Source organism: Ceratotherium simum, chromosome 26, assembly GCF_057802395.1.
Source record: "Ceratotherium simum simum isolate JZ-2026a chromosome 26, ASM5780239v1, whole genome shotgun sequence".
Lineage (NCBI taxonomy): Eukaryota > Metazoa > Chordata > Mammalia > Perissodactyla > Rhinocerotidae > Ceratotherium > Ceratotherium simum.
Window position 1 is genome coordinate 26908141 of NC_141925.1, and position 63998 is coordinate 26972138.

The window sequence follows — 63998 nt, forward strand, 5'->3', positions numbered from 1 at the left end:
CAAGTGTTTCTCCAAGGTAATGAACGTATCCTCCAGGTAAGATGTATATCCTTGAGTTTATTGGATAATGACAAATTATTTTACAGTGATTGTACCAAATTATACTTTAATCAGCAATGATTAATACACGAGCACAGAAACACACAGACACACACCATACACACCTACGCATGCACACACCCTATACTTACACCCATCACACACTAAACACGCGCACAGATCCACATACGTGCACCGCACACGGTCTTGTACATAATGCATACAGACACACACAGATCTGCACCACGCACGCACAGTTACCACAGTCCCACTCTCATGACACCACGCTCACATAGATACAAATCGTACGTCACACACTCCATGCCTGTACGCACACAGCCCAGGTACTCACACGCAAGCCCCCTGCGTGACCCAACCAGGAGGCGTGGTCTCCGCCGCCCGCGGCTGAGGAATCTTGTCCCGGCCGCGCCGCCGTCGGACGCCAGGTGTCGGAGGTCACGGCAGCGTTGGCGGTGGCGTTTTTTTCCTACCCGGAAACCACGGCTCCCGGATCCCGAGAGGAGCCCGTGTCGCGGCGCCGTGAGAAAGACTGGCGTCTAGTCCTCGCGGCGGTCCCGCGGAGCCGGACGCTGCCCCCGGCGCGCTGGGGAGGATGCTGCCGAGCGGCCCCGGGCCCGCCGCGCGCCGCCGCCAGTGAGCTCTGAGCGGCCGCGGGCGTCCGCCGCGCAGCTGGCCCGGCCGGGCCCGGGGCGCGCCGCTGCCCACCGGGGCGGGGTGAGCCGGGCGGGCGGGCTGGGGTCGGTGCTCAGCCGGGAGGGGGCCGCGCTGGTCGGGGGCGGCCCTTTCGTCGGGTTTCTTAACCGCCTCTCGGCGCCGCGGCCCCCGCCTCATCTGCCGGGGGGAGGGGGTCGCCCCGCCTTAGCCCGGGTTTGGCCTGCGCTGGTGGCCTCGGTCTGGTCACCCGCCACCGCGGTTTGTCTACCCGCATCCTCGGATCACAGGTTCCCTGCCCGCCCCGAGATGGCGGGACTACCAGCATATGGAGCTGAGGCCTGGATAATTTGGATTTGGCACGAGGAACGTTTTGGTAGTTTGCCACTTTTGGCTTTGGGTGGTGTTTACGTTACTTTTCCGTTTGCAAATTATACACAGCTCAGAAAGAAGATGGGAGGGAGAGACACTCACGCATGTGCAAAACTTGAAATGAAATAGCGGTCTGTTTTATGTGTCAAGCTTGGTAAATATCCAGAGATGGGGTGGATTATTATTTTTACTCATATTTTAATGAAGTAAATTAAGGAGTAGCTTCAGGGTAATCCCGAGGCATGTAGTTCTAGTTCCCTTGATAGGCACCATCAGGAATAAACTAGGCCTGTTGTGCTGTTTTAAATTGTGTGGACACCCCGTAACCGATGGACAGCTGGTGAGGGGGGCCTTTGTTGGAGAATCCAATGTCTGTAGTTGAGTTCTCAGCTAGTAGATTACAGCCCTCCGTGAGTGATGAATGATGAGCTGCTTTGCAGCCTGTTAAAGCAGGAGAGATTGTGGCTCCTCCTGAATTGCTAGCTACTTTCCTGCCTCAAAGGTGAGCTGCTATGGGAGGTAGTGGGAGGAAAAACTCCAAGGTGCTGACGTATATTTGATACACTGCTTCGTCCCTATAGCACTCTTTGGTCAGCTTGGGGTCTGAGCTTTTGTATCCCATCTGTAGATGAGTGCTCCATCAGTGCTTGAACGGTGAGAGCACCTTCCTGCTTCCTCATTTCACTTAAGGATGCGGAAAGAAAGTAGATCTGTTGTGTAACTAGGATATAGTTCATGACTCCAAGCGTATTTACTCTCTAGGAATAAGGAGGCAGTGTGTTGACTTCCTAGTAAAAGTACAGGGAGAACTTCTCTGGCCTAATTGAGGTAGACTGGAATCAGAGCTGCCATGTGCATCTGGGTACTGAGCTCACCAAATGCTGATTGAGCACACCTTCTCTATTTGGACTGTAGCTGCAGCTGCTGCAGGGAAGAGAGACAGATCTAAGTTCAAATATAGTTTCTGCCCTCAGGGAACTTACTTAAAGAAAGCGGTAGGCCATAAAATGTGGCAGGATTTAATTGCCATGTGGAGATAGCAACTATTAGGGATTTCGTTATGGTTGGGATCAGAAAAAGCTTCTAAAGGAAGTTAGTTTTGAGGTGCACCTCGAAGGATCAGGAGGATTTGAGTTATTCAGAATTAGGTGGGAAATGAAAAAGCTAGGGCCAGCTGGTGGAACGGCACCCAGACTAGGTAGGTGGGCAGTAGGTACCTAGAAGTATTGACAGAGGCAGCCGATTAAGGGTTCAGTGCTTTGCTAAGACAGAAAAGCATATGCTACCCAGTTTGGCTTCTGGTAGATTTCTGGGTTCCAAAGGATTGTTTACATTTGATGAGTTTGTCTTGTTCTGTTAAGCAGCCAGTGACGTAAAGCAGTGCTTAACTTATTTTAAGGACATTGAAGAAGAATCTGATTGTAATTCTGTCTGGTATTAACAATCAGGAAATTAAATGTGGTGTCTGCAAGTTGTTTCAGTGTCTCTGTTTAGTTTGCAGGAGCACAGCTCTAGTACTCTCTCTGCCTCTCTGGCTATAGCCAAGTGATAAATGGCAAGCTCTTTAGCCATCTCCTGAGTGTTTTCGATGACATCTAGTTCACTTCACAGAGATGCTGTTTGTTTCTCTTACCCAATATTGTTGAAGAACCTTTGAAGCGGTTCAAACAGGATGCCATGTAATTGCTCTGGAACATTGTGACTAGTCTCAGGACCTCACTAGCTTTAACCTTAGCCTTTCTTTAAACATGCTTAGGACTGCACCATCTTAACTTTTGAATGCTTTTTGACTCTTCGTCCCTCTCTACCCACTTCTCTATCTCCTTCTCGTTATAGACAAGCATCTGAAAAAGGGTGGTCCTGACAGGGGACACAGCATGTCATAGTACGGGGGATGGCAGATCTGTGGGATGTTTTTGCCAATATTAACATCCCACAGAATGTAATTGCCATGTAAGAGGCCTTTAAAATTGTAAATTTTCTTTTACTACCATGTTCCCATTAAAATGAAAAACAGGAAATGAAGGAAAGATAGGGTTTTTAGCAAATTGAATTTCCACTTAGGATTTATTTTGATAACTTGGAAATCCTTAAGTTATCTTTCCACACATACAGATGGAGTAAATTTGATAAGAGGTCTGTAGCTCTCTTTCTGTGTATGATTACATAGCTAAGTGTAGTCTTGGTGACTACACGATAACCTTTGGTGATGATAGTCTGCAAAGTACTATTTGCTAGTTGGACTTTTGTGCTGTTTGGTTAAAAGTGCTGTTTTCAAAACATCTCCCAGTCTTTACGTTGAGTTTGGATGTAATAATATAATTTTATATTGAGCTTTTTGTGTTCATTTAATCTTGTCATTGCTCATAATTTGTTTTCTTAAATATCTGTTAATTAACCCCAAATCATTAAATTTTAATATGAGGATACTTTTAATTTGTTTTTTAAGATGTCAGCAATTAAAAAAACTAAAGAACAAAGAGAGAAATTGTCTTCAATTTCGGGACTGTGATGAATTTATTTTTTAAAAAAGACAGGGGGCATGTTGGAAGTTACCGTGATTTTACATCATGACTTTGAAAATGGAGCAATGCATTCGTTAATTATAAGTGAGTAGAAATACAGCTTAAGTCTGAATTTTGGAAATAAGTCTGGTTACAGACATGTAATTATATCAGCCCATGGTGTTCTTTCCTTTTTTGTCTTTATTCAAGTACTGAAGGTGCCTAAAATGCATGTTTAGCAACTAAAACTTGATGCTTTCTGTTGTAATTTCTCTTTTGATCATTTAAACTTGTTGAGTTATTGTGAAAGTCTTTTCTGCGCTATAATTTGTATTAGATTAAGAAACAAGAAACCATTGGCAGAAGATTCCACTCATGTTTTCTTTATTCTCTAATTGATGAGAGTGCTGAGATAGGAGTTGCCTTGCTAAAGAGATGGAAAATAAGTTAACCATTTTAAACTTCAAAAAAATTGATCCTAATTGTGCTTTTATTGAAGTCAATGACTAAAATACACTTTATATATCTGTGGCATGTGAATTTTTTTTTTTTTCAACTTAGCATTTGACTTGAAACCTACTTATCAACCCTGGTATTGTGATTGATGGCACAGTTTTTGGGGTCAGATGAATTAAGTCAGAGTCTGTCTCTGCCACTTATTTGCTGTAAAACCTTGTACAAATTACTTAACCTCTTCGACTCATTTTCCTCTTCTGTAAAATGAGGATAGTAATAGCTACCTAGCAGTGTTGTGAGGATTAAAAAATAATGTATGTAAAGCACTTGGCATGGTGCCTGGCACAGGGCACATTTTAAGTGGTAGCTGTTAAAAATGATACCCTCTCACTCTCTCCTTAGACCTTTGTAATCTGGTTTCTGCCTTCACATCACCCTAATGAAAGGGGTTTCGCTTATATCACTATCAATGTCTTAATTGCAAAATTGTATGCATACTTTTCCGTTTTTATCTCATTTGATGGGACTGACTCTTTGTTCAAACTCATAACATTTTTGGGAGGCAGTAGAATGCTTAATGGTTAATACTTGGGCTCTGGAGGCTGACTGGTTGAATCTAGGTTCACTTACTAGTGTATGACCTTGGGCAAGTTAGCTAACTCGCTTGTGCCTTAATTTCCTCGTTTGTAAAATACGGATGTCGTGAGGATCATAAAATATGTGCAGAACTCTTAGAACAGTGCGCCTCTCTCACAAAAAGTTGGCGATAATGTTAGCTGTTACTGTTAAACCACTTCTCACTGCCAGGCACTGCCCCAGGGACGGGAGTGCAGAAACAATGTGATAGCCGTGAGAGACAGCAGGAGCAGGCTGCATTTGGAGTGCACTTAGGCTGAAGAAGGCGGTGTCAGTGGGGATGGAGTGAGAGCTGCTTGTGAGAGAGATTTAAGATGTGGGAACGACAGGACTGGTAACTGTTTGGTTGTAGGAGAGTGAGAGAGTCAAGAATGGCTGGTAGGGGTCACTGGGTAGATGGCTCTCTTTCATTATGAGGAGGAGCTCATTTGGCGCCTTCTGATAGGTTTTAGCCTTGTTGGTTCAAGGTGCTTGTGGTCATCTAAGTAGAGAGCTCCAGTGGGCGCATGTGAGGATCTGGAGTGAGGAGATATGTAAAACTGACAGGAAGCTATGAATGAGCGTGTCCGCCTTCAGCAGAGGCCCAGCAAGAACTCAGGGGGAACACTGACTTTTGAAGAAGAGTGAGAAGGAAGGGGTGGCCAGAGAAGTGAAGAGAAAGCCAGGAGGGGGAGATCCTGGAAGCCCGAAGACGGTGTGACCCTCAGTGTCAAATGCTGCATGGAGGTGAGGTAAGGGCTGAAACTCAGACTTTGGCTTTAGCATCTGAGACCTTACTGGAGACCTTAAAGTTTTCCTTTGTCTTCCTTGCTACTCATTTGCCTCTCTGAGGGTCTGTTGTGTCTACACTCACTGCTTCATGGTGGGGGAAGGATGGGGGTGTCTCCTCAGTGCTCCGAGTAGCTGGGTACTTGAGATTGCACAGGGTTTCTTTGATACCAGCACGTGTCCTCATCTCTGCTAAATCTTAGATAATCTGGCACCGCATCCATTAATATTCTTTGTTAGGCTCAGGGTTTGCAACCCCCGGTCTTAAATCCCTTTGAATATCTCAAACATTGCAGGATATTTGAGAAATGCTACTTTAATTTTTACGTTCAAAATGGGCCTCTCTCACATCAAGGTGAGTTCCGGCCATTCTGTCTCAGCACAAGACCAGTGTGTTTCCTGAGGTGGGCATGTAGAGCAGGCTTGCTCTCATCCTCCCCTCTCTCTCATGCTCCCTGTGGCATTCCCCCCACAGCCCCCCAACTCTTAGTCTCCTCAAAACTTTGAAAAGGGCATGACTTTATAGGAGAGCTTTAAGGAATCTTCCATTCAGCCTAAGGTCAAAAATCTAGCTTAAGATGAATGGTGATTTTGTTCATGTGAAGTGAACTTTTTGGTCTGGGTCCCAGGTAGTGGTTTAGTGTATCTTAAATGAAAATAAGTTAGGAACTATTTAGGAGGTATTATCTGGGAATATGGAATCCCTGTCTTGTCCAAAGATTCTAGTTTTAAACTTGGACAAGTAGCCATGTGGTATAAAGAACGTGGGCTTTGGAGAGAGAGAGAATTGCTGTGAAAGGACTCATGTATCTGGCATAATGAATGTTAATTTACTTCCTTTCTAATAAAATATTATAATTGATTTGCAAAATTACATATTTCTGCCCTCACTGGTCCCTTGGGAGACCCTCCTCTTTTACTGGCTCCTTTCTCTGCTTACAAGTGTGTTTCCTCACTTCTTTTGACCCCACTGTCTCTTGTCCCCTGTGTTTGATCTTGTGGTGTTCACCTATTGCCTCAGTCTCCTCATCCTATCCTTATCTCCTTACCATTTGATTTCTCCCCTGCCAGAGTATGGTTTCAGAGGTTGCCAGTGAGCTTGCCAGGTAGAGGATTGTGGAAGCTCAATTTCACCTGCATACTTTTTAAAGCACAGAGAAGCTCAGAGGTCTTTCTTTTCTTACTCGTAATACTTGTTCAGGGGCTGGCCTGGTGGTATAGTGGTTAAGTGCGCGTGCTGCGCTTCGGCAGCCCAGGGTTTGTAGGTTCGGATCCTGGGCGCGCACCGACGCACTGCTTGTCAAGCCATGCTGTGGTGGCGTCCCATATAAAGTGGAGGAAGATGGACATGGATGTTAGTCCAGGGCCAGTCTCCCTCAGCAAAAAGAGGAGGATTAGCATCGGATGTTAGCTCAGGGCAAGTCTTCCTCACCAAAAAAAAAAACCAAAACCACAACAAAGAAACAAACAAACAAACAAAAAATACTTATTCACTTCTCAGCAACATTTGGCCGATACCTCTTCCTTCTTGAATCTCTTCTCTCGTGCCTTGCCGGGCACCTCACCATCCTAGGCACCCTTTTGGCTCATGGTCATGTCCTCCACTGGCCTCCTAACCTCTGCCCTAATGGAGGGTCCCATGCTCCCTCTGGAGAATCTCTGTGTACCACCTGCCCCAAGAACATGCAGTACCGGGTTGTCTGGAGGAGCCTAGTCTAAATGCTCTTTCTGGGGCCGGCCCCGTGGCCTTGCGGTTAAGTTTGGACTGTTCCGCTTTGGCGGCCTGGGTTTGGTTCCCAGGCATGGACCTGCACCACTCGTTGGCGGCCATGCTGTGGTGGTGACCCACTCGCAAAATAGAGGAAGATTGGCACAGATGTTAGCTCAGGGCGAACCTTCCTCAGCAAATTAAATAAATAAATTAATTAATTAATAAAATAAAATAAATAAATTGCTCTATCTCATTTTATTCTTGGTTTCTCACAGATCCCTGTAACTACAAATCAGTGCAAGTTAAGCTTTGCCTTTCTTTAGCGCCAGGACCATCCCCGTCTTAGCAGATCATCCTGTTTTCTATTTTTTTTTTTTTTCTGGGTTGCTTTAAGAAATCTCTCTTAAATTCTGTTTTTTCCTATTTATTGCCTTTATTAATGAAGACAATGAATGGAAATAAGATTTAATGAAGTTTTACTTTGGCCATGAGACTTGCAGGATCAAATGAAATGGAGATTATTTATATTTATAAATTTTATTGTGAGAGATTATTACAAAGGAAATACATATTCATGATGGAAATTTAAAAAAAAAGAAAAACAAAAAACAAAGATATGTGTAATCTCACAAGCTAGAGATAACCACCACTGTTTACATTTGAGTGTATGTTGTCTTTTTTTTCCCATGTGGCTGCTTGAGTATGCAGACACACTCTTTCATACTTAAAAAGTCTGAAATAGCCTTATTCTGTGTATGTTATTTTAGATCCTTTTTTTTATTATATATGTTTCAGGTGTACAGTGTTATAATTTGACATCTGTATACATTACAAAGTGATAACGTCCAAAAGTCCAGATATCATCCATCACCCTATAATTGATCCCCTTCACAACCATTTCGCTCACCTCCTAACCCCGCTCCTCTCTGGTAGCCACCAGTCTGTTCTCTGTATGTATGAGTTTGTTTTTGTTTTGTTTTTTTGTTTGTTTTAGATTCCACATATGAGTGAAATTATACAGTATTTGTCTTTCTCCTTCTGCCTTATTTCACTTAGCATAATACCCTCAAGGTCCATCCATGTTGTTGCAAATGGCAAGATTTCATTCATTTTTATGGCTGAGTAGTATTCCATTGTGTATGTTTACCACATCTTCTTTATTCAGTCATTCATCAATGCACAACTTAGGTTATTTCTGTATCTCGGCTATTATAAATAATGGTGCATTGAACGTAGGGGTGCATATATCTTTTCAAATTAGCGTTTTCGTATTCTTCAGATAATTACCCAGATGTGGAATAGCTAGATCATATGGTAGTTCTATTTTTAATTTTTTGAGAAATTTCCGTGCTGTTTTCCACAATGTCTGCACCAATTTACATTCCCAACAACAGTGTCTGAGGGTTCCGTTTTCTTCACGTCCTCTCCAACACTTGTTATTTATCTTTTTGATGATGGCCATACTAACAGGTCTGAAGTGATATCTCATTGTGATTTTAATTTGCATTTCCCTAATAATTAGTGATATTGAACATCTTTTTATGTGCCTGTTGGCCATCTGTATGTCCTCTTTGGAAAAATGTCTGTTCACATCCTCTGCCCACTTTTTAATCGAGCTGTTTGGTTATTTTGTTGTTGTTGAGTTATATGAGTTCTTTTAATATATTTTGGATATTAACCCCTTATTGGATATATGACTTGCAAATATGTTCTCTCATTCACTAGGTTGCCTTTTTTGTTTTGATGCCTGTTTCCTTCAGTGTGCAGAAGCTTTTTAGTTTGATGTAGTCCCATTTGTTTATTTTTGTTTTTGTTTCCTTTGACTTTGGAGTCAGATCCACAAAAACATCATTAAGACCAAGTCAAGGAGGCTACTGCCCATGTTTTCTTCTAGGAATTTTATGGTTTCAGGTCGTATATTCAAGTCTTTGATCCATTTTTTAGTTAATTTTTGTGTATGGTGTAAGATAGTGGTTTACTTTAATTCTTTTTCATGTGGCTCTCCAGTTTTCCCAACACCATGTATGAAAAGACTTTCCTTTCTCCATTGTATGTTCTAGGCTTCTTTGTTGAAAAATCGCTGTCCGTAAATGCGTGGGTTTATTTCTAGGCTCTCAGTTCTGTTCCATTGATCTGTGTGTCTGTTTTTCTGCCAGTACCATGCTATTTTGATTACTATTGCTTTGTGTAGTATACTTTGAAATCTGGGCATGTGATACCTCCAGCTTTGTTTCTTTTTTCTCAGGATTGCTTAGGCTATTCAGGGTCTTGTTATTCCATATAAATTTTAGGATTCTTTGTTTCTTTGTGGTGTCCTTACCTGGTTTTGGTCTCAGGGTAATGTTGGTCTCATAAAGTGAGTTAGGAAGTGTCCTTTCCTCCTCAATTTTTTGGAAGAGTTTGAGAAGGATAGGTATTAAATCTTCTTTGAATGTTTGGTAAAATTCACCAGAGCGCCGTCTGGTCCCAGACTTTTGTTTTTGGGGAGGTTTTTGATTATTGTTTCAATCTCCTTACTAATGATGAGTCTGTTCAGATTCTCTCTTTCTTCTTGATTCAGATTTGGAAGGTTGTATGATTCTAAGAATTTATCCATTTCTTAGGTTATCCAATTTGTTGGCATATGGCTTTTCATAGTATTCTCTTCTTTTTTGTATTTCTGTGGTATCCACTGTAATTTCTCCTCTTTCATTCCTGATTTTATTTATTTGAGCCTTATTTCTTTTTGTCTTAGTGAGTCTAGCTAAAGGTTTGTCAATTTTGTTTATCTTTTCAAAGAGCTAGCTCTTAGTTTCATTGATCTTTTCTGTTACCCTTTTAGTCTCTATTTTGTTTATTTCTGCTCTGGTTTTTTTTTTGATGGAGATTGGCCCTGCGCTAACATCTGTTGACAATCTTCCTCTTTTCCTTTTTTCTCCCCAAAGCCCCAGGACATAGTTTTTTATCATAGGTTACAAAATGATCATAGGTGTAGAGTTGTAGCTCTTCTATATGGGACCCTGCCTCAGCATGGCTTGATGAGCGGTGAGTGGGTCCGCACCCAGGATCTGAACTGGCGAACCCCAGGCCGCTGAAGTGGAATGCACGAACTTAACTGCTAAGCCACCCGGGCAGCCCAGCTCTATTTTTTTATTATTATTATTTCCTTCCTTCTACTGACTTTGGGCTTTGTCCTTCTTTTTCTAGTTCCTTTAGATGTAATATCAGATTGTTTGAGATTTTTCTTGTTTCTTGAGGTAGGCCTGTATTTCTATAAGCTTCTGTCTTGTGTTTTCATTTTCATGTGTCTCCACGTATTTTTTGATTTCTCCTTTGATTTCTTCGTTGATCCAATAGTCGTTCAGTAGAATGTTGTTTAGTCTCCACATATTTGTGACTTTTCCAGCTTTCTTCTTGTAGTTGATTTGTTTCATACTGTTGTGGTTGGAAAAGATGCTTGATATAATTTTAATCTTTTTAAGTTTATTGAGATTTGTTTTGTTTCCGGTCTATTTTTGAGAGTGTTCCATGTGCACTTCAGAAGAAAGTGTATTCTGCAGCTTGTGGGTGGAATGTTCTATATATATCTAAGTCCTTCTGGTCCAGTGTTTCATTTAAGGCCAGTGTTTCCATGTTGACTTTTTGTCTGCATGATTTATCTGTTGATGTAAATAGGGGTAATAAAGACCCCTACTATTATTGTGGTGCTGTCAATTTCTCCCTGTAGGTTGGTTAATAGTTGCTCTGTATACTTTGTTGATCCTACTTTAGGTGCATATATATTAATAAATATTATGTTTTCTTGATAGATTTACCCCTTTATCATTATATAATGTTCATCTTCGTCTCTTGTTATCTTTTTTGGCTTGAAGTCTATTTTGTCTGCTGTAAGTTTGGTTACATCAGCTTTCTTTTGGTTGCCATTTGCAACCAAGGGAGTATCAGTTTCCATCCCTTCACTTTGAGCCTGTGTTTGTCTTTAGAGCTAAGATGGGTCTCCTGGAGGCAGCATATTGTTGGGTGTTTTGTGTGTGTGTGTGTGTGTGTGTGTGTGTGTGTGTGTGAGGAAGATTAGCCCTGAGCTAACATCTGTTACCAATCCTCCTCTTTTTGCTGAGGAAGACTGGTCCTGGGCTAACATCCATGCCCATCTTTCTCTACTTTATATGGGATGCCACCACAGCATGGCTTGACAAGCAGTGTGTCGGCGCATGCCCAGGATCCAAACCTGCAAGCCCTGGGCTGCCGCAGCTGAGCATGCACACTTAACCGATATGCCTGCCACCAGGCTGGCCCCGGGTCTTGTTTTTTTTTTTTTTTTTTTTTTTGTGGGGAAGATCAGCCCTGAGCTAACATCTGGGCTAATCCTCCTCTTTTTGCTGAGGAAGACCGGCTCTGAGCTAACATCTATTGCCAATCCTCCTCCTTTTTTTCCCTCCAAAGCCCCAGTAGATAGTTGTATGTCATAGTTGTACATTCTTCTAGTTGCTGTACGTGGGACGCAGCCTCAGCATGGCTGGAGAAGCGGTGCAGCGGTGCGCGCCTGAGATCCGAACCCGGGCCGCCAGTAGCGGAGCACGCGCACTTAACCGCTAAGCCACGGGACCGGCCCTGGGTCTTGTTTTTTAATCCATCCAGCCTCTCTGTCTTTTGATTGGTGAATTCAATCAAATTCACAATGAATTATAATTTTATCCTAATTTACATTTAGAGTGGTTATTGATATATGAGGACTTAATACTGCCATTTTATCTTTTTTCTCTTTGCTCTATGTTTCCATTATTTCTTTTTCCTTGTGTTTCTATCTGCCATTTTGGTTTGGTGGTTTTCTGTGATATATTTCTCAGTTTCCTCTTTTTTTATGTTTCGTGACTCTGCTCTGAATTTTTGTTTTGTGGTTCCTATGAGGTTTGTATAAAAGGTCATAGATGAGATAGTCCTTTTTCTGCTGATAGCATCTTATCTTCGTTTTCCTATGCGGGTTTCATCCTTTTTCTCTTCCCCTTCTTTTTTTGTTGTCACAAATTATCCATTTTTGTATTGTGTTTGTTACCAAATTGAAATGGTTATTTTTATTGTCTCCTTTTCTTTTATCCTTTATGTTATGTGTTTACTAACCTATTCTGATGATATAGAGTTGCGGTTTTCTGATTCTGTTTATCACCTTGCTCAAAACTTGGTACAACTTTGCCTTTTTCTGTCAGGTAGGAGAACTCCTTTCAACATTTCTTGTAAGGCAGGTCTAGTGGTGATGAACTCCCCCAGCTTTTGTTTGTCTGGGAAAACCTTTATTTCTCCTTCATGTTTGAAAGATAACTTTGCTGGATAGAGTATTCTTGACTGACAGTTTTTATCTTTCAGTATTTGAATATATCATTCCACTCTCTCCTGGCCTGTAGAGTTTTCTGCTGAGAAATCTGCTTATAGCCTAATGTGGTGTCCCTTGTAGGTTATAGTCCCCCCCCCGCCCCAGATTCCTTTAATAATCTCTTTGTCATTGACTTTTAACGGTTTTATTATCATGTGTCTTGGAGAAAATATTTTGGCATTGAGATAATTGAGTGTTCTGTTAACTTCAAGAATTTGTATGTCCAGTTCCTTCCCCAGGTTTGGGGAATTTTCAGCTACAATTTCTTTAAGTAAACTCTCTGCTCCTTTTTCTCTCCCTTCTTCTGGGATACTCATTATCCTTATGTTGCCTTTTCTAATGGAGTCAGATAATTCTCATAGAATTTTTATATTTTTAAAAAATCTTAGTTTTCTCTCCTCTTCTACCTGCATCATTTCTAGGTTTCTGTCTTTGAGCTTGGTAATTCTCTCTTCCCTGTGGCCTTCTGTATTTCACTGCTTTCTAATGCATTTTTCATCTCATTTATTGAGTTCTTTAGCTCCAGATTTTCTGTTTGGTTCTTTTTTAGAGTGTCAGTCTTTTTGCTAAAGTATTCCTTCTGTTCACTGATTTTATTTCTGAGCTCATCGAACTGCCTTTCTTGTAGCTCGTTGATTGTCTTCATGATAGGTATTTTGAATTATTTATCAATTAGATCACAGTCTTTTATGACTTTATTTTTGGTTCCTGGAGAATTGTTTTTTTGTTTTTGTGATACTGTGTAACTGTGGCTTTTTGTGATGCTTGCTAAGTTAGTCCTCTGCTCGTGCATTTGTTGTAGCAAACACTTTTTTTCTTTAGGTATAGCTTTGTTTTGATTCCAACTTCTCAACTATTTAGAGATTAGAGACCTTTCTTTTGTGTTTCAGTAGGTGGCTCTATAGTGCTAGTTTTTGGTTTCTCTTACCTGAGCTTTCTCTGGCTATATTTGGGGATCTCCACATTTTAACTTCCACTGCTTCTATTTGGGATGTCATTGGTATTCTTGTCATCACTCTGTGTGCTTCTGGGGGTCACTGATGCCTTACTGTTGCCAGTGTCACTGCGGTTGCCGGCTTGGCTTCACTGCTGGGGGTACAGAGATGGCTGACGCATCCACTGCATCTGGGATCACCGGGGTTGGAAGCTGTGCTGCCGTGGTAGGGAGAAGAAGGGTGGGGAGGGAGTCGGGTTCACAGGGCATCACCTCTGCTGTTGCTTGTTACTTTGTGGTCACAGGCACTGCTGTGGCTGGGATGTTGAAGTTCTGGTGTGCCTCTGCTGCTGCTACCAGGCTGTGAGCCATGGCTGGAGGCCCGGGATCACGTGGCTCTGCTGCTGTTCCGCTCCCCAGGGCTGCAGATGCCACTGAGGCTGGCTGGCCAGAGTTGCACACATGCCTTTGCTGCTGCCCACTGGGTTCTCTGAGGCTAGAGGTGGCTGGCTCAGGTGCTGTGGCCAAGGATTCAGGATCCCAGGCACTGCCTTTACTGTTCCCCCATTTAGCCTCCTCTTTGTTCTCCAATCCACCTACCTTTGTATGTACCGATGTTTGGATCTCTCCGGTGTCTTGGTGTGTTGAGCATTGTAGCCTTTGTTGGGTTATGGATGTTTTAGTTGCTGTAGATTGAAGGGAAGAGATAAAGGTATCCTCTCATGCTGCCATGATGATGACATCACTCTGGGATTGTTTTCTTAATTTCTCTTTCTGATTGGTGTACGGAAACATTATTGATTTTTGTGTGTTGATTTTGTATCCTTTGACTTTACCGAATTCATTTATTGGTTCTAATAGTTTTTTGGTGGAGTCTTTAGGGTTTTCTGTAGATAAGATCACGTCATCTATAAATAGTGACAGTTTTACTTCTTCTTTTCTGATCTGGATGCCTTTTATTTCTTTGCCTTGCCTAATTGCTATGGCTAGACTTCCAATACTATGTTGAATAAAAGTGGTGAGAGTGGGTATCCTTGTCTTGTTCCTGATCTTAGAGGAAGAGCTTTCAGCTTTTCCCCATTGAGTATGATGTTAGCTGCAGGTTTGTCATATGTAGTCTTTATTATGTTGAGGTACATTCCCTCTATACCTGCTTTGTTGAGAGCTTTTTATCATAAATGGATATTGAATTTTATCAAATGCTTTTTCTGCATCTCTTGAGATTATCATATGATTCTTAGACTTCATTTTGTTAACGTGGGGTGTATCACATTGATTGATTTGCAGATGTTGAACCATCCTTGCATCCGTGGAATAAACTCTACTTGATTGTGGTGTATGATCTTTTTAATGTATAGTTGAATTTGGTTTGCTAATGTTTTGCAGGGGATTTTTGCATCAAGGTTCATCAAGGATATTGGCGTGTAATTTTTTTTTGTGATTGTCTTGTCTGGTTTTGGTATCAGGGTAATATCAGCCTCATAAAATGTATTTGAAACATTCTCTCCTGTTAAGTTTTTTGGAAGAGTTTGAGAAAGATAGGTATTAAATTATTGAATGTTTGGTAGAATTCATCAGTGAACCCATCTAGTTCTAGACTTTTGTTTGTTGGGAGTAGATCCTGTGTTTTTAATGGCTACATTGTGTTCTTACTGGGGACATACCATACTTTCACCATTTCCTTGCTATTGTTGGATATCTAGTTTTCCAGTTTTTACTGTTTGTGTGTGTGTGTGTGTGTGTGTGAGGAAGATTGTCACTGAGCTAACATCTGTGCCAATCTTCCTCTATTTTTTTGTATGTGGGATGCCGCCACAGCATGGCTTGATGAGCAGTGTGTAGGTCTGCGCCCAGGATTTTAACTGGTGAACCCTGGGCTGCCAAAGTGGATCCCATGAACTTAATCACTACACCACCCGGCCAGCCCGGTTTTTACTGTTTTAGACACTCCTAGGATAACTGTCTTATTAGTTAGTTAAATCTTTGTTTTCAGCAATGAATATTTCCTCAGGTAAAGTTCTTAGAAGTAGAATCACAGAGGTAAGAGTGTGCTAGGTTTTAATGCTATTGATATGTGTCACCAAGTTGGGCTCTAAAAAGTTTGTAACAACCTTCTCCCTCCCCTTTTAACCAACTTGTGTTTCTGCTAACTTGAGGGCTGCTTGTGGTAACTCTGAGATAATCTTAGTAATGCTTTTGCTTACTTAAATTGCTACTTGATGTTTAGTGTTGTCATTGAACTAGTCTCAGAGCTCTAGGTACTGTGTTGATGGACTTTAATCACAGGTTGTCACATGCTTGTGAAATTACCTTTTCACCGTGTTCTCTGTACCTTAAATCCCTAGACTTTCCAGAGAGGCAGCTTCACAGCCCTGGTCATTTCTTTATCCTGGGGAAAGTCTCTAATTGGAGTTGGGATGAATTTAATGGGGGGGGGTTGAATAGTGTGCTTTTTTTCTATCCACTTTTCTTCTCATACAGAGCTTAATTTATTCTTTATTTAAAAGTGACGTTTACTATTGTGAAGATTACAGAAATTTTCTTGTTTTTCTTTGCAGAGGAAATAAATTTGTTTAGCCTTTGTTAAATTCATGTTTGAAAACACTTGTGAATGGTGAAAAGGAATTTTAAGTTTGTGAAATATTTGGACTTTTAATAGTTTTATTCAAAAATCAAAAACGCTTTCCCTTTTTAAGTGAATACAATTGGCCTCCTCTGGAACTTTCTCTAATTAAACTGGCTTATGTTAACATTGTTTGCTAATTTGTGTGTATTTATGTTGAGATATATGTGTATATATAAGTGTTTAAATTTTGGTGTTACATGGTTTTAGTGACTGTTAGTTTTCTATAGAAGTGAATTTAATTCAGATTTTTCTATTTTTCTAGATATTTCATAGTTGTAGTTCCAGGTGGTGAATAGTTCCTATTGATTGATTGATTGATGAAGATTAGCCCTGAGCTAGCATCTGATGCCAATCCTCCTCTTTTTGGTGAGGAAGATTGGCCCTGGGCTAACATCTGTGCCCATCTTCCTCTACTTTATATGGGATGCCACCACAGCATGGCTTGATAAGTGGTGCGTAGGTCTGTGCCCGGGATCTGAACCTGTGAACCCCGGGCTCTCAAAGTGGAGCACACAAGCTTAACCGCTAGGCCACCGGGCCGGCCCCCCCATTTATTTTTATATACAATTCAGATTATGTTCTCTTTCTCAATAAATGGAGCTCTAATTTATTGTTGATATTTTTGTTTCTGAATCCATTTATTAATCTTAACTAGGGCCGGCCCCGTGGCTTAGTGGTTGGGTGCGAGCGCTCTGCTGCTGGCGGCCCGGGTTTGGATCCCGGGCGCGCACGAACGCACCACTTGTCCGGCTGTGCTGAGGCTGCGTCCCACATACAGCAACTAGAAGAATGTGCAACTATGACATACAACTATCTACTGGGGCTTTGGGGGGAAAATAAATAAGTAAATAAAATTATATAATCTTAACTAGTGTCATGTCTAGATTTGTACTTTTTAAAAAAAAATTTAGTTTTTTTAAAACAGTTTTAGAGTCACAGCAAAATTGAGGGGAACATCCAGAGGTTTCCCATATAACACTCTGCCTCCACGCATGCATAGCTTCCCCCATTGTCAACGTCCCCCAGTAGGGTGATACATTTGTTACAGTTCATGAACCTATACTGACACCTCATTATCACCCAAAGTTCATAGTTTACATCAGGGTTCACTCTTGGTGTTCTATATTCTGGGAGTTTGGACAAATGTATAATGACATGTATTTACCATTATAGTATCATGCAGATTGTTTTCACTGATCTAAAAATCCTCTGTGTTCTGCCTGTTCATCCCTCCCTCCCTGTTGCAAACTCTGGCAACCACTGATCTTTTTGTCTTCATGGTTTTGCCTTTTCTAGAATGTCACATAGTTGGAATCATACAGCAGGTAGCCTTTTCGGATTGATATCTTTCAGTTAGTAATATGCATTTAAAGTCCCCCCCTGCCTTTTCATGGCTTGATAGCTTGTTTGTTTTTAGTGCTGAATGATATTTCATTGTCTGGATATGCCAGTGTATCCATTCATCTACTGAAAGGTATCTTGGTTGCTTCCAAATTGTGACAATTATGAATAAAGGTGCTGTAAACATCTATGTGCAGGTTTTTTGTGGACGTAAGCTTTAAACTCCTTTGGGCAAATAGCAAGGAGTGCAATTGCTGTATTGTATGGTAAGAGATTTATGTTTAGTTTTGTAAGAAACCACCAAACTGTCTTCCAAAGTGGCTGTACCATTTTGCAATCCTACCAGTAATGAATGAGAGTTCCTGTTGCTCCACATGCTTGCCACTATTTGGTATTGTCAGTGTCTGGACTTTGGCCATTCTAATAAGTGTGTAGTGTTATCTCATTGTTGTTTTAACTTGCGTTTCCTGAAGACATATGACATTTGTTTTCTTATCGTTGCGTTTTAAGAGTTCTTTGTATATTTTGGATAACAGTCCTTTATCAGATATGTCTTTTGCAAATATTTTCTCCCAGTCTGTGCTTGTCTTCTCGTTCTCTTAACAGTGTCTTTCATAGAGTAGAAATTCTTAATTTTAACGAAGTCCACCTTATCAGTTCTTTCTTTCATGGATGATGCCTTTGGTGTTATATCTAAAAAGTCAGCACCAAGCTCAAGGTCATCTAGGTTTTCTCCTATATTATCTTCTAGGAGTTTTATAGTTTTGCATTTTACATTCAAGTATGTGATCCATTTTGAGTTCATTTTTGTGAAGGGTATAAGGTCTGTGTCTAGATTCATTTTTTTGTATGTGGGTGTCCAGTAGTTCCCGCACCATTTGTTGAAAAGACTTGTCTTTGCTTGATTTTATTGCCTTTGCTCTTTTGTTGAAGATCAGTTGACTGTATTTAGGTGGGTCTATTTCTGGGCTCTCTGTTCTGTTCCATTGATCTGTTTATCTATTTTTTTGCCAATACCACAGTGTCATGATTATTGGAGCTTTATAGTAAGTCTTGAAGTCGAATAGAGTCAGTCCTCCACCTTTGTTGTTCTTCTTCAGTATTGTCTATTCTAGTTCTTTCATCTCTCTATATAAACTTTAGAATAAGTTTGTTGATATCCACAAAATAACTTGCTGGGATTTTGATTGGGATTGTGTTGAATCTGTAGGTCAAGTTGAGAGGAACTGACATCTCGACATATTGTCTTTCTATCCATGAACATGGAATATCTCTCTGTTTATTTAGTTCTTTGATTTTGTTCATGAGGGTTTTGTAGTTTTCCTCATACAGATCCTTGTACATTACTTGTTAGATTTATACCTAGGTATTCATTTTTGGAGGTGCTAATATAAATGGTATTGTGTTTTTAATTTCAGATTCAGCTTGTTCCTTGCTGGTATATAGGAAGGCAATTGACTTTTATATATTAGCCTTGTATCCTGTAATCTTGGTATAATCACTTTCTAGGTTATTTTTTAGTTTATGTTTTAAGTCTGGATTCATTTGATTCATTCATTTAATGAATTTGCGTTTTTAAATCACCTATATTGTGTCTAGATATTGCTTATGCAGAGGCACGTAAGACGTTCTGTCTGCCCTTAAGAGGCTTACAGCTTGGTTGGGAAGATAGACATATACACAGGCAACTGCAATAAATTGTTTCAGTCTCTGTGTAAGAAATTTGCAGAGTATAGTGGGCGCTTAAAAGTGAAAGTGGTCACTTCTCCCTGAGAGGCTGGTGGGGAGGGGCTGGGAAACGTTTCATAGAGAACGTAACCGTTGAGCCGAGTCTTGACAGAGTGGGCTGAAGTAGTTGGATGTGGCTCATGAAGGTCAAGAGGATCACTGGACTGGAAAGCTTGAAGCTCTCATATTGTCTAATATGTTCTGGGAATTGCAAGCAGTTAGTCAAACCATTGAGAAGTAGATAAGACCTGGCTCATGGTGGACTGCCATTCTCAGGAGCTTGGACTTTATACCTTGGTCATTTGGAGCTCTGAGAGATTTAAACAGTAACGTGATTAGATTTGCATTTGGAAAAATCACTCTGACAGCACGTGGAGGATGGATTATTTGGTAACAGGAAGATCCAGTTGAGACTCTTAGTGATAGTCACAGAAAAAAATAATGAGAGCCTGAACTAAGGGGAGTTAAGAGGATTATGGAAAGGAAGAGGAAGAAGTAAGAGATGTTAAAGAAATAGAATCTTTAGCACTTAGTAATTGCTTTGATGTGAGGAGTAAGGCAGAAGTAGTCTAGGATGTTTTCCAAAGTTCTAAATTAAATGGGGAATACAGGAGAAAGAATCAGATTGAGCAGGAAAGCAGATGAGTTTGGTTTTGGACGTGTTGTGGAACATATAGGTATAGAGATATTCAGTGGGCACTTGGATATAGCGGTCTTAGGGCTGTAGAGATATGTGGAGGGCTGATACAGTGATCAGTCTGTCACCTTAACAAGAAGATAGGGCCAGGTGGGTGGATCTGAGATGTATTTTTGAAAGAAAATCAACAAGATTTGCTGATGGATTAGGTTGGTGGTAGTGGTGATGACAAGTAATGCAGCTAAAGGAGTATATTGAGGGAAATTTAATTCTGAAATGCTTACATTAGAAAGGAAGAATAAAATATCTGAGATAATATTCCAACTGAAGAAGTTAGAAAAACTGAACTGAGTAAACCCAAAGAAAGCAGATGGATAAAAATAATAAAAAATATATGTAGAAATTACTGAAATAGAAAACAAAGAAATTATCTAGATGTAATCTGCAAAACCGAATACTGGTTCTTTGAAAATACAAATACAATACTGGTCTGGTAAGATTGGTTAAAAAGAGAGTAGAGAGGGCAAACGCAAAAACATTTGTAATGAAAAAGAACATAACTACAAGTAAGTTACAAATTTAACAAATCACAAAATAATACTATGCCAGAAATCTTAAAAACCAATATAAAATGGGCCATTTCCTAGAATAACATATCTTATCAAAATTGACTCAATAGAAATAGAAAATATAGACTTATAGTCATTAAAAACATGAATAAGTAGTTAAGACAACTCACCAAAATACAAAACCAAACAAAAACTTGATGGATCCAGACAGTTTTATGTTCAAGGTCTATTAAGCTTCCAAGAAATAGAAGCAAATATCTTATACACATTGTTCTAGAAAATAGATGAGTGAACACAATTAATTTTATGGTAATAGGATGAGTCAAGGAGTTGTACAGTCAAGGAGAGTATGATAATGGCCTATAATTTTCTTATCTCATTTATGAATAGACATGGAAATTCAAATAAAATTTAGCAAACATAAATCAGCAATGTAGTTTTAAAAAATCATCATGTTAAGTTTGTCCAAGGAATGTAAATATGAGTCAAGATAAAAAATCAATTAACATAGTTCATGTTAACAGATTAAAGGAGAAAACATTCGTTGTTCAGACGTTGCAGATAAAGCATCCATTAAGATGTAACTTTATTTATGATTAAAGTCTCTTTGCAAACTTGAAATAGAAGGGTACTTCCTTAACCTGTTGAGAGATTTCTTTCAGAAACCTTCATCTTATGCTCTATTTAATAGTGAAGCATTAGAAGCATTTTCTTTAAAGCCCAGGGATGAGGCAAGGATTTCTACTATTGCCACTTAGATACATCATTTCACTGAAGGTTCTAGTCAAAGTAGTAAGAAAAATAAAAAAAAAACTTAAGTAAGAGCTGGAAAGGAAGAAACACTGTTATTGCTTGCAGTGTGACTGCCTACACAAAATCCAAGAGAAGCTAGAGACAGGATAATTAGAATTTAAAAGATTTCAGCAAACTGTCTGAAATCAAGATCAATATATAAAAGTCTGTTGCTTTTGTGTAAACTCACAACAATAGAAAATGTACTTTTTTGAAGATACTATCAGTGATAGCTGCATAGGTTAGTATTTCTTTGAATCAATCTAACAAGATACGTAACAGAAAGTTTAAAAAACTTATTGAAAAAGAAAAGTGGACCTAATTAAGTGGAGAGAGATACCATCTTCACAGATTAGGAAACACAATATTGTAAAGATGTCATTTCTTTCCCAAATTAATAGTATATTTGGTGCAATTCCAGTTTAAATCCCAACAAGATTTTTCTGGGAACTTTACAATCGGAACCTAAATTCATATGGTGGAGTAAAGGACTTAGAATAGCCAAGACAATTTTGAATAAAAGTAAAATGGTAGACTTCTTGTTGTAGATAGCAAGATTTAAAACAGTATGGTACTGAGGTAGGGAGAGACAGGTATAGCGATGGAATACAAATAAGAGCCTAGCAACAAACCCACATATATGTGGGAGCTTGGTATATGTGAGAGATGGCATTGCAAATCCATGGGAAATCCATGTTCAATACAAAACCATGGTCAATAAGTGGTAGTGGACAGTTGGCCACCTATGTAGAAAAAGATTAAAGTAGAAACCTACCTGATTCTGGACTCCCAAATCAGTTGCAAGTAGATATGAGACTAAAAGTCAAAAGTAAATCTATAAAACTTATAGAGGAAAATAATAAAAAAAATCTTTATGACATATAGAGATAGGAAACGGATTCTTAAATAATACACACATAATCATAAAAGGAAAAGCTTGATAAATTTAAATACATTAAAATCAAGAACGTACAGCTATCAAGGAAATGCAAATCAAACCACAATGAGACACTGTCTCAGACCCACTGGGATGGCTATAATAAAAAAATGAGATAATAACAAGTGTTGGTGAGGTTGTGGAGAAACTGGAACTCTCGTTACACTGCTAGTGAGAATGCAAAATGGGGCACTTGCTTTGGAAAATAGTCTGGCAGGTCCTTGAAAGGTTAAAACATGGTTGCCACGTGACCCAGCAATGCCACTCCTAGGTGTACATAGGATAGATACAGCCAAGAGAAGGGAAAACATATGTCCACCCAAAACTGTACACACAGATGTTCAGGGCAGCATTAGTGATAATAGCTAAAAAAGTGGAAACTCAGTTGTCCTTCACTGGATGAATGGATAAGCAAAATGTTTATGAATAAAGAAAATATTTCATACAATAAAATATTTTGGGCAATAAAAAGGAACAAAGTACTGATATGTGCTACAACATGGATGAACCTTGAAAACATTATACTAAGTGAAAGAAGTCATTCACAAAAGACCACATATTATGTAATTCCATTTCTTTGAAATGTCCAGAATGGGCAAATCTATAGAGACAAGGTACATTAGTGGTTGGTTGCCTTGGGGCTGGGGGGAATAGGAGGTTACTGCTAAAGCGTATGGGGTTTCTTTATGAGATGATGAAAATGTTTGAAAATTGATTATAGTGATGGTCGCCCAATTCTGTGAATTGAATTGAATTGTATAGTTTAAATGAGTGAATTGTATGGTATGTGATTATATCTCAATAAAGCTGTTAAAAAAAAATCAGGAACCTTTTGTATGGCAAAAGATACCATAAAACACATGAAAGAAAATCCACAGACTTGGAGTAGTTTTTTTTTTTTTTGTGAGGAAGATCAGCCCTGAGCTAACATCCCTGCTAACCCTCCTCTTTTTGCTGAGGAAGACCAGCTCTGAGCTAACATCTATTGCCAGTCGTCCTCCTTTTTATTTTATTTTTTTCTCCCAAAGCCCCAGTAGATAGTTGTATGTCATAGTTGCACATCCTCCTAGTTGCTATATGTGGGACGCGGCCTCAGCATGGCCGGAGAAGCGGTACATTGGTGCGCGCCCGGGATCCGAACCTGGGCCGCCAGTAGCGGAATGCGCGCACTTAACCGCTAAGCCACGGGACTGGCCCCTGGAGTAGTTTTTTATAACATAAAAAATTGGAAAAGGCTCACTATCCAGAATATAAAAAAATCTCCTAAACATTAAGGAATAGAGGAACATCCTACTAGTAAATGGCTAAAGATTCAGGCAGTTCACCTAGGAAGAACCTAAATGGCCAATAAGGAAGTGAAAAGACGCTCAGTTTCAGGGAGATGCAATTTAAAATTTAATGGTGAGATACTGTTTTACATCGATCTTATTGGTTCCAATCAATAGGATTGCCTTAGAATATCAAGCGTTGGCACAAATGTTGGGAAATGGAGGAGCCCTTTGTTGGAGGAAGTGTAAGTTGGTATGACTTCCCTTGGAGAGCCGTCTGACAATACAAAATCAAGTTGCACATGGGCCTACACTGCAACCTAGTTGTGCTAGAGCCGCTCTTGTGCCTGCTGCAATGCCGTTTGTAAGACAGTGGGAAGAACCTGGCTGGGTTCCTCAGCCTGGGATAACCAGCTATAATACAATTGCATGCTGTACAGCAGGTAAATTCAATGTACTAGATCAGCAGAGAGAAATCTCAGAAACAGAATGTTGAGTGAAAATAGCACAAGGATGTATAAAATATTTCTACCAAGTTTTCAAATGCAATATCAGTAATGGTATCTGTTCATATATCCACATTCAGTAAAAGTACACAAAACATTTATGGATAATGGTACTTGTCAATTTAAAAACTGGGGTTGCCTCTGATATTATTTCCCATGTCCAAGGACTTTTGCGAGGACAGATGAGTACACAGCCTGGCTTGTTACGAGTGGTTGCTGTTAGTGCGTAGGGGCTGTTGGTACATCTTTTTCTCTATAAAATTGAAAAGCTGGTACAGATTTTTTTAATTGCTTTTTTTAGTGGTGGTGTAGTCCGCTCATATATGTAAGTGCTCATTATGTGCCAGGTACTGTTCTAGGGGCCAGGTCTATTGCAAGACTAGCAAAATCTCTGCTCTCATGGAGCTCACTAATGAGGGATAATAGACAATAAACAAGTAGAAAATTAATTGTACTCTTGACTGGCACTAAACAGTGTGAAGGAAGTAAAGTGTATACTGCGAGACAGGAGGCTGAGTCTGGTCAGGGAAGGCCTCTCTGAGGAGCTGACTACTGAGTGGAGACCTGCGTTAGAAGAAGAGCAAGCATGTGGAAGCTTGGAGGGGAAAGCATTCCAGGCAGAGGTAAAGGCTTTCAGATAGGTCATGTTAAGAAATTCCAAACAGAATAAAATACTTAGAAATAAATTTAGCAAAAGAACTACACATATCTACTTTGAAAACTACAAAACTTTGTTGAAATAAATTAAAGAAAACGTAAATAAATGGAAAGGCATCCGAGGTTCATGGACTAGAAGTCAGTATTGTTAACATGGCAGTACTCCCCAAACTGATCTACGGATTCAGTGTAAGCCCTATCAAAGTCTCAGCTGACTTCCTTGCAGAAATTGACAAGCTGATCCTAAAAAATAGCAAGTGTGGCCAGAGCCCCGAGAGGGAGGAGGGGATGTTGGTGGAGATGCATTGAGGTTGGCGGGCCTTCTGGATCATGAAACCCTGTGGGCCATGACAGGGAGCTGTCACCTCATCCTAGGTCCAGTGGGAAGCCTTAGGAGGGTTTTAAGCAGGGGAGTGATAAAGTTACAATATGTATTGAGTACCTACTCTGTGCCAGGTGCTGGGATGGGCATGAATATGGCACGAACAAGATAGAATATTGAATAAATGGAATTCAACTTTTCAGTGGTAGGAAATGCGCATCCTCAGTTTATTTTTGTATGTGTTGGCACGTGTGTCATATTACTGACCTACTTAAACATTTTCTTAAGTAATACGAAAGTAGCAAATGTTCATTATAGAATAATTAGAAGATTCATACCAAAAGAGAGAATGCATATCTTTCAAGATCTTACCACTTGGAAATGACAGTTAAAATTTAGTGTTTTTTCCTTGTAGTCTTTTGAATGGATTTATGATCAAACAGTTCTCAAGTTCAATAATGAGTGACCTCCTCACCCAACAGCAATGAAAGAAACAAAAGTGAGAATCATAGGTTTTCTTTTGGCAAGTCAGTCCCTGAGTTTTCTGATTAATTCCTTTCAGGTGGAGCTGATCAGAATAATGTTCAGCATCAACCCCTTGGAGAACCTGAAGCTGTACATTAGCAGTCGGCCTCCCTTGGTGGTCTTTATGATCAGCGTAAGCGCCATGGCAATAGCTTTTCTGACCTTGGGCTATTTCTTCAAAATCAAGGAGATTAAGTCACCAGAAATGGCAGAGGTATAGTATATTCTAAGTTCTTTCCTCAAGCTGGCTGGACCTTATAGAGTGGGCAAACACCTTTTGGCTCTCCGCATACTTTTGTTTCTTTGTGACTTTTTTATCCCAGTGAGAAAGATCAGTATTTATTCAGAATTCTCTGTCTTCCATCTCCCTGTGACTCGCTTTGTTAGGAAATATCTAGTCAGTTATTAATTTAAATAATGCTACCAGTTTCAGTTAGACTATTTCAGCGATGAAACATGTATTTTGGAAAGTATGTTTGTAAATGTTTGTCAAGAAGCTATAGAACTAGCTGCTTTGATATTTGCATTGTTAGCTCGTTTCAATTTTTCAAGACTGTAAACATTTGTTATTTTAAAGCCACGTATCATCATGGAGTTTTATCTGCCCTACTGATAGCTTTTTCATTAAATAAGAAGGGATCTTAAAGGAATTAGAAAGCAGGATCTTATTTCCAAATATATTTTTCTTTTTTTTTCTTTTCTTTCTTTCTTTCTTTCTTTTTTTTTTTTTGTGAGGAAGATCAGCCCTGAGCTAACATCCATGCCAATCCTCCTCTTTTTGCTGAGGAAGACTGGCCCTGAGCTAACATCTGTGCCCATCTTCCTCCGCTTTATGTGGGATGCCGCCACAGCCTGGCCTCACAAGCGATGTGTCGGTGCGCGCCTGGGATCCAAACCTGGGCCGCCAGCAGCGGAGCATGCGTACTTAACCGCTACGCCATGGGGCCGGCCCCTATTTTTCTTTTTTTTATGAAGGAAAACTTCATGTATCTATAAACTTACCTTCTAGATTTTACATTTTGGTCAATTTAAATAAATTATTAGGGCTTTGCTCTTTAATCCTTAATCTAGGCATACAATAGTTTGAACATTCAATGCAGATTTTAAAAGATGTGTATTTTTGCATATCAGAAAACAATTAAAAGTTCTTGTTTAATAGAGGTGAATGACAATATACCTATTAATAAATTTATTTTACGTGTTAGAAATTATGCTGAGTTAATGATATGGTGAATTTACTGGTGGATAAAGTTTTTTTTTTTTAGGACAAACTGGTTCCTGTTTTGGTAGATTACTTGAATGCCCCTCTTACACTTTTTCTTCTTGGGTATGTTTGTTGATGGGAGTGTGAGTGTGAGTAGGGATTGAAATTACAATGTTGCTGCATTGTGTGTGCCTTGTGAACGAGAAGAGAGTTCTACTCAGTATACTGGGGATTGTGGCTTTCTCTTGTGGTCCCCAGTGTCCTAGATCATAGATGATCTTGGGAGGAGGGACCACCTTCACACTTGAACTCTCTAACAGTTAAAGTAACAAATTTTAGTTATTTCTACCATGGAACCCTTTCAAAGAGTTTCTTATTAAGAGGCATACTGGCTGGCTTAATTCTCCCACTTTTCTGACCCTGCCTTAATCTTTAAAGGTTGTGCAAACAGGCTGCACCCACATTAGTGCTGAGAACTGCCATTCTAGTCACAACCAAAGCTCTGCAGCATGCTGGCTTTGCTCTCCCTCAGAGCTCCGTGTTCACCACTTGGCCAAGGCCAGTGGTTAAGATGTAGGTTGGATAGTTAGCCCTTCATAATCAAAATGGGGCCTGACATTGGCTTTGACAGACTATTCAAAATGGAATTGAGCTCTACAGAAAAGCAATGCCAGGATGCTGCAGAACTTTGGTTATGATTAATTTAGTGATTTTATTTTCAAAGGAGGATCCTAGGTATATGGGAAGAGTTTTGGGATATGAGTCAGAAAACTTAATCCTGATTCTGCCTTCAACTGTGGAATTAGAGAGTCCCTAATTTGCTGTGGGCCTCGGTTTCCTTACGTCTAGACTATGAAAGGATGAGACTAGAATGTTCATTTTCAGCCCTAATGTTTTTTTTTTTTTTTAATAATTTTATTTATTTATTTTCCCCCAAAGCCCCAGTAGATAGTTGTATGTCACAGCTGCACCTCCTTCTAGTTGCTGTATGTGGGACGCGGCCTCAGCATGGCCGGAGAACCAGTGCATCGGTGTGCGCCCAGGATCCGAACCCGGGCCGCCAGCAGCAGAGTGCACGCACTTAACCGCTAAGCCACGGGGCCGGCCCCCTGATGTTCTTGAATGGTCTGCTGAGTTTGTGGGTGTTAGGGAAAATATCATTTCATACATCCAGTTGCAGTCTTAGTAAATGCCATGTACTGATATGCTGATGCTGTAAAGGTAGACTTGCTTGACTGCTTGGGGATTTCTCAGTTGGCATTTTTAATTAATGCTAGTGTTAGAGTAATTGAAAGTGTAACTTGGTTTGTCTTCACATTTGGCAACTTTTTGTAGACTAATGTTGCTTGGGAGAAAGAAGTTAGAGGTAACAGCCTAGGTTAGGTTTGTTGTTGCTGTTTCAACATGAGTTCATCTTTGGGTTTCTGCTAAAATTAAAATAGACCCTGGTGGGTACTTTACTATGTTGGTATCAGTTTAACCATGAATAATCGGCTGTATGTGTTTTTAAAACTGCTTTTGATTTATAACATTGTATAAATTTCAGGTGTACATCATTATACTTCTATTTCTGCATAGATTACATCATGTTCACCACCCAAATACTAATTACAACCCATCACCACACACATGTGCTGAATTATCCCTTTCGCCCTCCTCCCTCTCCCCTTCCCCTCTGGTAACCACTGTTACTGCAATAAACAAAAAATTAAAAAAAAAAGAAAACAGAAATCAAACATTAAAACTGCTTTTGATTAAACCATCATTACATGGTGTAGATATTAAGAGAAGCTTGAAAACATCTTTCCTTCACCCTTTTGAAATTGTTCCTGTTCTAAGGTGGCATCCAAAATCCATCATGAGGGAAAAAGTACCACGTTTATTGGTATTTACTGCGGTTTTGCATTCTAGAGAGAGAAAACAAGATGTATAGAACAGACCTTTTGAGGAATTATTTTAAGGCAGCCCTATTTTAAAAAAACTAACTAATTGTAACTGCTAAATGAGTTTGGATTAATGCTATTAATGTTTTACAACCTTTGTTCAAGCTTTCAAGTTTGATTCTGAGACTAGATCGTTTTCTGTAAGTATAATACACTGTTTTGGTTTTTTACATGTTTTCTTGAGTAAGTTTGTTTATTCTCACAGCATACTTAATCTCTCATGCCAGTGAAGAGTTTACATTTTAGATTATGAATATGAGAGTGGTTTGGAACACCACACTATTATGCCAGTGCAAGAGGCTAATGGCTATATTGTCATTATTATTTTAAATGGTTGACTCTGAAGTGTGGTTTCCCCAGTGTGATGTGGTGCCACACTAAGGGTCGTGGCTCTATGGCTGCAGTGATAGCACTTCCGGACCGCTTACACTTGTTTCTCTCCGTTTCATTTTACTAAAGGATTGGAATACTTTTCTGCTGCGGTTTAATGATTTGGACTTGTGTGTATCAGAGAATGAAACATTAAAGCATCTCACGAATGACACCACAACTCCGGAAAGCACAATAACCAGCGGACAGGCCAGAGTCTCCACCCAGTCCCCGCAGGCCCTGGAAGATTCAGGCCCAGTTAACATCTCAGTTGCAATCACCCTAACCCTGGACCCACTCAAACCCTTTGGAGGGTACTCTCGCAACGTCACCCATCTGTACTCAACCATTTTGGGGCATCAGATTGGACTTTCAGGTACATGAGTGTTTGACAGTTTCCTTTCAGACTTTCTCAGGCAACAGCTCTTACAAGACAGAGTAATCAGTGTATGATTTTACTCAACAGACTTCTATTTTTGCATATGTCTCCCCTTTTGTAGAGTTTGAACTAAATGAAGTCAAGAAGGAACCGTTTCTCCTACATCTTAATAAAGTGCTTGGTACACAGTAGGCTCTCAATAAAAGCTTATAAGAATGAGAAACTGGGAAGAAACTATAAGGCCTATTTCTGGTCTTAATATTTACATACAAAATTTTTATTCAGGTTTATCATGTTGGAGTTTTCAATACATACTACAAATATTGCTATTAGTTTACAAATTTTTGAATGCCCACTATTAGCTCAACACTGTGCTAGCTACTGGAAAGAACCAGAAAAAGCCTAAGATCTGGTCTCTTCCCTTTGGAATTTTGGGATTATGGAAGAGACGAGGATAATGTGAGTTAATATTTATCAAGCATTTACAGTGGTTCTTGGCACAATGGATATGCTATATAAGTGCTTGTTAAAAATATTAAAAATAAACATCTATAAAACATTGAGCACTGCTCTTTGACCAGTACTAAACCCATTACAGACTGTAAGTAATTGAGGAGAAGGTTGAGAAAGTAATGGAAACTAGAATAATCAGGCAAGGCTTTATGCCAGAGACCTGGGCCTTGGAGCCATAGTCTTTGGTTCTTTGGTTACCAAGAGCCCTTTGAAGTCCTTAAAGGAACTTGGGAGTGCCTGCCAGCCTCCGGTTGGCTGTTACAGGTGAGAGCTATTCCCATGGTGGTAAGGGTAAGGGCGACTTCTGGGTTTTCCATGTAGTGAGTGGAGCTTCTTCTGCTCTGGTGTTAGAATACCTTGGGTTTCATTTAAGTTTCATCACTTACCAGTCCCATGACCTTTCTTAAGTCTGTTAGAGCCTCTGATCCTCAGTCTACTCATAGTGAAAGGGGAACAGTAATACTTCTTTGGTAATGTTTGTGGGATAGTGGTACATTTTAAGTGAAATAATACATATAAAAGCAGTTTGAAATGGTAAGAGTGTACAGATGCTAAAACAGTGGTGGTGATAACTCACCCAGCCCCCAGCTTTCCAACTTGGGCACTGCCTGGGCCCTTGCTTGGCATTTCCAGGTGCTGGCCGAAAGCGGCTGCTCTCTCTCTGCCATTTTGTGGCTCTACTAGGTAAGCAGGCCTGAGTCTGGCTCAGAATTGTTGTTGTTCTTGAAATCCCACAGGCAGGTATCCTACTTCTGTGGGCTGATGGGTGATTCCTGGGTGGGTTTGATTTCAGGATTCATTCAAATCCCAGAGAATAATAAATATGTCAGTTCTGACCTTTAATTACCAAAAAAACAAACCCAATTTCTCTTTCATAGGGAAAGAAGCCCACGAGGAGATAAACATTACCTTTACCCTGCCTGCAGCTTGGAGCTCAGACGACTGTGCCCTTCACGGTCACTGTGAGCAGGTGGTTTTCACAGCCTGCATGACCCTCACAGCCAATCCCGGTGTGTTCCCCGTCACCGTGTAAGTGGTTTCCTGAGCCCAGTAGACGTGTGTGAGAAGCTCCATTTGCCATGAATGTGACTGGGATGCTTCAGCAGCAGATTCTCAGGATTTGTGTTGTACTTTGTAGAGTTGTCACTACTCACGCCTGTTTCGAGGATTATTTAAATTTAATTTGGAATTCTAAAGGTAGAGCTTCTGCATATAAATATCAGCAAGTTAGTGCTTCAACAGGTAGTAAAAGCATCTTGTTGTTGTTGTATGTTGTTAAGCTGTCTTTCCTATTGGTAGAGGAAGCGTGTCCCAGAAAAGATAAATAAGAGCTGATCCTATGACCAGAATGAGGTTTTGTTCATTTCCATTATCCAGAAAGAGTTATTTTTTAAATTGAGAGCATAAATTGAACCTTATTTTCCATGAAACAGTTACTATTTCTGAAACTTTTGCTTTGTATTTTTTGAGCAGCTGTTCATGTTATCACTTGGCCTATAAGTTGTCTTTTTTTTTTTTTTTTGGCTTCTTCTTTATAAAAGACCTAATGATCTATAAATACATGAAATACACAAGTTGTAGCCTATTGAAAAGAATTCTATGGTGAATCCTTTTTTTTTGGCTGAGGAACATTCTCCCTGAGCTAACATGTGTTGCCAATCATCCTCTTTTTTTTTTTTTTGCTTGAGGAAGATCAGCCCTGAGCTAATATCTGTGCCATCTCCCTCTACTTTTTGTATGTGGGTTGCTGCCACAACGTGGCTGACGAGTGGGGTAAGTCTGCACCTGGGATCCAAACCCGCAGACCTGGGCAGGTGAAGTGGAGGATGCCGAACTTAACCACTACACCACAGGGCCGGCCCCATGAATCCTTTTTAAATAAGAATTATTGCAGGATTTATCTATTTTAGACATTTTGAGGTTTGTAGGACGAGGTCAGATAAGTTAAACATTATTTGCTGTTGGTTGTAATATCTGATGGAAAAGTTTGTGTGTAAAACTGCCAGTTATGACTAAGAATTTATTATTATTTTTTTTGTGTGTGAGGAAGATTGGCCCTGGGCTAACATCCATGCTAATCCTCCTCTTTTTTGCTGAGGAAGACCGGCTCTGAGCTAACATCTATTGCCAATTCTCCTTTTTTTTTTTTTTCCCCCCAAAGCCCCAGTAGATAGTTGTACGTCATAGTTGCACATCCTTCTAGTTGCTGTATATGGGACGGGGCCTCAGCATGGCCGGAGAAGCGGTGCGTCGGTGCGCGCCCGGGATCCGAACCCGGGCCGCCAGTAGCAGAGTGCGCGCACTTAACCGCTAAGCCATGGGGCCGGCCCGTGACTAAGAATTTAGATAATTTGAGAAAGTGGGCTTAAAAGGAGCAGGTTCCTCTTTGGCCACGTCATTTGCAGGAGGACCGTGGGTTGAATTCTGAAGGCAAAAATCTAACACCCAAACTCCTAAATGTCAGATGCCTATTTCTTATTCTGTTTATTATGTTGAAAAAATTCCCTGAACTAAAAACAATAATATTTGTCTCAAAGAAACATGTATGTCTCTTACTTCTCCTTTCCACATGTGTGGCTATGCTCAGTGTTGTGTCAGGGGCCTTAGGGAGACACAAGTAAATGTCTCAGGCCACTGAGCGTGTGTCTGTCCCTCTCTTCCCCTGCAGACAGCCACCTCACTGTGTTCCTGACACGTACAGCAACGCCACGCTCTGGTACAAGATCTTCACAACTGCCAGAGATGCCAACACAAAATATGCTCAAGATTACAATCCTTTCTGGTGTTATAAGGGGGCCATTGGAAAAGTCTATCATGCTTTAAATCCCAAGCTTACAGTTATTGTTCCAGATGTAAGTGAGAAAAATTATGTGTGTGTGTGTGGTGTGTGTATGTCCGGGAACTGAGTAGGCCCTGTTTACTGCCTTGGGTTAGCTCAGCCCCTGCCATTCTAGATTTTTAGCTGGGTTGGGAGACTAAGTGGAGTTGTGGAGACTTGGAAAAACATGCTTGGTTTTGGTTAAGAAAATTAAGAAAATGCCTTTTGGTTAAGAAAATTCTGCTTCTGTTCTTGGTTTTCCATTTTGTTCAGCAGCAGTTATTCATTGAGCAGCTGTGGTGTGCCTAGCTCACAGGAGTGACAAGATGCTTGCACAGTATTATTCGTGCACACAGCCACTTCCGGGAGAATATTGGGTTAGTGTCGATATAAGCAGTAAATAGTTTGGAATTCAGAAAGGTAGAAGTAAATAGGAGGAGATGAATCTTTGGCTGGATATTGAGGGCTGGATAGGGTTTTGCTTAGCAAAGAGGCAAAGAGAGGAAGACACTGTAATCCAGGCTCGGGGGGTGATATTGCTCGTCTAGCTTGCTGCTCAGACTTGAGCCCACTTTTAACAGACTGCACTGATTTTTTGTAAATACCCTTAGGGTTCTTCCTGTCAGTATATGTCAGGTGGATTTATTTTCACCTGGTCCTTTTCTCTTATGTCTCATTTTTATCAAGTTGTGGAAGTTGGTAGGCTAGGGGCATTGGAGTGAGCTCAGCGTTTTCAGCCAGGGACTTGTAAAAGTGGGAAGAAGGCAGAAGGAAGGAAGCTGCCTCCGGAGAGGTGATGTGCAGATGCCTTCCTGGTGGGGAGTAGCAAGGAGTTAGGAACACAGGCTTGGGCTGTCAGCCATGCAACCTGAGGGCTGTCGGGACGTAAGAGAAGAGGAGAGGTTAAAGTCTCTGCATCTCTGGGGCCTTCTCAGAGGAGGAGACCTGTGGGAGGGGGGTTTGGGCAGTGTGGGGTGCAGAAGGCAGAGCAGAGGACCGCTTTAGGAAGGAGTGGGTGGTCTCAGTGTCTTCACCTAACGAGATCCAGTTTTCATAGTTTAGAAGACAAAAGGGGAAGCCTCCTGTTCCAGTTTAAGAATTAAAGTTGAGGCAAGTCTGGAGGTTGTGAACCCTGTTTCCAGAAACGTAGCATTAAAATCTTTCAGTAACTCAATGCAGATGTTTCTGGTTTATTCTCTTCATTTAGGATGACCGTTCATTAATAAATTTGCATCTCATGCACACCAGTTACTTCCTCTTCGTGATGGTGATAACTATGTTTTGCTATGCTGTCATCAAAGGCAGACCCAGCAAACTGCGTCAGAGCAATCCTGATTTTTGTCCTGAGAAGGTGAGCAGTGGATGGGGTCTGGCCCAGCCTTTTGCTAGAGATCTCTGTGTACAGCAAGTCCCAGTTAGTCCTTATTCCGTTTGTTGTGGGTGGCATCTTTCCTCCAGAGAAATTGGTTCCTGTCCTTTTATCAGAAGTAGTCTACCCTCAGCCTACATTACGGTGTTGGATTTTCAACCCTGTTACCCAGGTCTTAGCTGGTGAAAGGTACTGACTGTGGGAGTTGTTCTCAAATCCCCATTGCAGAGCAGCTGACCCTGAGGGGCTGCCTCCCCTCCACCTCCATCAGCTTGAGAAATCATCTCTCAGAATGCTGAGCAGGGTCTCAAAAAAGTTAACTTGGTATCTCAGCACAATGGTTCCACTAGATCGGCTGCTTCTTGCAGGAGACTTTCAGATTTCTATTCATTCCCTCCTACATGTGATTTTTTTTCTTAGGGATTTAGTAATTCCCCTGCCTGAGAGAGGCATGCGGTGTGGCTCCTTGGTTTTTGGGTTGGGACTGGAGCCCAGTAAGGGTGCAGGTGGGGCTGCGTTACCTGGGCTTTGCTGCGTGACTGGACTGCTCATCTTGCTCTCTTCTAGGTGGCTTTGGCTGATGCCTAATCTCACAACTGCCTGTTTTCTGAGAGAGCCTGAGAGAACCATAATCATTGCCTGCTGAACCCAGCCTGGGCCTGGACACTCTGTGAATACATTATCTTGCGATGTTGGGTTATTCCAGCCAAAGACATTTCAAGTGCCTGTAACTGATTTGTATATATTTATAAAGATCTATTCAGAAATTGGTCCAGTGATGCACGTGCTTCACACTGGGTGCAGCCAGAACCCTTCAGCCTCACCTGTGGACTTGGCAGGATGATTCCACGTGGCGCCAGAGAGGATTCGTGGTCTCACTGCACTGGAGAGGGCCATGCTGTCTTTACCAGGGTCAGAGGGCGTTTCATTGCTGGTGGGGTTGAGGTTTGCTATGGTTCTTGTTTCAGCCCGATATGTACAGAATGTTCGAAACAGTCTGCACCTTTGATATGATATTGCATTTCCAAAGCCACCAGTCCATTTTGTGGATTTTATGTGTCTGTGGCTTAATAATCATAGTAACAACAATAATACCTTTTTTCTCCGTTTTGCTTGCAAGGAAACATACCTATCTTTCTAAGTTTTTTTTTTTCCTTTGAAGAAAAAATAAAATAGTCACATTTTAATACTACTCTAGTTAGGACAGACTTGTGCTTTTATCTTGAGTAAAAGGTAAATATTTAAAAGTCACCTACATGGTAAAGATCTAAGTTTCATTTTCCACATTGATGGTGAGGAACTTGGTCTTGTTTGAGTTGAGTTGGTACAGCATGTTCCACTTCTTTCTCCTCTGTTGTCCCCTCCATTAGAAAAGTTAAAGCAGCTTTCTCACTCAAAAAGGCTTAAAAATTAAGTAAATGGCTCTAGAGTAGAGTAAAAATTAGCTATTCTGTTTTCTGGAATGTTCTCTCTTCTGGGAAAGAGAGAAGGATGATTTGGTTTAATAGTTGTGAAAGGATTTCTTGTTTTCTTTGAAGAGGGAGTGGATTTTCTTTCCTTCTTCTATTTTTTTTTTGTGTGTTTATTTTTATGCAATTAACATATCTTCAGAAGGAAAATGGCAACTGTAGGTCAGTAACATTATGAAAATGATGCCTGTAAATTTGAAGGAAAGCAATTCTGATTTGCTGTGTATTGGGAAAACTGAAAGCATTTTTCTTTCCTATAACATTTCGATGATCTAGTTCCTTTATCCTTTTTTCTTTCTAATCCGTCTTCATTTTTAAAAATTGTGTTATCTTTTCTAGTGCTTTCTTGTTACTCTTATTCTTACCGTTTTTCTTTTTCTTAATAGCTCTTTGCCTTAATAATTCATTATCATTAATGACGTCTGTGTTCTCCCAAGCAATGTTATAGCAGAAGGGCAATTAAAACTTTGGACATGACTGTCAGCACTTCTTTCCGTTAACTCCAGGTCTGTTCTAAATTAGAATCAGTCCTGCAGTCTGAAATATATTGGCCTAGAACATTTTATCCCAGGCATTCTTGAATGGAAAACAATCATGGGCCTTTATCGACTGTTGTTAAAATAATCACCATAGTAACTTGGTATGTTAATATTGCTTTTTTTCCTTTTAGTACATTTCAAGCGCAGTAATCATACTTGTCTATCCAGTTTTTTTGTATGATATGAGTTGCTTACATGATGCATGGCTAACCTGTTAATTTAGTTTTTCTCTTTAGAGACTTTGAAACTCTTCTGAGACAAGATTGAGAAAGAGCCATTTGGCTTGGCCTTTAGAAACATCAGTATCATTAAGACCAACATATTTTAGGTTAAGCTGCTACTGAATTAATAAAATCCCATTGAAGTAGAGCTATAGGGATAGATTTGTAACTGGCAGAGTAATATAAAAGGAGAAAAGTGAAAAAAGTCAATTTCACTGGTTTGTTCAATCCAGCTTTTTGCTAATATTAGTTACCCTTGTTTTAATTACAGGGAGTGGCTGGAATCTGTAGCCAGGGGAGGAGGGACACTGTTAGGCATGAGGAAAGGAAGTGCCAAAAATGCCTGGACAGTATGACTTGTCGTGAGGCCAGGACACACACTTGAAAATCCAACATTCACCCTAGTAGGTAATTCTCAAAGATCTTACCGAAGCCCAGAGTCAATCAGGTGTATAAAGGAATGCTGGGGAGGAGGGAAGGCCGGGGGCCTGGGCGGAGAGGTCTAGGAACTGAAGAGACTTCCAATGAATCTCAGGAAGTCCAGAGGACCTGTTACTGTCTGGGCGTTGACAGACAAGGCGTGATCCTCCACTGTATCTTGCTGGGGACCTCAGGATTCGAAGAGTGTCGCACACAGGGCCCGTCTGCCATTCGGGGTGACCCCGCACAGGAGCACTGGCTCGTCCTCAGGCATCTTGGACTGGAGGTCCAATCAAAGGTCAGCAACTTACTATTAAAACGGTTGTTTCAGATCATATTGATCTCTTTCCTTTTTCCTTTTTGTCCTTTCACTGTATGACTGAATCAGTTTTGATTCTATTTGTAAGTTTTTCTTGTCATAGGAACCTGCCATTTCTGTTGCATTTTCTTGGGCAGTCTAGGGATTCAACCTCCTGGTTTTTCAACCCTCCTGCAGGCACTGTGGGGTTATGAGGGCCAGCGGATCCATTTCACTTATCTTGCTGCATGATGGTCAGTAGCTGATCTGTTATGGCATTCACTCTCAGATTAATTTTCTGTGTTTGAACTATGTGCATATGTGCTTTACAGAATAAAACATCTGAATTTATGTGCTGTGTCTTCGCTTCCTCCAGTCTGATGGGTGTTTTCTAAGGGAAGAACATACACGATAAGTAATTGAGGGTTTTTTGCAAGCTGTGCTTTTGAAGTGTAACCTATCGTCAAGATGAGGGGTGGGTGGTATTTACTACTAAGCTGGCGTCACCAAGCACGTGGGTCTTTTCCCTGAGAGTACAAAACGTCTTTTAGTATATTGGACCAACAAGTGCTCACAGACCTGACCCAAATCCTGCCCCAAAGAAGTAAGTAATACAGACCAGTAGGGAGCATTGGAATATGTATGGGAATTTAAAGACACTCCTGTCAGTTCCCTAAACCCTTCATGTGCACGCAGTCTGTTACGAAAAGCAGACTCCTAGCCGGCTCTGCCTTCTTCCGTTACAGAGCTCCCGCACGTGCTAGACTTCTTTCCCAGGACAGTGCATCCTCCACAGTTATTTTTGTAGAGTTATTTTTAAAGGGAGATTGTGTTCTCTAATGTGAATTCTTCCCTTTTCCAATGGACAGAGGCTCTGTGGACCTTCCTTCACTCCCCAGCAGGTGCCCGAGTCGTAGAGGTCAGTCTCAAGGCACCCTGTGGGACGGGACAGTGTTGAGGAACAGGACATCTCAACAGGCTTTTTGTTTCTACCTCCTCTGCCTCTTCCTGCCTTCTCTCTCTGACGGGTAGAACACTGTACTTGCCACACTTTGTGCCCTTCACTGCTCGCTCCTTGTACTCTTAGATTTGTGAGTGTGTGTACAGAAGCCCCTGAGGATAAGAGCTCACGTCTTCCTCCTGTACAGTCTGTAAAATCTGACACGAACCATGTCATGAAGTCGAGTTAAAGAGAGTGCTTTAGAACTGTTTCATTTTCCTGGTGGGCGTACTGTGCTTGAAGTTCCTCAGGCTCACAGACAAGCGAGGAGTACAGAAGCAGTGGAATGAGTGCACAGGCCAGAGGAGCGCTGCAGAGTTGAGTCAAGCTCATTGTGAACTTATCTGTGGGCTCGAACAGACTTTTCTCTGCTGGTCTGTGAGAGCCCGTCTTTTTTCACTTCTGAGGATCCCAAACTCCTTATACCACGCTAGTTGTTGATTACCTGTGGACTAGAGTGGTTTGAACATCACAAGAATAGATGGCAAGTAAATTGTGCTGTGTCAAGGGGGAGGGGGTTTGAGTTTGACTTTTGCTGTTATTCAGCCTCTTTCCTCCAAACTTTGCGCATTCAGTAACGAATATTTATGGGGTTCCTCTTAAGTGCCATCACTGTTCCAGGAGCTAGAGGTACAGCAGTGCAAAACAACATGCTTGCCCTCTTGGACTTCCTTCTGGTTGGGGAGACAGTCCATAAACACTTAAATGTACTTCTAATCTAATGGCAGATAGCGATGAGATAGAGCAGGATAGAGAATGATAGACATGATACCCCAGAGTGGTCACAGGTGGCATCTTGGAAGAAGTGCAGTTTGAAGGGATACAGAAGTGGGGGAGTTCTGGACCCAGGCATTCCGTGCAGAGGGCAGGGCTGTGGCCCTGGTGCACAGAGGCTGTGCTCCAGGGGCCCTGGCTCATTGCCGGGTGGAGAATGGGAGTCCTGCAAGGACTTGTCCCTGACGTGAGGATAAGATTCCTTCAGGCTGCTGCCAGAGTGACCCCACAGGGATGGCGTGCCAGAGGCAATGCAGGGAGGTGCTCCTCCGCCATCTGGTCCAGGAAGGGAGTTCTCAGAGCTGAAGCACAGCATGGCAAGTAGGGGTCCTGGCTCCGACTCCTAAAGGCCATGTTCCTTTGGCCAAATAGCTTAACCTCTCTGTGCCCTAGTTTCCTCATCTGTAAAATAAGGATAATAGTGCCCACTTGAGTGTGGTGAGGATTCAGCAAGTTAACAGAAAGTGCTTAGAACAGGGTCTGGCACTCTGTAAATGTTTATTATAATGAAGTGAGGGGAGGGTCCAAGAGTGAGGCTAGTGTGTCACCTCTGGTTACCTTTTGGTAGATGAGAACTAACAAAACAAAGAGAATCTCCCCCCAGCTTTAGTCTTTCATTAACGATGGTGCTGCCTATGCCATGGATTCTTACCATTCATTGGGTATGTGAGAACCGATGCTTGAAAGGATGTGTATAGAACTGAAACAGACTTCAGGAAATGATAATCACCCTCACTCAATGTGCCACACATTGATATTTTTAAATTTTAATCTCTAATATAAAAAAACGGCTTGACCACTAAGTTGGTTGTATGGCCCACTGATGGAAGGCAACTTGCAGTTTCAGAAACACTGATCTAGATAATTTATGAGAGCCCTTACAGCTGAGAGATATCTAATTCTAAACTCCAGGAGTCCAGCTATCAAGAATTAGTTTTGTTGGGCCAGCCCTGATGGTCTAGCGGTTAAGGTTGGGCGCTCTCACCACTTTGGCAGCCCAAGTTTGTTTCCTGGTCGCGGAACCACGCCACCTGTCTGTCAGTTGCTATGCTGTGGTGGCAGCTCACACAGAAGAACTAGAAGGACTTCCAACTAGGATATACAACCATGCACTGGGGGGCTTTAGGGAAGAGAAAAAAAAAAAAGGAAGCTTGGCAACAGATGTTAGCTCAGGGCGAATCCTTCCCTGCAAAAAAAAAATTAGTTTTGTCATTTTGAGCAAGTTACGATCTCTTCAGGTCTCAGGACTTTGGAGCCTGACATCTGTTGACCAGGCCCTTGTTTTCAAGATGAAGAAGCCATTTAATCTAAAGGTAAAAAAAAGGCACATGAAGAGGCTAGGGAAGATACTCCTAGTTAAAACCTTTGTTCCTTTAAATGCTTTCTGCATCCAGCAGTTCATCACTCCCCTGCCCCTTCATCACCAGCCCGGCTCTCAGATCACATCCTGCATCTGGAAAACCTTCTCAAAGGCACCGGACTGTTGATCCTTCTGTCCCTCTTCTTCAGCTGAATCTTGCTGTCCTTGCAGCAACATCCACGACCATGTGACTGGTTTACTCGCCTCATCTATGTAGGAGCTGGGTAATCCACCTCCCGTGCCCAAAGTGCACCACTCCTTGGCGCAGAGGTTCCTGCCATGTCCCACTTGGGCACACGTGATGTGCGCTGCAGGGGTCTGCCGCCTGGAAGGGGCCCCCTCCTTTCCCCGTGGTCCAGAGCACACATTCCAGCATCTGCCTGGCTGCTTTCCTTCCCCAGCACTGCTTCAGGGGCCACTAGTGCTGTGGCAGCTGCAGGCCACCTGTGGACACGCTGAAGAGCAGAATCAAGGTCACACTTAGGGCATCAGGGACCCCTTGGTCTTCTCTAGCACCTTGAGCTCAACCTGATAAGTCCTAACCTCTTTTTATGAATTTTACCTGAAAAGAGAGAGAAGATGTAATTTAAAAAGGAAAATAGAGGACTAACTGAAATATAAAGAAGGAAGAAAAAGAGAGCAATGTGTAATAAACTCATATGTATTTCAGTAAGTGAAGGCCTGGGCACGACTACCTGGAGGTGATGACAATGGGATTAGATGCTGGTGTCTATTGAGAGAATTGCTGTGAATGGGACAGCACTGCACAGAATGACAGGTGAAGTGTCGGATGGGCCACTCAGACTCCTGCAACAGGGCTGCTGGAGATGTGATTTTTGTTGTTTCTTAAAAAAACAAAGTACACTCCTCAATTTACTTGCATTCCTAGAAAAAACTGTGTATGTGTAAAAAACACTTTGTGCAAAACAGAGTTAGGTTCCAGGCTCCAATGATTATATACATTTTTCATCTCTACATGAATGTTGGATAAGAAACGAAACCGTGTGAAATGTGACAAATCTTCACACTGTCTTATGCTTGTTTGATGTCCACATCCAAGGAGCGGGACCCTATTGTGATGACTAAAAACATCCCTTAAGTTTCCAAAGTGCCCCCTATTGAAAACCAGGGTTCCAGTGTATTCACCCCATGTGTTCTACCCCAGACTGAGAGGTTCCTGAGGTCTCGGCTTTTGGCTTCCAGCCAACCCCAGGCACTTAAAGCAGCTGTCATCCCCCAGCCGCTACAGGCCAGGTCCATCGGCCTGTGATCTATGCCTGTTCCTCCCAGTTTGTCTGACTGTGGCCCACACCTCAAGTTGATGCTGTGACCTGGAGAGGTACCGCCTTGCTCCTAGCCCTCCAGGAGGAAGAAGGATTGGCCTAGGAGGACAGTCCTGGGATTTGCCTCCTGCCCCAAAGATGTCTATCTGACACTCTAGGAAGCCCAGGTTCCACCCAGGCAGGTATTGGGGCTGGGAGACAAGTAGTGTACTTCCTGCCCCCATCCCTCTTCCTGCATGCAACCCCCCACACCTCCCCCCGCCAATGCACAGAATGCCATAGGAGCTAGAAGAGGGAGTAATTGACCTTACCCACAGTCATGTACATTTTTGCCACACCCAGATACAAAAAGGATATCCTGTAGCTCTGGAGAGTAAGAAATTCTACCCATAAAGTTGTTGGTGCAACAGAAACATGCTGCATATTGAACTTGGTGGGTGGCCTGCATTGGATGATTTACGAGGTGGTAGTGGTGTGGGCTGGAAACAAGCCAAAAATACACAGTGAAAAACCGAGAGTTTGGCAAGAAGTGTGCAGTATCTGGAGAACGTGGGATATGCAACTTTTGGCGATAGTGATGTTAGAAATTTTGGCCTGGTTTGGACTCTGAAAAAATGAGAGTTGTCAAAAATCTAAGCAAGGCAAGCAAAGCAGAGAAAATCCTTGAGGAGGTCTGCCCGGAATCTGCAAGTATTGGCAATGAATGGATGAAGGCAGATGCTTGTGTGTGGGTGCCTGTGGCTTTTAGGTGCGGCCTCTCCAGAATACATCTCCATGTATCTTAATCCCCAGTTCTGTAAACCTGCAACACGCATACCTTATTTGGAGCAAACGATGGGTCTTTTCCTTCTGGTAACCAGTTCTAATGCCAGCAATTACTGTGACCAGGTCATGGACAGATAGTTGCATATGGAGAGGCAGGAGAACATAGTGGTTAATAGTGGTTAGGAGGTTGGGTTTAAGATTAGGAGCTGGATTGTCTGGGTTGAAATTCTGACACTGCCACTTTTCTCTTGGGTAACCTTGGGCAAATTTCCTTTATACTCTCTATGCCTCCATTTCCTCATCTGTAAAAATAGGGATTAATAATAGTATTTACTTCCTAAGGATCTTGTGAGGATTCAATGAATTAAAATATGTGGAGCCTGTAGATGATAAACGTTAGCTGTGATTGTGGAGGCCTGGAGTCAGCCTGCTTACCTTCTACCCCGTCCATGCAGGGAATATGGTGGGGGTGCGGGACAGCTCTTGGGGCTCAGTAGGCAGAGGCAGGACCAGAGCTGAACTCATAAGCCCTGCCTACTGTCCTATTCATGCTCTCCCTACTTTGGTCCTTGGAAAAGTTAAAGGTTAGTGGTACAATTCCACCAGTGATCTGCTCTGTTGTACGGATCAAACTATGTGAAAGATGACATTTCTCATGACCTTTCTTTCTTTTTTTTTTAAGGAAGATTGGCCCTGAGCTAACATCTGTTGCCAATCTTCTTCCTTTTTTCCTTTTTCCTTTGCAAAGCCCCAGTAGATAGTTGTATGTCATAGTTGTACATTCTTCTAGTTGCTCTATGTGGGCGCCACCTCAGCATGGCTTGATGAGCGGTGCATAGGTCTGCGCCCAGGATACGAACCGGCAAACGCTGGGCCACCAAAGTGGAGTGCGCGAACTTAACCGCTACGCCAGGGGGCTGGCCCCTCTCATGACCTCTCTGCTGTGAGATGTAGAGGACTAGGAGGTCGCCATCTGCAGTCATGAGCCCCCATTGATAAGACGAATACCTTGGGTTGGGGCAGGGGGTGATGTCAGAGGCTGCAGGGAGCAGTCTGCTGGTTATGCATTGAGTTCTGGTCCTGCAAGTTCAGCCCCAAAGCTGCATGACACCTGACTGGAACCCAAGGTGGAGAGTGTTTAGGACCTGCCAGCCCCGTGGGAGAGTCCCTAGCTGGCCCATGGGATCCCAATGCAAGAGTACCCCAGAGACTAGCAGGATTTTATCTCAGACCTCTATTGGTAATGAATTTTAGTGCACGTAATGGATGTAAATTTGCTTAGAATGTTATGTACATGCACTACCATATTACTATATCATGTACCTAATAAAATATACATAAAAATAGAAACATGAAATAGCTGTTCAAAATGCCTTGGCACTTGTGATGATGTTGTGATGTCATTAGCTAATATCTCAAACCACATAAAGGGTTTATGGTGAGGTTCATCACTGAGAATTTGTCAATCTATATTTCAAGATGCGGTCTTGTTAATTTGGCTTCATTTTCTGGATAACTTCTTGTCAGATCTGATTAAAATGTCACTGTATTTACCTCCTAATGGGACTTTGGGAGACCACCTAGTTGTAGGAGGAGAAGAGGTTGGCTCTACCATTATTTTGTTCTTTGCTTATACTTGAGTATTATTTTCAGTTAGTGATTTATTTGAAGGAGTCTTTTTAACCTATTTGTCCATGTTGTGGGGATTAATTTAAAACTAGATAATATAAGTCATGACTCCCCTTAATAGTGTCCTTCTAAACTGCAATACCTCTTGATAAGCTGAAAGTGGATGAAAGTGTGAGGGTGTCTCCCTCCAGGCAACGGTATGAGGAACATCCACTCCTTCTGCAGGAGTATGTACTCCACAAGTGACACATGACCATCTAACTGACAGTCCAAGGAAGGGTGATGATGCCAACCTGTATACTAAATCTGAGTGGACCCTAATTTTTATATAAGAGTTCCCACACCCTTATGAATTGACTAGTGCCATCCTATCCTCTGGGTTATTTGTACTGCACTCTGTCCTTGAGATTACTGTCCTAGACTGTGTTGATACCTCTCGGTAGGCAAACCTAAAAAATTCTGAGCCTTCCCTCACCAGTAGAGGCAGGTCTGTGTTTGAATGGAGAGCATCATTTAAAGAAGGCTGACTCACCCACTGGGGCTGTAGCTGGGAGGGTAGAGTCAAGATCCCAGCTGGATCCCAAGCTGTGTCCAGTGCTGAAAAGTTCAGTCATGTCTGGGTATTTCTGACAAAGTGTAAGGCAGTTATAAAACAGGATACAAATTTAGAAACCAACCATTTCAGGGCTCTGGAAGTTGACCAAAGGAAAACAAACAAACAAACAAAAAAATTGGAAAAGCATCTATTTGTGGAAAAACTGCTGAAATTCAGGAACAGTGGGAGTCTTGCCTGGAGTTGCTTCTATTCCTCCCCCACCCGCAGCTTGTAGTGCCACCAGGGTGAGGGTGTCTCTAAAACCTAGCAGCTTCATTGTTGGACTTCATTTGAAGGGGAAGGTGAAAAACCCATGCTCCATGGCAGGGTCAGTAAAAATAGCAAACTCGATAGGAAATGAAAGACGAAAGCCCACAGCTTTGCCAGCCTGAGGTTGCATTGCCACTTGGGGCAGGTGGCAGACCAGTGGACTACACAGAAATTTACCAGGGAAATCCTGGAAAAGAGAGCCAGAGAGGACTAATCAAGCTTTCCACACGTTCCTGGTTGAGTGGGAGGCTGCATGCACACATCATGGAAACCCAAGAAGGCTCAAGCTCTGTGGTGGAAAGTAAAAGCTAAGATAGACTTCAAAACTGACTGAAGGTTGAATAGGCTTCCCCCAAGCCACTGGATCCATTGGCAAAGAGTGAAAACCTTACTGGCTCAAGGTGTTTGAGTAGAACCTCTAACCAATCATTGCCTGACCACTATGCTATACAGACCCAGGGACAATCTCTAGGGAGATTTTATTTTACAAAAAACTGAAAATATAAATTAAAAAACTATGCAGAGACATCATGGGCTGCATACCACAGGGGAGACAGATTCCAGAGATTGAGTCTAGGCAATTTACTAAAAACAAAACAGTAACAACCACCACCTTAAGGGGGAAAAAATCAGAATCCAAAGTTGCTACAATATTTTATCTAAAATGTCCAGTTTTCAACAAAAAATGAAAATTTCAACAATTTTCAAAATTAAAAATACAATATCATTTATAATCACTTAAAAATACTTAGGTATAAATCTAACAAAATGTATACAGAATTTATATGCTGAAAACTACAATACACCAATGAAAGAAATCAAAGACCTAAATAAGTGGAGAGACATATAGTGTTCATGAATTGGAAGACTCAACTTAATAAAGATGTCAATTATTGCCAAGTTGATTTAAAGGTTTAATGCAATTCATATAAAAATCCCAGCAAGAGTTTCTTTGTTAGACATAGACAAGCTTATTCTAAAATTTATAAGGAAAAGCACAAGACCTAACATAGCCAAAACAATCTTGAGAAAGAATAAAGTGTGAGGAATCACTCTGCCCAACATTAAGCCTTACTATATAGCTACAGTAATGAAGACAGTAGAGTATTGGTGGAAGGACAGAGACATAGATCAATGAAACAGAATAGAGAACCTAGAAATAGACCCACACAAATATGCCCATTGTATTTTTGACAAAGGTGCAAAAGTACTTCAGTAAAAGAAGGATCGTTATTTCAACAAATGTTACTGGCACGATTGGACATTCATAGAAAAAAAAAATTCAACCTTGACCTAAGTCTCACATGTTATGCAAAAATTAACTCAAAATGAATCATGGACTTAAATGTAAAATGCAAAAATTAACTCAAAATGAATCATGGACTTAAATGTAAAATGTAAAACTTTCGAAAAAATATTTTCTTTACCTCAGGCTGGGTAAAGAATTCTTAGATCTGACATCACAAGCACAATCTGTAGAAGGAAAAATTGACAAATTGGACCTCATCAAAATGTAAAACTCTTGCTCTGTGAAAGACACTGTTAAAAGGATAAAAATACGAGCTACAGACTTAGAGAAGATATTTGCAAACCAGTTATCCAACAAAGGGCTACCATCTAGAATACGTAAAGAACTCTCAAAACTGAACAGTAAAAAAATAACCCCCAAACAAAAATAATCCAATTAGAAAAGCAAAAGACATGAACACATTTCACTGAAGATGATATACAGATTTCAAATAAGCACATAGAAAGATATTCAATATCTTTAGCCATTAGGGAAATGCAAATTAAAACCACAATGAGATATCACTACACACCTATCAGAATTGCTAAAATAAAAAGTAGTGACATCAAATGCTGGTGAGAACAGAGAAACTGAATTACTCATACATTGCTCATGGGAATGTAAAATGGTACACCCACTCTGGAAAACAGTGTGGAATTTCTTATAAAACTAAATATACAACTACCATACAACCCAGAAATTATACTTCTGGGCATTTATCCCAGAGAAATAAAAATGTATGTTCACACAAAAACATGTACATGAATGTTCATAGCAGCTTTATTCACAATAACCAAAACCTGGAAGTGACCCCAGATGTTCTTCAATGGGTAAATGGTTAAACAAATTCTGTGTCTTAGCCTGTTTGGGATGCTATAACAAATTACCATAGACTGGGTGGCTTATAAATGACAGAAATTTATTTCTTGCAGTTCTGGAGACTGGGAAGTCCAACATCTAGGCTCCAGCAGATTCAATGTCTGATGAGGGCCTGCTTCCTAGTTCATAGGCGGCCATCTTCTTGCTGTGTCCTCACATGGCAGAAGGGGCAAGGGAGCTCTCTGGAGTCTCTTTTATAAGGGCACTAACTTCATTTATGAGGGTTCCATCCTCATGACCAAATCACTTCCCAAAGGCACCACCTCTAAATACCATCCCTTTGGGAATTAGGTTTTGACATATGAATTTTGGGGCAACACAAAAATTCAGTCTATGGCACTGTGGTACATTCATACCATGAAACACTGCTCGGTAATAAAAAGGAATGAACTATTGATGCATGCAACAATTGGGATGAATCTCAAAGGCATTATGCTAAGTAGAAAAAGCTAGTCTTAAATGGTCACATACTATATGATTCCACTTATGTAACTTTCTTGAAATGACAATTAGAGAATTGGGAGAACATTTCTTAGTAGTTTCCAGGAGTTAGGGATGGAGGATAGGTGTGGCTGTAAAAGGATAACAGAAATGATCCTTGTGATGATAGAACTGTTCTGTATTTTGACTATCAATGTCAACATCTTGATTGTGATATTGTATCATAGTTTTATAAGATGTTACCATTAAGGAAAACTGGGTAAATGGTTCATGGCATCTCTCTGTATTATTTCTTAAAACTGCATGTGAATCTACAATTATCTGAAAGTAAAAACATCAATTAAAAAAACTGATCAGAAATCTCATTCTCCCTCACACTATGGAGGGAGGCACAATCCACAGATCAAGTTCAGGCAAGTTACTAAAAAAAAACAATATTACCTCTCAGGGAAAATCAGAGTCCAAAGTTACTACAATTATTATCTAAAATTTCCAGTTTTCAACAAAAATTTTTGAGGTCTGTATATAAACAAGAAAATATAATCTATATTCAGGGAAAAAACAGTCAATAGAAGCTGTCTGTAAGTGGACCCAGATGTCGGATTTAGCAAAGACTTCGAAGTAGCTATTATAAATATGCTCAGATAATTAAAGGAAATCATGATCAAAGAATTGAGGCAAAACATAATTACAACTAAAAAAACAGGACATCTCAACAAAAACAATGAAAAATATAACAAAGAACCAAATGGAAATTCTACAGTTGAAAACTGCAATAACTCAAATGAAATATTTACTAGATGGTCTTAACAGAAGATTTGAGATGATAGAAGAATCAGTGAACTTGAATGTAGATTATAAAAATTACCCAATCCTGAAGACAAGAGAGAAAAAATAGTTGAAGTAAAATGAGTAGAGCCTCAGGACCTATGGGGAGCATCAAGCATACCAACATAGGAAAATGGTAGTCACAGAAGAGGAGAGAAAGAAAGGGACAGAAAAAATATTTGAAGAAATAAAGGCCGAAAGCTTCCAATTTGATAAATATCATTAAATGACAGATCCAAGGATCTCAATGAATCCCAAGTAGAATAAAAACAAAGAGATCACCACCTAAACACATCATAGTCAAATTTGAAAGACAAAGAGAAAATCTTGAAAGGAGGAAGAGAAAAATGACTCAGAGAAACAACAATGCAATTAACAACTGACTTCTCCTCAGAAGCAATATAGGAAGAAGACAGTGGAGTGGAATATTCAAAATGCTAAAAAAAAAAAGTGCTGACCAAGAATTATGCAGAAAGATTATCCTTCAAAAATGAAATTGAAATAAAGACATTCCCAGGTAAACAAAGCCTGGGGGAATTCATTGCTAGCAGATTTGCTTTATAAGAAATACAAAAGGAAGTTCTTCACGCTCAAAGAAAATGACAACACACGATGACTCAAATTAACATAGAAGAAATGAAGAGCACTAGAAATGGTAAATATGTGGGTAAATATAAAAGACTGTAAAAATATACATTTTTCTGTTTCCTTAATTCCTTTAAATGACATAAGATTATTTAAAGCAATAGTTGTCACACTGTATTTTTGGGTTTATAACATATGGATGTGATACATATGACAATAATAGATCAAAGGAGAGGAGAATGGAACTGCCTACAAGCAAAGCTGCCGTGTCTTACCAGAATGAAGTCAGCATTAACCTGAAATAGATTGTGATAAGTTAAGATGTATAAGGCAATCCCTAGAGTAGCCACTAGGAAAATAACTCAAAAAACATCACTGACAGAAACTGTTGGGAAGATGGCAGTGTAGGAGGACACTGAACTCACCTCCTCTCATGGACACAACAAATTTACAGCTATGCTTGGAAAAATTACCCCTGAGAGAGAACCATGAGCTGGATAAAAAGAACCCTCACAACAAGGGACAGTGCTTACCAGGGTGGAAGAGGCAGAAATTCCTTTCTGGAGAGGAAAAAGCCACATTCTAGTCATGGTGCCTCAGAGCAGGGAGCAATGTCAAGGTACGAGGCTCTCCCTGGAGGAGTGGAAGATCTGAGCAGGAGAGCTTTGCCGTAATAAGCAGCTTTTGAACTCAGTACAACCAAGACAAGTGTCATAATATCTGGCTTTCCTGGCTATTAAATACAATGGGGGAATACCCCCAGAAAAGCTATCGAAAGTAAGAGAAAGAAAAGCCTGCTATTAAAGGGCCCATGCACAAATTCACCCATATTGGAAAGCAATCTAAAATCACCAGAAAGAAAGGTGCACTGTCCTTTGGTGAAAAGAGACTCACTTGGGGCTGGCCCTGTGGCCTAGTGGTTAAGTTTGGCATGCTCCACTTCAGCAGCCTGAGTTTGTGGGTTTGGATGCTAGGCATGGACCTATACCACTCATCAGCCATGCTGTGGGGGTGATCCACATATAAAGTAGTGGAAGATTGGCAACAGATGTTAGCTCAGGGTGAATCTTCCTCAGCTAAAAAAAAAAAAGAAGAAAGAAAGAAAAGAGACTCACTTGATAGGCTCTTGGCATATCTCAATGAGAGGTGAGACGTCCCCAGGCTGGGACTACTTTCCCAGGGACTGAGACATTGGCAGCAGCCATTATTGTCACCTAGTACAGGCGTGCTGACACAGACATTGGCAGACACCATTGGAGTTCTTCCCTTGGCCTGTTAGCACAGGAGTCTGCCCCACCCACTAGAGCACCAATTTAATCCAGCTCAGCCAGAGCAGGGAGCCCACCCTAGGGACTGGCCCCACCCAACAGCAAGCCCTTGGGCAACTTGTGGGCCTGCATAGGTGGGGTGTGTGGGACCTCTGCAGCAGGGTGTGTGGGTCTGCCTCTGTGGGGCAGGGCATGTACAAGGGGCAGGCCTGTGTTGGGGAAGTGTTTGGGGCCTCTGCAGCAGGGCGAGTGGGTCTGCTTCAGTGTGCGCACAGGGCAAGACTTCATTGAAAGGGTGTGTGGGCCTGGGGCTTGTCAGCTGCAGCAGACTTGTGCTTCTCCAACAGCCACATAGGGGATTGGCCCCACCTTCCAATGCCTGAAACAATTGTGTGCTCCCACATCTGGAGCTGGCCCCACCCAGCTGCACTACTGAGAGAGCTGACAACAGCTTTGCAGGCTGGAGGCCTACAGCAATTGTAAGCCCCTGAGGCTAGCAACCAGCCACGCTGGGGGCCTACTCACTTAATAGAAAAACTGCAAGAGGAATGTGCTATTAGACCTTGCAGCTGAATGTGCTGTGGCTCCCCCTGCCTGATAAAGTGACTGAAGGGACTGTGGCAGCTGCATGCAGCTAAGAATTACAACCAACCATCCAGGGGGCAGCCTAGCCTCCCACTGCACCTGCCACAACAGAAGGACACACGTAGCCCACACAGCAGACCCTCCTAGGAGATTTCAAACTGACGATGAGAGGGAAGCACACTGCTGGGCCTCTTAAGCATCTCTTACACAAGGCCACTTCTCCAAGGTCAGATGTAGCTGATCTACCTAATACATAGATATAAGAACAGAGAAAGAGGCAAAATGAGGAGACAATGGAATGTGTTCCAAATAAGAGAACAGGACAAATCCTTAGAAAAAGGACTAAATGAAACAGAGATAAATGAACTATCTGATAAAGAGTTCAAAAAAGAGTCATAAGGATGCTCACTGATCTTGGAGGAGGAATGGATAAATACAGTGAGAACTTCAACAAAGAAAGGGAAAATATAAAAAAGAATCAATCAGAACTGAAGAATACAATAATGGAAATGAAAAATTCACTAGAGGGGATCAATAGCAGAGTAGATGATACAGAAGAATGGATCAGAGAGCTGGATGAAAGATTAGAGGAAATCACCCAAGCTGAACAGAAAAAAGAAAAAAGAATTTAAAAGAACGAGGACAGTCTAAAGGAACCTCTGGGACAACATCATGCACACTAACATCCATATTATATGTGTCCCAGAAGGAGAAGAGAGACACAAAGGGGAAGAGGATCTATTTGAAGAAATAATAGCTAAAAACTTTCCTAACCTAAAGAAAGAAACAGACATCCAGATATAGGAGGGACGGAGAGCACCAAACAAGATGAACCCAAAGAGGCCCACATCAAGACACATTATAATTAAAATGTTAAGAATTTTGGATAAAGAGAGAATCCTAAAAGCTGCAAGAGCAAGGCAACAAGTTATATACAAAGGAAACCCTATGAGGCTATCAGCTGACTTCTCAGCAGAAACTTACAGGCTAGAAGGGAGTGGCACAGTATATTTAAAGTGCTGAAGGGAAAAAAACCTACAGCCAAGAATACTCTACCTGGCAAGGTTATCATTCAGATTGGAAGGAGAGATAAAAGAGTTTTCTAGGCAAGCAAAAATTAAAGGAGTTTATCACCAATAAACCAGCCTTACAAGAAATGCTAAAGGGGCTTATTTAAGTGGGAAAGAGAAGACCACAAATAGGAATAAGAAAATTACCAAAACAAAACAAAACAATAAAATCACTGGTAAAGGCAAATATACAGTAGAAGTAGCAGATCAACCACCTATGAAACTAAAATGAAGGTCAAAAGACAAAAGTACTAAAGCTATCTGTTTCCATGATAAGAGGGTAATGGATACACATGCACAAAAAAAGAACAAAATGGCAGTAACTACATACTTATCAATAGCCACTTTAAATGTCAAAGACTAAATGCTCTAATCAAAAGGCATAGGGGTGGCTGAATGGATAAAAAAAACCAGACCCATATATATGCTGCATACAGGAGACACACTTCAGACCTAAAGACACTCACAAACTGAAAGTGAAGGAATGGCAAAAGATACTCCATGCAAACAGCAATGAAAAGAAAGCTGGGGTAGCAATAATTATATCAGACAAAATAGACTTTAAAACAAAAACTGTAACAAGAGACAAAGAAGGGCACTACATAATGTTAAAGGGAACAATCCAACAAGAGGATATAAAACTTATAAATATCTATGTATCCAACATCGGAGCACCTAAATATATAAAGCAATTATTAACAGACATAGAAGGGGAAATAAATAGCAACACAATAATAGTAGGGAACTTTAACACTCCCCTTACACCAATGGATAGATCATCCAAACAGAAGATCAATAAGGAAACATTGGCCTTAAATGACACATTAGACCAGACAGACTTAGACTGATATATACAGACAGACTGTATATATGTGTAGATATATACAGAACATTCCATCTAAACACCATAGAATACACATTCTTTTCGAATGCACATGGAACATTCTCCAGAATTAGGCCACGAAACAAGTCTCAATAAATTTAAGAACATTGAAATAATACCAAGCATCTTTTCTGACCACAACAGTATGAAACTGGAAATCAACTACAGGAAGAAAATCGGAAAAGCCACAAATGAGTGCAGATTAAACAAAATGCTACTGAACAACTATTGGGTCAATGAAGAAATCAAAGGAGAAATCAAAAAATACCTGGAGACAAATGAAAATGAAAATACGACATACCAAAATTTATGAGATACAGCAAAAGTGGTTCTAAGAGGGGGTTTATAGCAATAAAGGTCTACCTCGACAAACAAGAAAATTCTCAAATAAACAATCTAACTGTGCACCTAAAGGAACTGGGGAAAGAAGAACAAACAAAGCCCCAAATCAGTAGAAGGAAGGAAATAATAAAAATTAGAGTAGAAATCAATGAAATAGAGACCAAAAAAAAAAAAAAAAACCAGAAAAGAAAAAGTTGGTGAAACTAAGAGCTGGTTCTTTGAAAAGATAAAAAATATTCACAAACCTTTAGCCAGACTCACCAAGAAAAAAAGAGAGAAGCCTCAAATAAAACCAGAAATGAAAGAGGAGAAATTACAATGGACACTTCAGAAATACAGAAGATTATAAGAGAATACTACGAAAAGCTATATGCCAACAAATTGGATAATCTAGATGAAATGGATAAATTCTTAGAATCACACAACCTTCCAAAACTGAATCAAGAAGAAATACAGAATTTGAATAGACCTATCACCAGTAAGGAGAGTGAAACAGTAATCAAAAACTTCCAAAAAATAAAAGTCCAGGACCAGAGAGCTTCCCTGGTGAATTCTACCAAACATTCAAAGAAGACTTAATACCTATGCTTCTCAAACTCTTCCAAAAATTGAAGAGGAGAGGAAGCTTCCTAACTCATTCTACAAGGCCAACATTACCCTGATACTAAAACCAGACAAAGACAACACAAAAAAAAGAAAATCACAGTTCAATATCACTGATGAACATCGATGCAAAAATCCTCAAAAAAATACTACAAAATCAAATACAATACATTCAAAAGATCATACACCATGATCAAGTGGGATTTATTCCAGGGATAGTTCAACGTCTGCAAATCAATCAACATGATACACCACATTAACAAAACGAAAAATAAAAATCACATAATCATCTCAATAGATGCAGAGAAGGTATTTGACAAGATTCAGCATCCATTTATGATGAAAACTCTGAATAAAATGGATATAGAAGGAAAGTACCTGAACATAATAAAGGCCGTATATGACAAACCCACAGCCAATATCATACTCAAGGAGAAAAACTGAAATGTATCCCTCTAAGAACAGGAATCAGACAAGGATGCCCACTTTCACCACTCTTATTTAATATACTATTGGAAGTCCTAGCCAGAGATCAGGCAAGAAAAAGAAATAAAAGGGATCCAAATTGGAAAGGAAGAAGTGAAACTGTCACTATTTGCAGGTAACATGATTTTATATATAGAAAACCCTAAAGAATCCGCCAAAAAACTTTAGAAATAATAAATGAATATGGTAAGGTTGCAAGATATAAAATCAACATACAAAAATCAGGTGTGTTTCTATATACTAACAACAAAGTATCAGAAGGAGAAATTAAGGGGCCGGCTCCATGGCTTGGCGGTTAAGTGCGCGCGCTCTGATGCTGGCGGCCCGGGTTCGGATCCCGGGCACGCCCCAAGGCACCACTTCTCCGTCCAACCCGGGGCCGGGTCCCACATGCAGCAACCGGAAGGATGCGAACCTATGACATACAACTATCTACTGGGGCTTTGGGGGGAAAAAAATGAATAAATAAAATCTTTTAAAAAAAAAAAAGAAGGAGAAATTAAGAATACAATCCCATTTACAATTGCAATAAAAAGAATAAAATACCTAGGACAAAATTTAACCAAAGAGGTGAAAGACCTGTACATTGAAAACTATAAAACATTGGTGAAAGAAATTGAAGAAGACACAAAGAAATGGAAAGATATTTCATGCTCTTGGATTGGAATAATTAACAAAGTTAAAATGTCCATACTTCCTAAAGCAATCTTCAGATTCAATGCAATCCCTGTCAAAGTTCCAATGACATTTTTCACAGAAATAGAACAAAGAATCCTAAAATTTATGTGGAACAACAAAAGACTCCGAATAGCCAAAGCAATCTTGAGAAAAAAAGACAAAGCCAGGGGTTCACATTCCCAGATTTCAAAATATACTAGAAAGGTATAGTAATCAAAACAGCATGGTACTGGCACAAAAACAGACACACAGATCAATTGAACAGAATCAAGAGCCCAGAAACAAACCCACATATCTATTGACAGATAATTTTCAACAAGGGAGCCAAGAACATACAATGGAAAAAAGAAATTCTCTTCAATAAATGGTGTTGGGAAAACTGGACAGCCACATGCTAAAGCATGAAAGTAGACCATTATCTTACACCATACACAAAAATTAACTCAAAATGGATTAAAGACTTGAATGTAAGATCTGAAACTGTAAAGCTTCTAGAAGATAACGTAGGCAGTATGCTCTTCAACATCAGTCCTAGCAGCATATTTTCAAATACCATGTCTGATGAGTAAAGGGAAACAATAAAGAAAATAAACAAATGGGACTACACCAAACTAAAAAGCTTCTGCACAGCAAAGGAAACTATCAACAAGATGAAAAGACAACCTAACAATTGGGAGAAGATATTTGAAGACTATATATCCGATAAGGGGTTAATCTCCAAAATATATAAAGAACTCATACATCTCAACAACAAAAAACCAAACAACCCAATTAAAAATGGGCAAAAGATCTGAACAGACATTTTTCCAGAGAAGGTATACAGATGGCCAACAGGCACATGAAAAGATGTTCAACATCACTAACTATTAGGGAAATGCAAATCAAAATTACAATGAGATATCACCCCACACCTGTCAGTATGGCTATAATTAACAAGACAAGAAATAACAAGTGTTGGAGAGGATGTGGGGAAAAGGGAACTCTCATACACTGCTGGTCAGAATGGAAACTGCTGCAGCCACTATGGAAAACAGTATGGAGATTCCTCAAAAAATTAAGAATAGAACTACCATCTGATCCAGCTATTTCACTGCTGGGTATTTATCCAAAGAACATGAAAACACAAATGCCTATAGATATACGTACCCTTATGTTCATTGCAGCATTATTCACAATAGCCAAGACTTAGAAACAACCAAAGTGCCCATCAAGGGATGAATAGATAAAGAAGATGTGGTCTATATACACAATGGAATACTACTCAGCCATAAAAAAAATGAATTCTTGACATTTGCAACAACATGGATGAATCTTGAGGGTATTATGCTAAGCAAAATAAGTCAGAGGGAGAAAGTCAAATATCATATGATGTCACTCATAAATAGAAGATAAAAACAACAACCAAACACATAGATACAGAGATTAGATTGGTGGCTGCCAGAGGGGAAAGGAGGAGGGAGGACAGTTAAAGGGGTGACTGAGCACATGTGTATGTACCAAAGACGAGGATGGTAATTAGTCTTTGGGTGGTGAACGTGATGTAATTTACACAGAAATAAAAAAGTAATGATGTATGCCTGAAATTTATATAATATTATAAACCAATGTTGCCTCAATTAAAAAAAAATGGTTAAGGGGCCAGCTTGGTGGCATAGTGGTTAGGTTCACACGCTCAGCTTTGGTGGTCCAGAGTTCGCAGGTTAGGATCCCAGGCACAGACTTATCAAGCCACGCTGTGGCAGGCATCCCACATATAAAATAGAGGAAGATGGGCATGGATGTTAGCCCAGGGCCAACCTTCCTCAGGAACAAGAGGAGAATTAGCAACGGATGTTAGATCAGGGACAATCTTCCTCACTAAAAAAAAAAAAAAAGATTAAAAAAAATCATTGAAAAATCAAGAGAGGGGTTAAAGTGGTACACTTAAAAATTTTTTTTAGCACAAAAGAAGACAATAAAGGAGGAATAGAGGGACACACACACACACATACATACACACACAATTAGCATAATGGCATATGTAAACCCATTAGATGTGAATGAATTAGACACTATAATTGAAAGGCAAAGATTGTCAGACTGGATACGAAAGCAAGATCCAAACATAGGCTGTCAACAGGAGACACATTTCAGATTCAAAGCCACAATTAGAGTGAAGATAAAAGAATGGGAGATGTTATATCAAACAAACAGTAGCCATAAGAGCTGGGATGGTTAGATTAGCCTCAGATAATATAAACTTTAAGACAAACATGGGCCGGCCCTGTGGCTTAGCAGTTAAGTGCGTGTGCTCTGCTACTGGCGGCCCGGGTTGGGATCCCGGGCGCGCACCGACACACCACTTCTCTGGCCATGCTGAGGCCACGTCCCACATACAGCAACTATAAGGATGTGCAACTATGACATACAACTATCTACTGGGGCTTTGGGGAAAAAAAAAAAGGAGGAGGATTGGCAATAGATGTTAGCTCAGAGCCAGTCTTCCTCAGCAAAAAGAGGAGGATTAGCATGGATATTCGCTCAGGGCTGATCTTCCTCACACACACACACAAAAGACAAAGAATATTATCAGAGACAAAGAAGGACATTTCAAAATAATTAAAAGGTTAATATATTAAGAATATAAAAAATATATAAATGTATAGACAGCTAACAACAGAGCCCTAAAAATACATAAAACAAAAACTGACAGAATTGTAAGGAGAAACAGATGATTCAAAAATTATAGTTGGAAATTTCCATACCATACTCTCAAAAATTGATGGAATAACAATACATAAAATCAACAAGGAGATACAAGAGTTGAATAACACTATCACCCAATTGAACCTAATGTTTAGTTAGTTAACTCAACCCAATAACAGCAGATTTTACATTCTTTCCAGGTGCACTTGGAACGTTGTCAGGATGTTAGGCTGTATGACTGAAATCATTCAAAGTATGTTTTATGACCAAATGGAATTAAATACAGAAATAAATTCAGCAAATCCTCAAATATTTGGAAGGTAAACACCACCATTCTAAATAATACACCAATCAAAGAAGAAATGACAAGGAAAATTTGAATGGAATGAAAATGAGAATACAACATATCAAAATTTATGGCATGTGGCTAAAGGAATTTTAGAGGGTGAATGAATGTTTAGAGGGTGTTTAGGGTTTGCTAAGGTATATGAGGTAACATCTAGAGCTGATAGAAATGTTCTAAAACTGGATTGTAGTGATGGTTGCACAGCCCTAGAAATTTACTAAAAATATTGAATTGTTCACTTACGATGGATGAATTTCATGTGTGTAAATTATACCAAATAAAACTGTTCACTGAGGGTTGGAGGAGGGGAGAATGGTTGACTGCAAAGGGCTCACAGGTAGGGGGACCAACATGTCCTTGTTTGTTAGAGAATTTTCTAGTTTTAAAACTGAAGGTCCTGCATTGTGGGACTCCTTTGTCAGTCTCAGGTAAACCAGACAGTTGGTCACCCTATGCACAGCGGAATTTTTAGAGTGATGGAACTGTTCTGTATGGTACTAGGGTGGTGTATACATGACTCTATGCATCTATCAAAACCCATACATAGTAAACTTTACTGTATGCAAATTTAAAAAAATAGACCAAGATGTCATGAGATCCTAAAATGGAATGCAGACTGTGACAAATTAATCTAACTGTACTACATATGTGTAACACAGCCTCAATGAAGGGAGTGGAGAGAAAAGAACTGATCTAAGTAACTTTGGAAAATGATGTTTCAACTAGATACTGGAAGACTAAAGACAAAGAAGTACTGTACGTTAACACTGTACTCTAGTTTGTAAATTTGTTTCTCATGGAGTATACATTGGCAATTCTGAAACTACTTTATGTGTATACTAGGGTTGAACAGATAAGTAAATAGATTGTAGATCATGGGAGCCAGGTTATGAATAAGCATGGGGGAAGACTATAGTAAATGTGCCAGATTAGAGTCAGAGTTCTCAGTATGAGCTCATTTTATTTTAATATATACAGATAGATAGTTATATGTGTATACACATGGGTTAGTGGACACACATATGTATATTTCCAAACTCCATCCACTGAGAGGGCCTTGAAGCAGAGACAGTCCAGTAGCAAAAATCATACCTAGTACCCAGATCTTGGTTTTTAAATACAGTTTTCCAGTAAAACAAACCAGAGCTCCTTAGAAAAGTGGCCAATTCTAGGACTAGGCAGGGAATATAAGATAAGCCTGAAGCATCTTGTACCAGCAAGTAAGAAAGTGCTTAAAAAGAAGAAGGAGGAGGAGGAGGGGGAGGGAGAGGGAGAGGGAAGAGAAAGAAAAAAAAGAAAATGAAAAAGACGGACATGTTAAAAGGACACAAGAGCCAACCTGAAAGAGCTCCAATACCCAAAGCAGAGCAACAGAAATAAATAATGACAGCTTTGAGTTACAACCCATGAGTCCATACTTAATATTTTTGTCTTTTAACTTTTATACTAAAATTAATTTGATTTACATGCCACCATTATAGCATTACAGTATTCTGTATTTTTTGTTTACTTTTATCAATGAGTTTTATACTTTCTTGTTGCTGTTTAGTGTCCTTTCATTTCAACCTGAAGAATTCCCATTAGCATTTCTTGTAAAGCAGGTCTAGTGGTGACAAAATCCTTCAGCTTTTGTTTATCTGAGAAAGTTTTTCTCTCTCCTTCATTTTTTGAAGGATAGTTTTGCTGGGGATAATATTCTTGATTGGCAGTTTTTCTTTTAGCATTTTGAATGTATTATCCCACTTCATTCTGGCCTGCACAGTTTCTGCTGAGAAATCCACTCATAGTCTTTTAGGGGTTTCCTTGTATGTGATGTGTTGTTTATCTCTTGCTGCTTTCAAAATTCTCTCTTTGTCTCTGACTTTTGACAATTTGATTATGTATCTCAGTGTAGACTTCTTCTGGTTCATGTCCTTTGGTATTCTTTGGGCTCTATGAATCTGGATGTTCATTTCCCTCCTTAGGTTTGGGAAGTTTCCAGCCATTATTTTTCTAAATAAGCTTTCTGGCCCTTTGTCTCTCTCTTCTCCTTCTGGGATTTCTATGATGCGTATATTGGTTCACTTGATAATGTCCCCCAAAGTCCCTAGGCTTTCTTCATTCTTTTTCTTTTTGCTTCTTTGACTGGATAATTTCAAATGGTGTGTCTTAGACTTTACTGATTCTTTCTTCTGCTAGATCAAGTCTGCTGTTGAAACTCTCTATTAAATTTTTTGGTTCAGTAATTGTATTCTTCAGCTCCAGACCTTCTATTTGGTGTTTTTTTTTTTTTTATGTTTTCTATCTCTTTGTTTATATTCTTATTTTGTTCATGTATCATTTTTCTGATTTTGTTTAGTTGTTTATCTGTGTTCTCTTGTAACTCACTGAGCTTCTTTAAGATGATTGTTTTGAATTCTTTATTAGTCAATTTATAGATCTCTAATTTTGTTGGGTCAGATACTGGAGATTTATTTTGTTCCTTTTGTAGTATCAGATATCCCTGATTCTTTGTGTTGTTTGTAGCTTTGCATTGGTATCTACATATTTGAAGAAGCAACCACTTCTTCAAGTCCTTATAGACTGCTTTCATCAGGGAAATGCTTTTACCAGTCAGGATGACTGGAGATTCTGGGAGCCTATCAAATTTTTTCTGTGGGTGTGCATGCTCCACTTCTCTGTCTTGGTGGAGAAGTTTCAAGTTTGTGAGCCTTCCCTCAATAATCACTGAACATGATGGCACCATAAGCTGTCCTCCCCTTTTCCCAAGAAAAGTTCAGTGGAATGCTGAGGGGCTGAGTGCAGCTCCACTTCTCTTCCTTCTTTCTGAAGGACAAGTCTCAAGATTGTATACCTTCTCACAATCCAGCAGTGCCGTTCAGGCTGTTTAGAGCCTCTGTCACTTTTCTTTGATCTTAACAGCCCTGATGTTCTAACTATGCTTGTTACTTTAGGACTCTGAGTGTGGTGAGATGAAGTATCAGGTGAAGTAGGTCTCTTGGGCAGTGCTCCAAAAGGCTGGGACTGTCAGATGAATTCTTCACTCACTCTTTCCTCTCAGAAAGAAATTGCAGGCCAGTGGATTTCTCATGGCACTGAACTATGGCAGCTTGGGGGAGTGGCTGACATGGATAAAGTGAAACAACTTTTTCAAAGTGGTTTTTTTCTTGTTTTTGTGCTCCTCCAGGTGTTGCAAATTCTTAAGTGGATTCTAAAGTTCTCCTAAAGTATTTTGGCCAAAGTACTGTTTCTGTTATTGCTGTTTCTGTGAGGGAACAAAGGTTGGGGCTTCCTATTCTGCCATCTTGCTGAAATCTTCCAAGCTGTAGTTTTGATAAAACTTTTCTGAAGGTTTAGAGATAATTGAAAGGAAAACCATCCCAAAGAATAGTATGACTTACTACTGCTACTAGATGTGGCTACTCTCAGAACCTATGAGCCCAGTGCTTCATGGGGCTCCTAAAGGGGTGCCTTTCTGCTTAGCCACAGGCTGCTTACTTGTGTCGGAGATCGGCTTATCCCTCACCAGGTGCAAGCCCTGTCACATTTACTCTTTTTAGAGATCAGGCCCACCCAACACATGTCCAAAGAGAAGAGTCTGTGTTTCCTTTTTCCAAGCCTCATTTTCTATTGTGACTATCCATTCCCTTCAGGAGAAATCCCAAGTGGGATCTCAAGGGAAGGGACTTGTCCTCTTGCCCTTCAAAACCCAATTATATTTGAATTCAAGAGACTAAATTATTTTCTGGTTTATTCAATTGTAAATAATACCAAGAGAAGGATATCAACGGACTGGAAAAGGTTGAGATGCACCAAACTCAAGGCAGATCCAATGCCTTTCTGTGGTCTCTCTTTCATTCTTTTTCAAGTGCATCTCCTTAAGTAAACAATACTATTTACCAACTTTTATAAGTACCATTTCAGTTTGACTACAAATATCTGAATATTTCATGATTTGATCCTTCACACTCTATTGCCTCATCTTAGATTCATAAACCTTATCATATTAACTATTTCTAAGTGTGTAATTCAGTGACATTAAAAATATGCAGAATGTTGTGTAACCAAAACTTTTTTCCATCATTCCAAACATGAACTCTATACCCATTAAATAATTACCCTTCATTATCCCCTACTTGAGCCCCTGAGTAACCTCTATTTTACTTTTTGTCTCTATGAATTTGCCTATTCTAGGTGCCTCATATACATGGAATCATACAATGTTTGTCTTTCTGCATCTGGCTTAATTCACTTAGCATGTTTTCAATGTCCATCCATGTTGTAGCATAAATCAAAATTTCCTCCCTTTTTATGGTTGAATAATATTCCATTGTATGTATATTCCACATTTTGTTTATTCCTTTGTTGATGGACACTTGGGATGTTTCTACCTTTTGGCTGTTGTGAATAACGCTACTATGAGCTTTCGTTTACAGATATCTATTTGATTCTCTGCTTTCAATTCTTTTGGTTATATTACTAGAAGTTGAATTGCTGGATTATATGGTAGTTCTATATTTGACTTTTTCAGGAACCACCAAATTGTTTTCCATAGTGGCTGCACCATTTTATATGCCTACCAGCAGTTCATGAGTGTTGCAATTTCTCTACATCGTCAACAACATTTGTTATTTTCCTTTAAAAAAATTATAGCCCTCCTAGTAGGTATACCATTGCATCTTATTGTGATTTTGATTTGCATTTCCCTGATGACTAATAATTTGAGCATCTTTTCATGTACTTATTGGATGTTTGTATATCTTCTTTGGAGAAATGTCTATTTAAGTCCTTTGTCCATTTTTCAACTGGGTTGTTTGGGTTTGTTGTTTTTGAGCTCTTTATATATTCTGGATATTAATCCCTTATCAGATATGTGATTTGCAAATACCTTCTCTCAATCTGTAGGTTGTCTTTTCACTCTCTTGGTAGTGCTCTTTGATGCACAAAAGTGATTAATTTTTATGAAATTCAATTTATCTATTTTTTCTTTGTTTGCCTGTGTTTTGGTGTCATATACAATGAAATCATGGTCAAATCCAATGTCATGAAGATTTTCCCCTATGTTTTCTTCTAACAATCTTACAGTTTTAGCTTTAAGTTTTGGTCTTTGATCCATTTTGAGTTAATTTTTGTATATGGTATAAGAGAAAGAATCCAACTTCGTTCCTTTTTTTTTCAGCTGAGATATAATTGACATAACATTGTGTAAATTTAAGGTGTATCACATGTTGATTTGATACACATATATCTTACAAAATGATTACCACCATAGTGTTAGCTAACACTTTCATCATGTTGCACAATTACTATTTCTTTTTTTGTGATGAGAACATTTGAGATCTACTCTCTTAGCAACTTTCAAGTATATAACATAATGTTATTAACTATAATCACCATGCTGTACATCAGATTCCCCAGAACTTATTCATCTTATAACTGGCAGTTTCTACCATTTGGCCGACATCTCCCCATTTCCCCCACACCTTCAGCCCCTGATAACCACCATTCTTGAGCTCTTAATATATTCTGGATATTAATTCCTTATCAGATATATGATTTGCAAATCATACCTTGTTTCTATGAGTTTGGCTTTTTCAGATTCCACATGTAAGTGAGATCATAGTATTTGTCTTTATCTGTCTGACTTATTTCACAAATGGCAGGATTTCCTTTTTTACGGTTGAATAATATTTCATTGCATGTACATATATTCCACATCTTCATTAACCATTCCTCTGTTGATGGACACTTAGATTGCTTTCATTTTATGGCTATTGTGAATAATACTGCAATGAACATGGGAGTGCAGATATCTATTTGAGATCTTATTTTCATTTCCTTTGGATATATACCCAGAAGTGGGATGGCTGGGTCATATGTTAGTTCTATTTTTACTTTTTTGAGGAACCTCAGTACCGTCAATGTGACCAACCCCTGGTCTAGAGAGGGAGATATAGAGTAAATGAGTGATGACAAAGCAATGGGACCAGAGCTGGGATTCGGGTAAGTCCAGGTTGCTGTGGGAGCTCAAAAGAGACAAAGCTGCTGGGTTGTATGACTCCAGGAGGCACCATCCTCACAGGTGCAAAATGCACGTCTCTTTGAGTCCTTATACTGATAAGAAGGGCTCCTAATGCAGGCTTGGGCCAGATCTGGAGAAGCTAGCATCTTTCCCAGCAGTTCTGAATGATGAATAGGTGATAATCTAAGAGACGAGCATGGGAAAGACTTTTGAGGCAGAGGAACCTGCCTGGACAAATGCCTGGAAGCTTGAGACTATGAAGACTTTAGGGTGTGGCTAATGCTTTGATGTGGCCAGGGCATCCTCCAGGGGTCTGGTGATCAGTGGCAGGTCACTAAGGGCCTTAAGGCCCTGCTAAGGAGTTCATCAGAGTGATGAAGAAACTCTCATGTAGGGGAGAGACCAGAGGGAGAGTAGATTGGACCTAATGATAGGGAGACCAGTTGGAGGGTTATTATAAGAGCA

The 63998-nt window shown here is 40.3% G+C and overlaps 1 protein-coding gene across 2 annotated transcripts; it reads left to right on the top strand.

The window, feature by feature from the left end:
• The first annotated feature begins 636 nt into the window (after window positions 1-636).
• On the top strand, window positions 637-37240 carry TMEM248 (transmembrane protein 248). Of its 2 annotated transcripts, none has more exons than XM_087417406.1 (7): window positions 637-774; window positions 25385-25561; window positions 28954-29239; window positions 30634-30784; window positions 32424-32607; window positions 33781-33924; window positions 34510-37240. In XM_087417406.1, the coding sequence occupies exons 2-7, from the start codon at window positions 25403-25405 to the stop codon at window positions 34528-34530; spliced, it is 945 nt and encodes a 314-aa protein (XP_087273532.1). In that variant the 5' UTR covers window positions 637-774; window positions 25385-25402; the 3' UTR covers window positions 34531-37240. The 2 variants fall into 2 exon arrangements, with proteins under 2 accessions (XP_087273532.1, XP_087273531.1); XM_087417405.1 differs by lacking the exon at window positions 637-774 and adding an exon at window positions 3548-3692.
• The last annotated feature ends 26758 nt before the right edge of the window (window positions 37241-63998 follow it).

Excerpts from the sequence above, each read along its gene's own strand:
- TMEM248 (XM_087417406.1), top strand. The coding sequence starts at position 25,403 with ATGTTCAGCATCAACCCCTTGGAGAACCTGAAGCTGTACATTAGCAGT. Across the intron at positions 25,562-28,953 it reads AGTCACCAGAAATGGCAGAG|GATTGGAATACTTTTCTGCT; the intron begins GTATAGTATATT and ends ATTTTACTAAAG. Across the intron at positions 33,925-34,509 it reads CTGATTTTTGTCCTGAGAAG|GTGGCTTTGGCTGATGCCTA; the intron begins GTGAGCAGTGGA and ends GCTCTCTTCTAG.